At 33.4% G+C, this 72,089-nt stretch overlaps 6 protein-coding genes across 6 annotated transcripts in view; 5 read left to right on the top strand and 1 right to left on the bottom strand.

The window, feature by feature from the left end:
• LOC131958527 (angiopoietin-1) overlaps nt 1-3,881 on the top strand; it is a 10,396-nt gene extending 6,515 nt beyond the window's left edge. The window contains exon 3 of the mRNA XM_059323612.1: nt 3,510-3,881. Within this exon, the coding sequence (XP_059179595.1) occupies nt 3,510-3,881 (372 nt within the window). The remainder of the gene's footprint in view (nt 1-3,509) is intronic.
• Nucleotides 3,882-25,116: 21,235 nt separating this feature from the next.
• On the top strand, nt 25,117-28,724 carry LOC131958526 (fibroleukin-like). Its single transcript, XM_059323611.1, has 4 exons — nt 25,117-25,947; nt 26,287-26,400; nt 27,396-27,515; nt 28,353-28,724. The coding sequence occupies exons 1-4, from the start codon at nt 25,117-25,119 to the stop codon at nt 28,722-28,724; spliced, it is 1,437 nt and encodes a 478-aa protein (XP_059179594.1).
• Nucleotides 28,725-31,501: 2,777 nt separating this feature from the next.
• On the top strand, nt 31,502-36,921 carry LOC131958520 (angiopoietin-related protein 7-like). The gene is made up of 5 exons (XM_059323606.1): nt 31,502-31,689; nt 32,404-33,341; nt 33,564-33,677; nt 35,073-35,192; nt 35,758-36,921. The coding sequence occupies exons 1-5, from the start codon at nt 31,635-31,637 to the stop codon at nt 36,124-36,126; spliced, it is 1,596 nt and encodes a 531-aa protein (XP_059179589.1). The 5' UTR covers nt 31,502-31,634; the 3' UTR covers nt 36,127-36,921.
• Nucleotides 36,922-41,654: 4,733 nt separating this feature from the next.
• LOC131958523 (FMRFamide receptor-like) lies at nt 41,655-42,683 on the top strand. The gene has a single exon (XM_059323609.1). It carries the CDS (start codon nt 41,655-41,657, stop codon nt 42,681-42,683), a length of 1,029 nt encoding a protein of 342 aa, XP_059179592.1.
• Nucleotides 42,684-49,590: 6,907 nt separating this feature from the next.
• LOC131958522 (uncharacterized) lies at nt 49,591-60,346 on the top strand. The gene is made up of 8 exons (XM_059323608.1): nt 49,591-50,818; nt 51,172-51,302; nt 53,493-53,571; nt 54,895-54,999; nt 57,013-57,182; nt 58,440-58,539; nt 59,270-59,375; nt 60,163-60,346. Exons 1-8 carry the CDS (start codon nt 50,543-50,545, stop codon nt 60,312-60,314), a joined length of 1,119 nt encoding a protein of 372 aa, XP_059179591.1. The 5' UTR covers nt 49,591-50,542; the 3' UTR covers nt 60,315-60,346.
• A 938-nt stretch (nt 60,347-61,284) lies between these two features.
• On the bottom strand, nt 61,285-63,445 carry LOC131958521 (uncharacterized). Its single transcript, XM_059323607.1, has 2 exons — nt 63,342-63,445; nt 61,285-62,413 (listed from the first exon to the last, which is right to left on the bottom strand). The coding sequence occupies exons 1-2, from the start codon at nt 63,441-63,443 to the stop codon at nt 61,310-61,312; spliced, it is 1,206 nt and encodes a 401-aa protein (XP_059179590.1). The 5' UTR covers nt 63,444-63,445; the 3' UTR covers nt 61,285-61,309.
• Between the last annotated feature and the right edge of the window lie 8,644 nt (nt 63,446-72,089).

Here is a 72,089-nt window from a genome sequence, read left to right as displayed (position 1 = left end):
GAAAGCTCCCTGCACTTTTGTCGGTCTCCGGCAATTTTCTTGCCAGTCCCCCATGACAGTCCCCCATGTCTTCCTTTTTCCTTGAGGCATCCAGTCTAGCGCCATTCCTACGATGTCTTCTAAATTCATTTCATTCATTCTTAGCACGTGCCCCGTATATCGCCATTTTCATTTTTCAATTAATTTGGAAACTGCTTCCATGTCCATCTCCCCAAATAATGGATCTTATACTTAGATTTTTCTCAAATTGTGAGTGACCTCTGATAACCGGAAATGTATTTTACGCTATTTCTCGTTTCTAAAATACCGATAACGTGGAGCAAAATTTTATATATAGATATAAAATCTTATTATCTTGAATCTGTCACAAATGTTGGGGAGATCACTAACGCTTTATTTATGATTAGAAGTGTTATAAACGCCAAATCTCAAACCTGCCGGGGCGCCGGAGGATGCTTCTTGTTCAATTAAAACTTCTGCAAACTTTGCAGGTATTCTACAGCATAAGAAATATGGTGGGCCATAAAAACATTATTCCATTGACTTATATGTGCTTAACTACACTTTCTACAATATTAAATATCACTGGGTTGCAGAAATAGAAAAATATATATAAATAAATATATATATACATATATATATATATATATATATATATATATATATATATATATATATATATATATATATATGTATATATATATATATATATATATATATATATATATATATATATATATATATATATATATATATATATATATATGTTTATAAATTTTCAACTGACTTTTTCATTTAGTTTTTCAATAAGTTTTTCTAGCTCTACAATCTGTCAAAGAAAGTTATTTATAGATCTATATCTAGAATCTAGGTCAAATCAAAGATTAATTAGTTAAAAATACAATCCATTTTAAAATCATAATACATTTTTTGAGTTCCTTTATTAAACTACTTTAGTCCTTAAATACTTGATATTAATCTTTGTGATTTATCTATCTGGTTCTAGAATAGGTCTAATCTAGATCTAGCAAGAGTTACGCAAAAACTATACTTAAGCAAACGAGTCGTAGAATCTAGATAATTCCATCTAGATCTATATAATTATAAGTTTCTATACTAAACTATTTCAGACCTTCATTATTTTATATAAATCTTTGTTTGTTTAGCTATGGAATCGGCTATTTAAGATAAAATTTAATTTGAAAGTTACTAGACTTAGATATAGAATTTTCTAGATCTAGATAGGGCCTATGCGCGTAAATCAAGTTGCATATGGAGACTCAAAGTATTAAACTATACCATTAAAAAAAACATCAGTGACGTCACGAGACTAAATAGCTAAGTTGTTAGTGTAATAGGCTTTCGTGCGTGTGGCACGGGTTCTAGACACATTACGTCAATGTTTAAAAATATGTCAGTATGTGAAAGGATAGTGTCGTCAGACCAATGCTCAGCCGAAATCGCTGTTTTTAAAAGATAAATAACGTCTTTTTTAATGCGGGGTCTGGCTTTTTGTGACGATAAGTGACAGACTTGAAACCCACAGTTATCCAAGGGATGACGGGTAGTCTAGTATTATTCTTCTTTCTTAATCTTCGTTCTTAATTTTTAGTGTTGGGAGGGATCGAGCCTTATCTGCCTGAGGGTTTGAACTCGAGACTTTTTTTTTTCGAATTTGTCAACCATGAGCTTTGCCGACTCGATCATGCTTCCATCGCAATCAAGGATTACGTGTCAACTGGTTATGCGCCATTGAGGCCATTGACTCCGATTTCAACCTGCTTTTCTTTTTGGATTTGCTTCCATAGCCTTTGTCCAACCAAGAACAAACTACAAGGCAGCAGTTGTTTGATTTTCGGAGTTGTCTCTCCTAGAAAAGTTGCTGTCCCCAGCTAACGAGCCTCATCTGCCCGAGGGTTCGAACTCGAGACTTTTCGGTTTAGCAACTTTACCGACTCGACCACGCCGACCTGTCTAGTATTATAATGAAAATGTGTTTCTTGATTCTTATCTTTGGTTTTGCGTTATTTTAATTTCGGTAACTTACGAAATAAATCTAGACACCAAGGTTTTTCTTTTCTCAACAAAAAATGTTAAAGTTAGCTAAATCACCTCATGCTAATGTTTTTCCATCTGTTCTTCACAAAAAAAAACCTTTTGTTTTGCTTTAAGTATAAACTGTGTTGTCGTACAAATTATGTACTACTTTACAAAATATCTACTTCTTGTCCAACCACCTATCTACTATTTTACGAAATATCTACTGTCTTGACTAACAGAACATTTCTTGCCCTACGAACACACGTTTTCCTATGATATAAATTACAAAAAATCTTCTATAGCTATAAAGCCTGCTCAGAATAATTAATCAAATAATAATTTCAGCAATAAAAAATCAAAAGCGTGTGTGTCTAGGAACATTTATTTGTTTTACTAACATCGTATCTAATACACATGGATTACGTAACTTTTAGTATTTTAGTGGTCTATACATGCATCCTGCAATTAGTTATAACTTATAACTAATTGCATATAAGCTTCGTATGCTGCTCACCTTGATCATTCTGTTTTGATTATGCTTAAACCAGCCGTTATTGTACATAAAAACTAAATCCCAACACTACGAAAATGCCTCTAAAAAAGATTTCAAATCAGCTGTCACCCGAATTGCTCAACAGTAGGAAGCTAATAACTAAAAAAACAACGTCACTGAAATCAAATTAATGATTACTGACAGATAAGGACATGCTTTCTGAATAAAATAACATTTCCCATTTAACTATATTAAAAAAAGACACTTCTGCAGCGGCAAGCATGGAATTGTTGCCACGGGGCTGGATACAGCATGGCTATAGGGCTGGGCTTGGCGCCCAAGCAGCTGTCAGCTGTCCGTATACTCTCTGCTGCACCTATTCTCACTGTTTTCTGATGAGTGTTTTTATCTTGTTTAAAGTTGAGTTTCTTTACAGTAAAATACTTGCTGCGAATTTTGAAAATGAAATAATATAACTATTGATATTTGTGCATGGATCTAGAGAGCCGCATCTTGACAGCAAAAGAGCCGCATGCGGCTCGCGAGCCGCAGGTTGCCGACCCCTGGTGTAGAATGTTAGTTTGCCGCTGTATTCTAGGGTTTGTGTTTTCTTGTCTGTTGTGTCGTTAGACGTGTTTGAATAGACTGTGTTTTCTCGTTTAGTTTGTGTATAGTTTAGATAGAGGATTCAAGTTTTATAATAGATGTTTTAACGAGCCTTTGTGTTATTTGGTCTAGGGTCTGTTACATGTTTGTAGTTTTGTGTTTATTGTTGTGTGTCGCTCTTGTATTTATTTTTTTATAAAAAAAATTATAAATCAGTGTTTGAAAGGTTGGTTAGTGTTAAAGTATCTCTGAAAGAGTCAGGTAGTTATCAGACGCATTGTATTACAACGAATATGTCGATGGAGAAATAATTTTAGTCACGGAATGTCTCCAGTAATAAAAATAAATCTGTTATCATTTGTGTTCACAGGGCTACAATGAACTGAGGTTTGAAATGAAATATAAAGGTACATCCTACTACATGGTATACAGTAATGTGACGGTGGGAAATGAAGCAGATTTGTATAGGATAAAGTTTACATACAAGACAGGCAACACTACAGTCAGCTTTAGTTATCACAATGGAATGGCTTTTTCCACATTTGATAAAGACAATGATGGAAATGCTGGAGGCCATTGCGCCCAGGCATGGGAGAGCGGCTGGTGGTTTAACAAATGCCATCAGGTGAACATGAACGGCGTGTGGGCAAGTAAACGTTTTGCTGCAGGAATTATCTGGGAAGGTATAACACAATATACCGATTCTCTGGAACAGGTTGAGATGAAACTACGTCGACTATAATATTTCAAGAAACAAATTATAGTAAAATAAGGTTTAAAATGTTCGTTTTATATTAAAATAGTTGCATTTGAAAAAACAACAATTTTTACAACCGTTTCGTCTTATGAATACTGTGTAATTTTTAATACTTGTATTTTTGACACGGTGCCTTGTTTTTCCTTATGCAGTAGTCAATACAATACAATAATCTTTTTCGTTCTGCAGAGCATTCACATTAGCGACTAGCCTGAAGGGGTGGTCTCGGGATCAAAGTCAGTATAGAGGCAACGGTAGAATGTCACTTCTACAGTGTTAACTGATAAAAATAAGTAAAATAGTGCAATGAAGGGGTGGGAGATCTGGGCCACTTCACTACATGGAATAAAGTATGTCTACTAATAATATGTACTGCGATTGTCGCGTGAACTAATTCTTGATTAGATTTTATAATTGTAGAAAAATATATATGTATAACCACCCCCTTGTGAACTGAGTCACAGGCAGGATAAGGCTTAAGTTAATAATAACATTCAGTAGCAACAGTAATAAGTAAATTAATTGTAACTAGTTTTACGAAGTCTGATGATAACGTTACAACTCAATTCATGCAACTAACAGTCTTTAAAATGATAACCGTAATAACCAGGTCCTATGATCATTAGACTCTGGCAATGGTTCACAGCCGGCAAATAAAATGTAACCAGATCCTATGATCATTAGACTCTGGCAATGGTTCACAGCCGGCAAATAAAATGTAACCAGGTCCGATGATCATTTGACCCAGGCAGTGGTTCACAGCCGGCAAATAAAATGTAACCAGGTCCTATGATCATTAGACTCTGGCAGTGGTTCACAGCCGGCAAATAAAATGTAACCATGTCCGATGACTAAGTGACAATTCAATGCATAGAATTAACAGCCCGTAGTAAAATAAAATACACAATAAGACTGTTAACTGCAATAGTAAGCAATGAATTTATTATAATTAAAACTGATCATACATATTGTGAGTACTTAAATGATACGTTAAAATAAAAATGAACTAAGTTAAAATACAAAGCCCAAAGCGTACCTATAGTAGTCCGATGGACTCTTAAACACGTGAAGCGTCCCCCCCCCCCCCACACACACACAATAGGCGCAACCACAGGTAGACCCACTATAATAGATCTAGCGGAAAGTAAGAGTAAGAGAGAGATTATGTTAATTACCGGCCCTTATATGGCATCAGCAAAGGACCTGTCCCATAGCCTTTCAGTCACAGGGATTGGTCGCTATCGCAACTAGACCCCAACTGGACAGTCTAACGGCCGGGTCATAGGTCGCTGTCTGCACTGTGGGGTGAGGGAGCAATACACAGGTAGAGGGTGTGGGTTACACAAAATGGCGGTGAATGATTTTACTGTCACAGAGAGCACACGTCTCTGAGTCCATCCAGCTCTAATGGGTACCTGACTCACTTTGGGAAAAGTAAAGAACGCTGGGCGTAGTGCTGACAACACCATTCACTCATATTCCGAGATCAAGAAACATAAAAACTCTACTCATCTGCCCTAAGAATCTTTAGGTTTGAAAAGGCAGTTTTACTACGTGTATCATCGATCATACAATCTAATCGTAAAAATAAACAAACATTTAAATGCGTGAACTGTACAAAGGCAAATATTATGTCTACAATTATCATTATGTGCAAAACCGCAATAGTGTAAAAAGCAAATAAATCTTTACCTGGTACTGTATATTAAAAAATTACGAACGCTTCAACTCATCAACATGAAATTACAGCGTCTTTAATGGTCAGACCCTGACTTATGGATTTCAACTTAAAGTTCTATTATTTCATTTTCTCATTTCAAAAATTCATTTAAAATAGAAACTTAACTTGCTTTAGCACATTGCATGTTTAAGAATTTAATATACTAATTTTGTTTTTCTATTCTTACTTTAATGTTAACAAGAATGTTATTCTCTAACATATTTTCTTTGTTATCTGGTATCATTGACAGCTGGTGTGTATTTACTAGAGCTTAAGATATACAAATGAATTATGTATTAGTCATCGTCGTAGAAAACTCTTAAATGAGGAGTTGAAATGTTTAGAAAATAGTGTGCACTGAAATAAAAGCATGTGATTATGTTATAATGAAAATGTGTTTCTTGAATTCTTATCTTTGGTTTTGCGTTATTTTAATTTTGGTAACTTACAAAATAAATCTAAACACAAGGTTTTTCTTTTCTCAACAAAAAATGTTAACGTTAGCTAAATCAACTCATGCTAATGTTTTTCCATCTATTCTTCACAGTGTGTTGTCGCACAAATTATCTACTACTTTACAAAATATCTACTTCTTGTCCAACCGCTATCTACTATTTTACGAAATATCTACTGTCTTGACTTATAGAACATTTCTTGCCCCACGAACACATGTTTTCCTATGATATAAAATTCGAGAATCTTCTATAGCTATAACGCCTGATCAGAATAATTAGATGAAATAATAATTTCAGCAGTAAAAAAATATAAGTGTATGTTTAGGAACATTTATTTGTTTTACTAACATCGTATCTAATACACATGGATTACGTAACTTTTAGTGGTCTATACATGCAGCCTGCAATTTGTTACTAGCTTCGTATGCTGCTCACCTTGATCATTCTGTTTTGATTATACTTAAACCAGCCGTTATTGTACATAAAAACTAAATCCGAATACAACGAAAATGCCTCTAAAAGGGATTCCAAATCAGCTGTCACCCGAATTAATCAAAACATTGGCTGAGATGGGACACGGGGATGAAATATTTTTAGCTGACATTAATTTTCTTTCTGCTTCAATTTGTTCTCATGGTCATAAACAAATAAGAGCCGATGTACTTAGTGCTACTGTATTACTAGAAGCTATAATGCAGTTGTTTCCCTTGGACCAGTATTGGGTTAACCTGTTGCCAGAATAGCCTTAGTTGGCTTTGATAAAGAGAAAGGTCTGAAAACACTGGGATAAGTATCAAGTAATCTTAGATGCTGCAGAAAAGAAAAAGGTGCAAATACAGTATGTTGAGAGATTTGATTTTTCTGAGAGAGCTAAGAAAGCCTTTGCCATTGTACATACTGGAGAACATCAGCAATATGCAAATATCCTTCTAAATAAACCGGGAGTGATCTCCCCTAAACTTTCTCGAATATTCTTATATAAAATAACAGGGGATGGGAACTCGGGCTATAGACATGATTTTTAATCCATTTTAAATACTTTAAGTTTAAAAAATAGAATAAAATCTCGTAGACAAATTAATTGCACACCAAGTGAACGCCAAATAAAAAAGCGCATAATGGTGCGCAATATTATTAGTACTTTTAAAATTTACATTAGTTTTTTGAGAAATCGGAAGTAGCGTAAATTACTACTTCCAGTCAACGGAAATTACTCAAAATTTAACAGAAGGTAGAGAATTAGATCTTTTACTTACATGTGAAATTTCATTTATCTATCTGAAATAGTACTCAAGTTATAGGCTTTTGAAAAATTCAAAGTAGGAAAAGTACCACTTCCGGTTATCGGAAATCGCTCAAAAGTTGATACGGATCTACGATTTTGATAAAATACTTATATATGAAATTTCATCAACGTAGCTGTAACGGTACTCAAGTTATCGTTTTTACACACGGACAGACAGACAGACACACAGACAGACACACAGACAGACACACAGACATACGGACAAGATTGCAAAATTATGTTTTTCCGTATCAGTGAGGTGTAAAACGTCGAGATTTGTAAAAATCTCGATTTTTTTTTTTTGCACGATTACAAGACTTTCTCTATACTTCGTATATACGAGAAAGTAAAAAGGGATGTCTTGTTTGATTATCAAAAGCACCATTATCAAGGGTACCAGTGCCTCCATTTGCCATTACATTTTAAATCAAGTAGATTAATACATCTTATAAAACTTTTTTAGTGACAAAAATTAACAATGTAATAAACACTTTTAATTAAATTCTAATGCCGCATGTGCATACCATTTAGTTACTTGTATTTTTAGAGTGAGATTGTATGGTAAGCTTACAGCACAAACATCCCATGAAAAGTACCATACAAACAGATACATCATTGATATGCCTTTAGAGCTCTGTTAACAGAAAGTAAAAATTACGTGTTATTACAGACCAGCGTTTACGAGTTTCTTTATACTCTACTTATAGAGATATATTGTCAATTTAGGTCAGGTATTTTACTCAGCCGTGAAATGAGTTTATGAGATTTGGGATGGATATCCAAGATAGTTTTGTACATTTTAAAATATTTTTATTAAAAAATTAAAAAAGATTTATGTTTAGTAAGGTGTCATATTTGCAATTGGTAAGTATTTTGTTTGTTTAGATTGCAATATTACAAGATCTTACGATAATGCTACAATAACATTAAATGTGGTTTTAAAACTTGAATATATATTAATTAAGCAAACTGAAAACTCTTAAACCTACAGTAATTATATAGAAATGTGTATGTACATAATTTTATATCCTGATAAATAAAAATGTCACCCATGAAACATACTCTCTCAGTAATTTTATTACTATCATGTTCAGTCTAAAACAGTAACCACTTTTTTATGTTATTTACTGTTTAAAAATTACTTTATGATTAATGCATAATTAAGGGTACATAACTAGATATCTAAAAGGCTAAAAAAATTGTGCTGATTATTCTCCCTTTCTCTATCATAAAAATATTACCGATTTTGGCCTCGTTAATTGATCTTTGTTCGACCAGTATCGAAGCAAGATGAAAGCGTAACCACTTAGCACAAGGAATTAAGTAAATTACAATTTGTAATGAAAACAACTCTTAAAAATTTTGACATTGTTTGTCGACTATGAACTCACGAAAAGCGGGAAATTAGCATTCATTATTTTAAAAGTAATGTAAAATAAAAAGAAATATAAAAATAAATTTTTCAACATGTTAAACACCGCGTTTACACTTAGGACATGTATACTAGACTTGACCTACTTGAGTGTGTACTAAACTTGTTATGGGTATATAGAAAATCTGAGCTGCAGAACACAATACCAGTACTCTTTTTATGTTCTGGGTCAAGGAAATCTGAATTTGTTTTTAGATCAGTGCGCATGCGCATCCTAATTTCTAGCTCTCAGCTGATTGCAAAATTAACTTAAATATACTGATCTTGAGTTTTTGAGCACACAATTTCAAAAATGTATAACATCCTCAGGCCCAACTAAAAATTACATTTTTTAGAATTACTTATTATTTCTTTAATACGTTTAAAATTGTAATGTATAAGGCATTTCAATTTGGCATCCAGAATTAATATATCTACCACATTTAACAAAATACGTAAGGTTTTGTATTTATTATCTTATAGTATTTTACTTACTATTGTAATAAATCATAATGATTTTAACATTTATAAATATCCTACAAACATAACTCAACCCACATCAATAAATACCCACAATTTTACAATTCGAAATAAAGACTAACGTAGAAAACAGTCTGTTACGCTATGTCTTGTTAGTGTTTTATTACGTCCCTTGTATTGTATATATTATGGTTACGTCCCTTGAGTATTTACCGTGAAGCGTGTAGCTGATGTGTAATTGTGAGTTAGTTAACTGCCTAGAGACAAGTTGTGTCATCTATGTTGTCTAGTGTAATAAAGCATTAAGTTTAACTGAAGAAACTGTGTCTGTTGTAGTAAATGTAACACAGTCAATAAAGCCAAGTAGCAGTTTATTTTATTAACTGCGACGGTGTATAATTTAGTAATGTAGCTCAAAAAAAAGCTTTTTAATTATATTTTTCTACCCATTTTGGCACCCCTGAGTTCGGCGCCTTGGGCGTCGCCCCACCCGCTGTTTTCCCCGCTACGCCTCTGAATGAGACATCTCATGTTATCGTATTCCTAGGGCGAAAAGTACCATTTTCTTTACCAAATATCGTATAATATTTTATAAAAACCTGTGTATACAATGAAATACTTATACGTGAAGTTTCGTATACCTAACACAAACGGTTCCCAAGTTATTGACTTTCGAGAAACCGGAAATAGAGGAAGTATAACTTCCGGTTACCGGAAATCGCTCAAAAGTTGAAAAAGAGCTTCAAATTTGACATAATAATTCTATCTGAAATTTCTTTAACCTAACTGAAACGAAGTTATCGTGTTCACAGACAAACACACATACACAGACATATATACAATTACAAAACTACGTTATTCCGACTCAGGGTAGGTTGTCTCTTGACCTACTTTTGTGTCATTGCCTTGGTAATAATTTCTTCCAAACAAGCTAGGCCTCGTTTTCGTTATATTACTAAGTTTTGTTGTCATTTAAAAATATATGGTTAAATTAGTTTATTTTGTTATAGCTGCTCAATGCTTTTATAAATAAAACAATGAACTTTTTGTGCACTTGTTATAATAATTTGTTTATTCGACACGCTAGATAAACTGTAGCAGTAAAGATAAGAACTACACGTTCAGTATCACATGAAATCTTTGTTGCTTTCCACTAAAACATTGCTGCTTTTAAAGGTAATCTAATGATCCTCCATAGCTAGACTGCTAACCCGTTGGTCTCGAGTTCGAATCCGGGTTCAAGTCAGTGGACCGTCCCTGAGTCCACCCAACTCTGATGGGTACCTAACTCTCGGTAGGGTAAGTAAAGGTGGCTGGACATAGTGCTGTCCATACTATCTCTTCATATGCCGAGGTCACAGAAACAAGTGAACTCTACTTTACTTGCACCATAAACCGTCAGGTTTGAAAGGGAACTTTACTTACTACTTTAATGATCCTCCATACCAAAACAATACCCATTATTAACAAATCAATATAAGAACAATAAAATGAAAAAATAAAATTCGACAAGGCGGCGACCATTTGAGCCAAACTCAAAGTACCCGCCTTGTGTTTGAATGTTTCAAGCTCTAGGAGACGAAATTTTTTAAAGCAAATGTGAACTGGGTAACGACAACCCGTTATAAAGGGGGAGCACGCACAGCATTATTAAGGCATAGATGTGTGGCTAAGTAGCCATTTAAATAGAAACGCGTTTTTTTCTTTCCAAAAAAATCATTTTTATTGGCGACCGATTAATTATGTTAATTAAAATTGAGGTGAAATATAAAATCGAAATTTGTCAAAATATCGATTTCATATTTTCACGGTTACATTACTTTCTCTATGCTTAGAATAAGAGAAAGTAAAAAGACAAAGAATGATTGTTTATTTAATTTATTTTTTTCTGGTGTAGTTTTACCGTCTCGTTTGATTATACATAACTAACTAAAACACAAAATTGCTTTAATTATATTTTAGATGTGCAAAATGGCCTTGAAAATAGCTGCGTTATTTATAGCTGAGCCTCATATGTTTATACATGTCTACGTGACATATTACATACACGAAGGTGTTGGCGATTGTTTAACTTTGGTTAGATATACAAGAGTTGGAGTTGCTGACAGTAGCGTATACAAGTTTTTTTAAAAGGTTTTCTCAAATTTGATAATGAGCCAGGTAATTGTTTAATTCCAATCTGTAAAGGTAAGCAGACAATTATGTGAGGTAAGACTTATAATGTTCGTGCCATTTAATACAAAATTATTAATTGGTTTAAGATATGATAATTGTCAAATCATATAGGCTACATACCAGACATAAGAAGACCAACTGAAATTATAATATAGTATTAAATTATTTTCATTAGATTTTGACTATGTAGGCAAATCCAAAATATAAACAAATGCCTTTGGATTAATCATAGTCATCTATAATTAAAAACCTTAAAATATTTTAACAAAAAAACCAATAAATATGTATTCGGTTCCCGAAAAATTAATTTTATATTCCCAATATTTTAGATTTAAAACTATTATTCCCGCAGAATTTTACATCCACATTTCACATGTCAACATCCCGACTAAGTTTTTTTTCCATTGTAATATATGGGTTAAGCTACCCAGTTCCTGTGTTTATTTTAAAATAAAAATTAACAAACTTGCCAAGCCCATAATCTAAACTTAATTAAACTCATCAAGTGACGTCACAAAGATAATGATGTTAACACGTGAACGTACGGCTATTTAAACCCATCAGTGTACGTGTAATGATAGTTGGATTCGCTTGCATAAGAGATACTTTGTGTTCTAGCAATTTTAAAATTTGCAATCGATAGCCTCACACCCGCATCACTATGTTTTCTACTTTGTTACTTGTGAATATACTAGTAAATATTCTTTCATGCAGTGGTAAGTTTGTTAATATATTATTTATTATTATTTTTCACTTTTTTACTTTCTCGTATACGAAGTAGGCTATAGAGGAAGTATTGTAATCGTGCAAAAAATCGAAATTGAGAATTTCACAAATCCCGAAGCAGAATAAGTCCCACTTCCGGTTGCCGGAAATAGCTGAAAAGTTGATACAGAACTAAAAAATTGATATAATACTTATATATGAAATTTCATCAACCTAGCTGTAACGGTACTCAAGTTATCGTGTTCACACACACACACACACACACACAGACATACGGACATACGGACAAAATTGCAAACTATGTTTTTCCTACTCGGGGAGGTGAAAAACTTCGAGATCTGTTAAAATCTCGATATTTTTTTCATGAGTGCAATACTTCCTCTATACTTCGTATACGAGAAAGAAAAATAAAAGTTTTAAAAAATCTATAAAAACATTTCTATATCTGTATTGCATGTAAGTGCCATCACCTTTTACTGTTATATAAGAATATACGAGAAACGTTAGGGGAGATTACTCCCGCTTTATATTTTATAAAGTTAAATGATTAAAAAACAAGTTATGCTTTTTATGCACATTTAATGTAAATATAATTATACTTTATCTTTACTTCAACTTGCGAAATAATTATTAAATATTTTGAATTATATTTCAAAACATTGTTTCAACATGTTTGTTCGAGTATATATTAGGAAACAAAGTATTTTAATTATAATGTAATTAGTATTGTCATATTTTGTACAAATAAACAGTGTTTAATATAATTTATTTCTAGGTCTAAAAATAGATATACACAGAGAATATTTTTACCACGGCAAGGATTTATTTTGCGGACAACTCCATTGTACAGAAAACATAAGAGAAGACACTCAGATATCAGCTCTTGTCAATATGTCAGTCTATAGGATCAGTGAACCAGAGGGGAAGATTTTGGTGGCGTCTATTTCAGAATCAGGTTCGAAGATTCAAGATTACAATAAAAGTGGAATAAGAGGAAATATATCTAAAAGTTTTGCAGAAATTCTCCTATTTTTATCAAAACATTCAGACTGCAATGGAGATATTTTCCTATGTGAAATACATTATGTGAATAAAACCGGATCCATTGACAGAATTGGGAAAGAGACTGGCAGCCTACAAAGAAAATCATATGAATCTTTAATTATAATGAACTTGAAAGCGAAAACATCGGACTATGTTAAATCTGTTGACACAATAGCCGATTTTCTCAAATCGTTTGAAGACCCAGACAGACTGAAAGGTGCAGACATGACAATAACATTACAGATGTCACATTCTGGTGAGGAAAAGTCTACTACAGAGAAGAAATTTAGTCTTGAAGATACAGTTTTCAAGAACGATTTTTATCTGATTCCGACAAATAAATTTGAAAACATGATGGATAAAAAGATACAAAATTTATCTATTGATGTAAACAAAACGCTACAAATATTGGAAAACAAACTAAATACACAAACAAAGTTAAATATAAATAGTTTGGCTGTTTTAAACGAATCAATCCAAACAATGTTAGCCAACACACAGAACCAAACAGAACAACTCAATATCAAATTAAATGAGATGGAAACACACATGACGAAATCTATCACAAAAGAAAATTTTAATGCAACATTAAATTTGGTTGATGGTCTCAATAAAACTTTACTCAAATTTACTGATAAATACAAGGATAGTCTCCAGAATATAGTATACACAAAACAGGTAAATCCATGATACAGAACGTGGTAAGTATTTTTACGGTGTTTATTTTCAAAATTTTAAATAAGTAATTTTAGACTTTATTGATACATACTCAAAAGCTTCCATACTTTGGTATTTGTTTTTTAAGCAACCCTTAGGTCAAATCAGCCACGTGGTGCAAAAACATTGCATTTTAATAATGTAGTTAAATAACATGAAACTAGTGAGGGTGGCAAATTTCTAAACAGTTGACAATTGATTGCTCACAATTCATTCAGCTAATTTCCCTTACCTGAAAGCTTAGTGAATTTTTTAGATTTTTTAGAAGATATTTGTATTGTATTCGATATAGTGTGTAAGGAACGATAATTCATATCTACCGGAACGTCTACATGTCAAACTAAACGAAACAAAACAGGCCTTGTGTGATACTAAAACAGACGGTGGAGGTTGGATTGTAATACAGGTACTGTATTTTCTCAGCTCTGCAAAATAAGTTGATTTTCTATATATTTCGGATTTTTCATTTACAAAAGAATTACAAATCAACAAATTCTAATTCGAAGTGAAAATAGATTATTTTACTATCCAACTGAATGTGGATAACTAAATGTTCTATTATTTGTGTAATTATAACTTGGTCATATAAAGAAGCTTTTATGCAGAAAATCAGACGTTTTCATTTGAATTCAACTAAAATGGGTTTACACTTTTGTTTCACGTGCCCAGCAATTTTATGTTTCTACAGAAAAAAAACTATAACATTGCTCTGAACTGATTTCAAAAATATATTCTATAAAATTCAACTAACATTTTTAGTTAAGTATTGTTTTATATTTAAACATTATGTGCCAAAATCTAATTGATTAAAAAATATTTGACAAAATACGCTTTAAATTTTAAATACATAGTTTGGTATCGCTTCCCCAGAACCCAACTGTTCTAACTCCATTTTTGCGGGGGTTGTTTTGTATTTAATCAATGTTATATAAAGTATCATATCTAAACAACTCGTTCCCATATTTTTCACCACATTTACACAACAATTCCATTTCATCATGAGCTTAAAATAGAAATATTAAGATAAACAAAACTTTAAGTCTTGTTGTGAACAATAATTTTACAAAAAGTAATTTATATCAGCCTACATAATTTTCCAATGTTTTTTTAGAGACGTATGGCAGGTGATGCGAATTTCACCCGAGAGTGGAACGATTACAAAAATGGTTTTGGATCATTGGATGGAGATTACTGGCTTGGGAATGACTGGATCTCAAACCTAACTCAAACTGTACGTTATATTTTATGTAGCATATCTGCAATCTCACACACTTTGTATTTTACGCTATATTCTTACTTAAAAGCAAACAGCATAGTTTATTTGGATCCTAACCTAGGCATTTTTAATAAAAAGCGGTTTATTTATACACAACAGTATGTATTATGTAAATATTAATTTACAAAATAATTAGAATAAAGACACTCTAAAGAACATCAATTTTTTAAATGAAATGATATTTGGAAGTGTATATTGCATATGAGAGCATTAGTCAATAATAATATAATTGACGTGATATAAAGACGGTTGAAAACGTTAATCGATACATCAATCAGGTATTTACATATTAAAAGGTTCTCGTACGTTAGTTCTTTGTAGAATGTTAGTTTACCGCTGTATTCTAGGGTTTGTGTGTTTTCTTGTCTTTAACGTCGTGTTTGAATAGACTGCGATTCTCGTTTAGTTTGTGTATAGTTTAGATAGAGGATTCAAGTTTTATAAAAGTTATTAAAACGAGCATTTGTATTATTTTGGTGTAGGGTTTGTTACACGTTTGTAGTTTGTATTTATATGTTGTGCGACGCGTTTGGATGGCTTTACATGTGTGTCACTGTGTTCAGAACATTGTGCATTTTAGGTCACCACTAAAATAAATAAAGACGTTCCTGTCTATTTACTCCACTTACACCATATTTACGACTGTAATATTTCTCTTAAGTTTTATAAAAATAAAATCCTGGACACTTTATTGAGTAAAATTGAACCTGTTTTGAATAATGCTGGCTATACATTATCGAAAAAAAAATTGTATTTTTCAAAAAATCTTAAATATAATTGGGTACTGTTAAAGTAGCTCTAAAAGCGTAAGGTATTTCTAACTAGTAATCAAGGTCACTGTAATACCTTACAAACACATTGATGCAAAAATTCCAATAATATAAGGGCTCGTTAATTATTATATCAACAACAGTTTAGGACACAATCAGAGACAATGGCTTGAGCATAATCTTCGGTGCTGTATAAATATTTGGCCGTAATAAATACGATACTTTTTATTAAGGACGCAGTAGAGTGATTATCGTTTAAATATCTAGCGGTATTTGACCTTGTTTGCTTTGGTAGATTGTGTTGATCTAGTGCGAGAGTGACGTTGTATTGTATAAGAGATAATTAGAGACGTAATGATTGGTAAGAGACTAGTAGCGTTGCTTTTGCCGTGAAAAAAAAGTAGTTTGTGTTTGCTTATGAAATTACACTGATGAACATGTCACCAATTTAATATGTGCACAAAACGTTGAATCGATACCCCGACCTAAATCACAACGCTACCTTGCATCGGTATTTGTAGTTAGTAGAAAAAGTCACCGACTACAAAAAAACACGAACCGTTACAAACATCATACTATATTCATATTTTATACACGGATATATCTGTTATTATTTGTGTTCATAGGGCTACAGTGAACTGAGGTTTGAAATGAAATATAAAGGTACATCCTACTACATGGTATACAGTAATGTGACGGTGGGAAATGAAGCAGATTTGTATAGGATAAAGTTTACATACAAGACAGGCAACGCTACAGACAGCTTTAGTAATCATAATGGAATGGCTTTTTCTACATTTGATAAAGACAATGACGGATATTCTGTAGGCAGCTGCGCCCAGGCGTTTGGGAGCGGCTGGTGGTTTAACAGATGCCATTATGTGAACATGAACGGCGTGTGGGCAAGTGAAGTCTATGCTGTAGGAATTAACTGGGAAGGTATAACACAATATAACAATTCTCTGGAATACGTCGAGATGAAACTACGTCGACTTTAATCTTTCAAGAAACAAATTATACAAAAATAAGGTTTAAAATGTTAGTTTTAAATTAAAATTGTAACATTTAAAAACAAATAATTTTTTTTACAATTGTCTCGTTTTATTAATACTGTGTAACTTTTAATACATGTATTGCTGACATGTTGACTTGTTTTTCTTAAGTTTTTACTTAGGCAGTATTCGACAAAATACAATAAATTTATTCATTTTGCAGAGCTTACATGTTTGGCTATTAGCCTGAAAGGGTGGTCTCGGGATCATAGGCAGAATAGTGGCAACAGTAGAATGTCACTTCTACCGTTTTAACTGATAACAATAAGTAAAATAGTGCGATGGAGGGGGTGGGAGATCTGGGCCACTTCACTATATGGAATAAAGTATGTCCACTTATAATATGTAGTGCTATTGTCACGTCTACTAATTCATAAGAAGAGAAAATTTTACTACGTGTATCATCAATCATACAATCTAATCGCCAAGATAAACAAACATTTAAATGCGTAAATTGTACAAAGGCAAATATTATATACAATTGTGATTATGTGAAACCGCAACAGTGTAAAAAGCAATTAAATCTCAACCTGTTATTGTATTTTAAAACAATACGAACACTTCAACTCATCCACATGAAATTGCAGCGTCTTTAATGATCAGACCCTAACTTATGGATTTCAACTTAAAGTTCTATTATTTCATTTTCTCGTTTAAAAAATTCCTTTAAACTTATGCGTCGTATTTTTAACAACTTTTAAAATAGAAACTTAACTTGCTTTAGCACATTGCATGTTTAAGAATTTAATATACTAATTTTGTTTTTCTATTCTTACTTAAATGTTACCAAAAATGTTATTCTCTAAAGTATTTTCTTTCTTATCTGGTATCATTGAAACCAGGTGTGTATTTACTAGAGCTTAAGATACACAGTTTAATTTTGCATTAGTCATCGTCACACAAAACTCTTAAATGGGGAATTGAAATGTTTAGAAAATAATGTGCACTGAAATAAAATCATGTGATTATATTATAATGAAAATGTGTTTCTTGAATTCTTATCTTTGGTTTTGCGTTATTTTAATTTCGGTAACTTACAAAATAAATCTAAACACCAAGGTTTTTCTTTTCTCAACAAAAAATGTTAACGTTAGCAAAATCAACTCATGCTAATGTTTTTCCATCTATTCTTCACAGAAAAAAAACCTTTTGTTTTGCTTTAAGTATAAACTGTGTTGTCGTACAAATTATCTACTACTTTACAAAGTATCTACTTCTTGTCCAACCACCTATCCACTATTTTACGAAATATCTGTGGTCTTTACTAACAGAACATTTCTTGCCCCTCGAACACTTGTTTTCCTATGCTATAAATTACGAAAATTTGCAATAGTTATAACGCCTGATCAGAATAATTAGATCAAATAATAATTTCAGCAGTAAAAAATATAATTGAGTGTCTGGGAACATTTATTTGTTTTACTAACATCGTATCTAATGCACACGGATTACGTAACTTTTAGTGGTCTATATATGCAGCCTGCAATATGTTATTAGCTTCCTATGCTGCTCACCTTGATCATTCTAATTTGATTAAAATTAAACCAGCCGTTCTTGTACATAAAAACTAAATCCCTACACAACGAAAATGCCTCTAAAAGGGATTTCAAATCAGCTGTCACCCGAATTAATCAAAACATTGGCTGAGATGGGACACGGGGATGAAATAATTTTAGCTGACATTAATTTTCCTTCTGCTTCAAGTTGTTCTCATGGTCCTAAACAAATAAGAGGCGATTAACTCAGTGCTACAGTATTACTAGAAGCTATAATGTAGTTGTTTCCCTTGGACCAGTATGTTGATTATCCTGTTGCCAGAATAGACTTAGTTGGCTCTGATAAAGAGAAAGGTCTGAAAACACTTATCTGGGATAAGTATCAAGAAATCTTAGATGCTGCAGAAAAGAAAAAGGTGCAAATACAGTATGTTGAGAGATTTAATTTTTTTGAGAGAGCTAAGAAAGCCTTTGCCTTTGTACATACTGGAGAACATCAGCAATATGCAAATATCATTCTAAAAAAGGGATGTCTTGTTTGATTATCAAAAGCACCATTATCAAGGGTACCAGTGCCTCCATTTGCCATTACATTTTAAATCAAGTAGATTATAAAACTTTTTTTAGTGACAAAATTAACAATGTAATATACACTTTTAATTAAATTCTAATGCCGCATGTGCATACCATTTAGTTACTTGTATTTTTAGAGTGAGATTGTATGGTAAGCTTACAGCACAAACATCCCATGAAAAGTACCATACAAACAGATACATCATTGATATGACAAAAATTAACAATGTAATATACACTTTTAATTAAATTCTAATGCCGCATGTGCATACCATTTAGTTACTTGTATTTTTAGAGTGAGATTGTATGGTAAGCTTACAGCACAAACATCCCATGAAAAGTACCATACAAACAGATACATCATTGATATGCCTTTAGAGCTCTGTTAACAGAAAGTAAAAATTACGTCCTATTACAGACCCGCGTTTACGAGTTTCTTTATACTCTACTTATAGAGGTATATTGTCAATTTAGGTCAGGTACCTGAAGGTGGTAATTTTACTCAGCCGTGAAATGAGTTTATGAGATTTGGGATGGATATCCAAGATAGCTTTCTACATTTTAAAACATTTTATTAAAAAATTATCAAAGATTTATGTTTGGTAAGGTGTCATATATGCAATTGATAAGTATTTTGTTTGTTTAGATTGCTAAATTACAAGGTCTTACAATAATACTACAATAAAATTAAATGTGTTTTTAAAACTTGAATATGCATTAAGAAACTGAAAACTCTTAAACCTACAGTAATTATATAGAAATGTGTGAGTACATATTTTTATATCTTGATAAATAAAGATGTTACACCATAAAACGTACAAGCTCAGTATTTTTTTTTATCATGTTCATTTTTTAAACAGGAATCAGAGTGTAAAATTGTAACCACTTTTTCATGTTATGTACTGTTTAAAAATTCCTTTATAATAAATGCATAATTAAGGGTACATAACTAGATATCTAAAAGGCTAAACAAATTTGTGCTGATTAATCTCCCTTTCTCTATCATAAAAATGCGACTGATTTCGGCCTCGTTAATTGATCTTTGTTTGACCACCGTTAATTGATCTTTGTTTGACCAGTATTAATAAAGCAAGATGAAAGCGTAACCACTTAGCACAAGGAATCAAGTGTAATTAAAATTTGTAATGAAATCACCTCTTAAACATTGTCGACTATGACTCGTAAAAAGCGGGAAAATAGCATGCATTATGTTAAAAGTAATGTAAAATAAAATGAAATATAAAAACAGATTTTTCAACAAGTTAAACACCGCATTTACACTTAGGACATGTATACTAGACTTGACCTACTTTAATGTATACTAAACTTGTTATGGGTATATAGAACATCTGAGCTGCAGAATACAATACCAGTACTCTTTTTATGTTCTGGGTCAAGGAAATCTGAATTTATTTTTAGATCAGTGCGCATGCGCATCCTAATTTCTAGCTCTCAGCTGATTGCAAAATTAACTTAAACATACGGATCTAGAGTTTTTAAGAACACAATTTTAAAAAATGTATAACTTCTCTAGGCCCAACAAAAAATTACATTTTTTATAATTACTTATTATTTCTTTCATACGTTTAAAATTGTAATGTTTTGAGGCATTTCAATTTGGCATCCATAATTTATATATATATATATATATATATATATATATATATATATATATATATATATATATATATATATATACCGCATTTAACAGAATACGTATTGTTTTGTATTTATTATAGTATTTTTACTTACTATTGTAATAAATCATAATGCTTTTAACGTTTATAAATATCCTACAAAAATAACTCAACCCACATCAATAAATACCCACAATTGTACAATTAGAAATAAAGACTAACGTAGAAAACAGTCTGTTACGTTATGTCTTGTTAGTGTTTTATTACGTCCCTTGTATTGTATATATTATGGTTACGTCCCTTGAGTGTTTACCGTGTAGCGAATGTGTAGCTGATGTGTACCTGTGAGTTAGTTAACAACAGACAGACCCAGAGACAAGTCGTGTCATCTATGTTGTCTAGTCAAAACAAATTATGTTGCCTAATGTAATAAAGCATCAAGGTTAACTGAAGAAACTGTGTCTGTTGTAGTAAATGTAACACAGTCCATAAAGCCAAGTAGCAGTTTATTTTATTAACTTCGACGGTGTGTAATTTATTAATGTAGCTCAAAAAAAGCTTTTTAATTATATTTTTCTACCCCGTTTGGCTCCCCTGAGGTCAGCGCCCTGGGCGGTCGCCCCACCCGCTTTATTCCCCGCTACGCCTCTTAATGAGACATCTCAAGTTATCGTGTTCCTACGGCGATTAGTACCATTTCCTTTACCAAATATCGTATAATATTTGATAAAAACCTGTGTATACAATGAAATACTTATACGTGAAATTTCGTATACCTAACACAAACGGTTCTCAAATTATTGACTTTCGAGAAACCGGAAATAGATGAAATATAACTTCCGTTTACCGGAAATCGCTCAAAAGTTGAAAAAGAGCTTCAGATTTGACATAATACTTCTATCTGAAATTTCTTTAACCTTACTGAAACGATGCTGAAGTTATCGTGTTCACAAACAAACACACATACACCGACATACATACAATTATAAAACTACGTTATTCCGACTAAGGGTAGGTTGTCTCTTGACCTACTTTTGTGTCATTGCCTTGGTAATAATTTCTTCCAAACAAGCTAGGCCTCGTTTTCGTTATTTTACTAAGTTTTGTTGTCATTTAAAAATATATGGTTAAATTAGTTTATTTTGTTATAGCTGCTCAATGCTTTTATAAATAAAACAATGAACTTTTTTGTGCACTTGTTATAATAATTTGTTTGTTAGACACGCTAAATAAACTGTAGCAATAAAGTTAAGAACTACACGTTCAGTATCACATGAAATCGTTGATGCTTTCCACTAAAACATTGCTGCTTTTAAAGGTAATCCAATGATCCTCCATAGCTGGACTGCTAACCCGTTGGTCTCGAGTTCGAATCCGGGTTCAAGTCAGTAGACCGTCACTGAGTCCACCCAACTCTGATGGGTACCTAACTCTCGTTAGGGAAAATAAAGGCGCCTGGGCATAGTGCTGTCCACGCTATCTCTTCATATGCCGATGTCACAGAAACAAGTGATATGTACTTTACTTGCCCCATAAACCGTCAGGTTTGAAAGGGAACTTTACTTACTACTTTAATGATCCTCCATACCAAAACAATACCCATTATTAACAAATCAATATAAGAACAATAAAATGAAAAATAAAATTTGACAAGACGACGAACATCTGAGCCAAACTCATAGCACCCGCCTTGTGTTTGAATGGTTCCTGGCTCTAGGAGACGAAATTTTTCAAAGCAAATGTGAACTGGGTAACGACAACCCGTTATAAAGGGGGAGCACCCACAGCGTTACTAAGACATAGATGTGTGGGGCTAAGTAGCCATTTAAAGAGAAACGCGTTTTTTTCTTTCCAAAAAAATCATTTTTATTGGCGACCGATTAATTATGTTAATGGGCATATTGCTACGCAGAGTGGCCACCCCTGCCTATAAGAAAATATTACTTAGTTTTCTGTGGCGCCACCTACCGGCGCTTTCTTTAAGTCTCGTTCCGGTAGTTGCCAGCTAGCATTTTTTTTTTTCAAACCAAATGTGAATATTTTTTTTTAGTTATGAAATCTACTTTCGCTTTTGGAATCAAAACAAACTCCGACGATGAGTTGTTTTATGTAAATTAATTTTAAAATAACACACACACACAAATATATTATATTTTATATAGATAGATCTAGAATACACATGTTTTTTGACGTAGGATTAGACCCTGTATAATAATAATTTTTTTTTATAAAATATGAGATTTATACAAGATTTCAGTCGTACATCAAGCCTAAATTTAATTATGAAGTATAGCCTAGATCTAGAGCTAGAGTCTAGATTTCTAGATCTAGTTTCTTTTATTTTACAGTGTAGTTGATTGTAGACTTAAGAATTAGGAATTAATTACTAAATTAGGCCTATTAAATAGGCTACTTACTTTAAGACAAGTAGACTATCATATTTTCAATATCAATCAGTGCCGGCGCGGCAACCCCCAGAGGCGTAGCGACCCTTCCCGGGGACAAACTTTCAATTTTTCAATTTTCGATTTGCACTCCCCCCCCCCCCCCCTCAAACTTTCGATTTGCGCCTCTTAAAAGACTATTTAACACTCGAATAATAGCCGCCATGTTTTTTGTTATCAATGGAAATCCCGTTCACAACAGTTGATTTAGTTCGAAAACTTTTATCTCTCCCTGGCTAACCAGCGGTAGGTGGCGCCACAGACAACTAAGTAAGGCAGGGGTGGCCACTCTGCGTAGCAATATCGCCCATTAAAATTGAGGTGAAATATAAAATCGAAATTTGTCAAAATATCGATTTCATATTTTCACGGTTACATTACTTTCTCTATGCTTAGAATAAGAGAAAGTAAAAAGACAAAGAATGATTGTTTATTTAATTTATTTTTTTTCTGGTGTAGTTTTACCGTCTCGTTTGATTATACATAACTAACTAAAACACAAAATTGCTTTAATTATATTTTAGATGTGCAAAATGGCCTTGAAAATAGCTGCGTTATTTATAGCTGAGCCTCATATGTTTATACATGTCTACGTGACATATTACATACACGAAGGTGTTGGCGATTGTTTAACTTTGGTTAGATATACAAGAGTTGGAGTTGCTGACAGTAGCGTATACAAGTTTTTTTAAAGGTTTTCTCAACTTTGATAATGAGCCAGGTAATTGTTTAATTCCAATCTGTAAAGGTAAGCAGACAATTATGTGAGGTAAGACTTATAATGTTCGTGTCATTTAATAAAAAAATATTAATTGGTTTAAGATATAATAATTGTCAAATCATATAGGCTACATACCAGACATAAGAAGACCAACTGAAATTATAATATAGTATTAAATTATTTTCATTAGATTTTGACTATGTAGGCAAATCCAAAATATAAACAAATGCCTTTGGATTAATCATAGTCATCTATAATTAAAAACCTTAAAATATTTTAACAAAAAAACCAATAAATATGTATTCGGTTCCCGAAAAATTAATTTTATATTCCCAATATTTTAGATTTAAAACTATTATTCCCGCAGAATTTTACATCCACATTTCACATGTCAACATCCCGACTAAGTTTTTTTCCATTGTAATATATGGGTTAAGCTACCCACTTCCTGTGTTTATTTTAAAATAAAAAACTAACAAACTTGCCAAGCCCATAATCAAAACTTAATTAAACTCATCAAGTGACGTCACAAAGATAATGATGTTAACACGTGAACGTAAGGCTATTTAAACCCATCAGTGTACGTGTAATGATAGTTGGATTCGCTCGCATAAGATATACGTTGTGTTCTAGCAGTTTTAAAATTTACAATCGATAGCCTCACACCCGCATCACAATGTTTTCTAGTTTGTTACTTGTGAATATACTAGTAAATATTCTTTCATGCAGTGGTAAATTTGTTAATATATTATTTATTATTATTTTCACTTTTTTACTTTGACTTATACGAAGTACACAGGAAGTATTAAAATCGTGCAAGAAATCTGATAAAAAAATTTGATATAATACTTATATATGAAATTTTATCAACCTAGCTGTATTGGTACTTAAATCATCAAAATTGTAAAACTATGTTTTTCAGTATCAGGGAGGTGTAAAACGTCGAGATTTGTGAATTACACTTATTTTTACTTCAACATTATTACATTTTGTTAAATTTCAAAACATTGTTGCTACATGTGCTTCGAGTATACATTATGAAACAAAATAGTTTAACTATAACTTAATTAGTATTGTCATATTTTGTACATATATACAGTGTTAAACATAATTTATTTCTAGGTTTAAAAATAGATATACACAGAGAATATTTTTACCACGGCAAGGATTTATTTTGTGCACAACTCCAGTGTACAGAAAACATAAGAGAAAACACTCAGATATCAACTCTTGTCAACATGTCAGTCTATAGGATCAGTGAACCAGAGGGGAAGATTTTGGTGGCGTCTATTTCAGAAGCAGATTCAAACCTTCAAGATTACAATAAAAGGGGAATTAAAAGAAATATATCTAAAAGTTTTGCGGAAATTGTCCTATTTTTATCAAAACATTCAGACTGCAATGGGGGTATTTTCCTATGTGAAATACATTATGTGAACAAAACCGGATCCATTGACAGTATTGGGAAAGAGACCGACAGCTTACAGAAAAAATCACGTGAATCTTATATAATAATGAACTTGAAAGCTAAAACATCTGACTATGTTAAATCTGTTGACACATTGGCCGATTTTCTCAAATCGTTTGAAGACCCAGACAGACTAAAAGGTGCAGACATGACAATGTCATTACAGATGTTACATTCTGGTGGCGATAAGTCAACTACAGAGAAGAGATTTAGTCTTGAAGATACAGTTTTCAAGAACGATTTTTATCTGATTCCGACAAATAAATTTGAAAACATGATGGATAAAAAGATACAAAATTTATCTATTGATGTAAACAAAACGCTACAAATATTGGAAAACAAACTAAATACACAAACAAAGTTAAATATAAATAGTTTGGCTGTTTTAAACGAATCCATCCAAACAATGTTAGCCAACACACAGAACCAAACAGAGCAGCTCAGTGTCAGATTAAATGAGATGGAAACAAAGATGAAGAAATATATCACAACAGAAAACGTTAATACAACATTAAATTTGGTTGATGGTCTCAATAAAACTCTACAAGAATTTACAGATGAATACAAGGATAGTATCCAGAATATATTATACACGACACAGGTAAATCAATGATACAGAACTATATTTTAACTTTAAGTACCATTTTGGTGTTTTATTTTAAAGATTTTAAATTATTAATTCTAGACTTTATTGACAGATACTCAAGAGTTTCAAAATACTGTTATTTTTTTTTAAATCAAACCTAAGGTTAAATCTGCCACGTGTAATTGTATTTGAAATATTTTAATTAAATAACATGAAATAAACAACATGAAACTAGTTAGGGTGGCAAACATCTACACATTTCGTAATTTATAGCTCACGATTCACTAAATCTAATTTCTCTTACATAATAGCTTATTGATTTTTTAGAAGATATTTGCATTGTATTCGATATAGTGTGTAAGGAACGATAACTCAAGTCTACCGGAACGTCTACATGTCAAACTAAACGAAACAAAACAGGCCTTGTGTGATACCAAAACAGACGGTGGAGGTTGGATTGTAATACAGGTACTGTATATTCTCAGCCTCACTAAAAATAAGTTGTTTTTCAACATGCAGAAATCTTAGATTATAAATTTTAAAAAATTCTAACTCGAAGTGAAAATAGATTATTTTACTATCCAACAAAATGTGGTTAACTTATTGTTCTACTAGTTGTGTAATTGTATTTGGTCAAATATTGAAGCTTTTGTTTAGAAAATCAGACGTCTTAATTTAAATTCAACGAAAAAGGGTTTTCCCTTTTGTTTCACCTATCCGGCAATTTTATGTTTCTACAGTAAAAAAAAACAAAAAGCAACTATATTAATTTAACAATGTATCTTCATATTATGCTCTGAACAGATTTAAAAAATATATTTTATAAAATTCAACCAATATATTGAGTCAAGCATTGTTTTACATTTCAACATTATGTGCTAAATACTAATTTATAGTTAACAAAATACGTTTTAAATTTCAACTACATAATTTGTTATCGCTTCCCCAGAACCCAACTGTTCTTACTTTATTGTGTGTGTGGGGGGGGGGGCTGTTTTATAGGTATTCATTGTTATAAAGTATCATGTCTTAAACAATTTGTTCCCATATTTTTCACCACATGTACACAACAATTCCATTTCATCATGTGCTTAATGTAGAAATATTAAGGAAAATCAAACTTTAAGCTTTGTTGTGAACAATAATTAAAACTGGAGAAATACCAGTCTGATTCCAATTAATTTATATCAGTGGTCTAGCGGTAGATAGCTGGACTGCTAACCCGTAAGTCTCGAGTTCGAATCGGGGTTCAAGTCAGTAGATCGTCCCTGAGTCCACCCAACTCTGAAGGGTGCCTAACTCACGTTAGGGAAAGTAAAGGCGGCTGGGCATAGTGCTGACCACATTATCTCTTCATATGCCGAGGTCACAGAAACAAGTGAACTCTACTTCACTTGCCCCATAGACCGTCAGGTTTGAAAGGGAAACTTTACTTTTACATATTTTTCCAATGTTTTCTTTAGAGACGGGTGGCAGGTGATGTGAATTTCACCAGAAATTGGAACGACTACAAAAATGGTTTTGGATCATTGGCTGGAGATTACTGGCTGGGAAATGACTGGATCTCAAAACTTACAAAAACTGTACGTTATATTTTATGTAGCATTTCTGCAATCTCACACACTTTGTATTTTACGCTAGATGAAAGCAAACATCAGTTTATTTGGATCCTAACCTAGGCAGTATGTATTATATAAATATGAATTTACAAATAATTTTTAGAATGATAATATCAATGGCGTGAACAGACGTTGTGTTTTGAAATGTAATTGTTTATGAATAAGTGTGATTTTGATGTTTGAATAAGTGGAGAATTATTTCATTGTTTTAGTTAATTGTGTAAATTACACACCATCCTGCTGTGAGCTATCTGTCGTATCGTTGTTGTATATAATGACTGTCGAAAAAATTGGAATCGAAACATCATTCCGGTATATACGTTCTACCAGGTTCTTATACGATATTTCTGTGTAAAATGTTAGTTTGTCACTGTGTTCTAGGATTTGTGTTTTCTTGTCTATTGTGTCGTTAGACGTGTTTGAATAAACTGTGTTTTCTCGTTTAGTTTGTGTATAGTATAGATGGAGGCTTCAAGTTTTATAAAAGATATTAAAACGAGCCTTTTTATTATTTGGTCTAGGGTTTGTTACACGTTTGTAGTTTGTATTTATATGTTCTGCGACGCGTTTGGGTCAGATGACGCAATGATTGGTAAGAGACTAATAGCGTTGCTTTAGCCGAAAAAAAAGTAGTTTATGTTTGCTTATTTGTAGAAATCAATTAGAAATTACACTAATGAACATGTCGCCAATTTAATATGTGCACAGCAATTAGAAACGCTACCCCGACACAAATTACAACGCTACCTTGCTTCAGTATTTACAGTTAGTAAAAATATCTGTTATCATTTGTGTTAACAGGGCTACAGTGAACTAAGGTTTGACATGAAATATAAAGGTAAATCCTACTACGCCGTGTACAGTAATGTGACGGTGGGAAATGAAGCAGATTTGTATAGGATAAAGTTTACATTCAAGACAGGCAACGTTATAGATAGCTTTAGTAATCACTATGGAATGGCGTTTTCCACATTTGATAAAGACAATGACGGATATACTGAAGGCCATTGCGCCCAGCTATGGAGGAGCGGCTGGTGGTTTAACATGTGCCATAAGGTGAACACGAACGGCGCGTGGGCAAGTAAAGTCTCAGCTGAAGGAATTAACTGGGAAGGTCTAACACAACATACAGATTCTCTGGAACAGGTTGAGATGAAACTACGTCGACTTTAACCTTTCAAGAAACAAATTATAGTTAAATATTGTTTCAAATGTTATTTTTATATTAAAATTGTTACATCTGAAGAACAAATATTTTTTTACAATAGTTTCGCATCATTAATATTGTGTAGACTTTAATAAATGTGTATTTTTAAAAAGTTGACTTGTTTTACTTATGTCTTTAATTTAACAGTAGTCAATACAATACAATACATTTATTCATTTTGCTAAGCTTGCGTGTGTGGCTATCGTGAAAGGGCGGACTCGGGATCATAGGCAGTATAATGGCAATTGTAAAATGGCCCTTCTTTCTGAAATGACAATTTTACTATGTGTATCGTCGATCATAAAATCTAATCGCCAAAATAAAAAAAAAAGCGTATAAATGAGTGAACTGTACAAAGGCAAATATTAAAGCTACAATTGTCATTGTTCGAAACCGCAACAGTGTAAAAAGCAATTAAAACTTTACCTCGCATTGTATATTTAAACAATACAATCACCCCAACTCATTCACATGAAATAACAGCGTCAGTAATTGCCAGACTCTAACTTATGCATTTAAACTGAACGTTCTATCATTTCATTTTCTCATTTCAAAAATTCCTTTAACTTTTGCGTCGTACTTTTAACAACTTTTAGAAAAGAAACTCAACTTGTTTTAGCGCATTGCATGTTTAAAAATTTAGTACACTATTTTTTTTTCTATTCTCACTTTAATCTTTAAAAAAATGTTATCCTCTCAAATGTGTTCTTTCTTATCTGGTATCATTGACAGCTGGTATGTATTTAGTTGAGCTTAAGATATACATTTTATTATGCAGTATTAACCGTCTCAGAAACTCTCAAATGGGGAGTTGAAATGTTTAGAAAATAATTTGCAGTGCAATAAACGCATAATTATATTAAAACAAAAACGTGGTTCTTGAATACATTTCTTTGGTTTTGTGTATTTATTTATTTTATTTTTGGTAACTTACACCAAAAAAAATTAAAACACCCAAAAAGTTTTTCTTTTCTCATCGATAAATGTTAACGTTAGCTAAATCAAGTCTTGCTATTCTACACAGAAAAAAACACTTGTTTTGCTTTAAGTATAAATTGTCTTGTTGTACAAATTATCTAATACTTTACGAAATATCTACTTCTTGTCCAACCAACTTTCTACTATTTTACGAAATATCTACTATCTTGACTAAAGGAACATTTGTTTGCCCTACGAACACCCCATTTTCCTCTCTATAGCTATAACGCCTGAGCAGAATAATTAGATCAAATAATAATTTCTGCAGTAAAAAATTAAAATTGTGTGTCTAGGAACATTTATTTGTTTTACTAACATCGAATCTTATACACATGGATTACTTAACTTTTAGTGGTCTATACATGCAGCCTGCAATTCGTATGCTGCTCACCTTGATTATTCTGTTTTGATTATACTTAAACCAGACGTTGTTGGCAACACTTTGCTCCATCCAATTATAGCCTTGTCTAAATTTAAATGTTAACGCAGATATGTGTGTATTTTTTTATAGGGTTAAGACAGATTAAAGAGCGCTTCCATGACAAATGATCACAGGAAAAATTACTTCACACTTATTATCCTAGACAAAATATCTCACGGACAAATTTTATCAGGACAAATTATATCAAGGACAAAAATTATCTGACAAATTATCTCAGCTGGTTTATCTGAGATCATTTGTCTAAGATCATTTGTTCTGAGATTATTTGTCTTGTCATCAAAAATACAAAAAGTACATGCTATAAAATTGATACAAATCACTTTTCAATGACAGTTTTCATTTCTGGCTAAATGTGAAGTTGAGATGAGAATTTTGGTTTTGGTTTCGGTTTATATAAAAAAGAGAACAATATCAACCTAGCGCCCACTGTATTTCTCTATCAACGGGTCATTTATAAAAAAATCTTGAAGTGCAATTTCGAAAAATATGTATTTGATTAACTTTAAAATTCGGTTGTCTTGTCGAAAATAGAAACAAATAATTCGCTTTAGCGGGGTAGGGGAACCCACATCAAGCTATAACTAGCGATTAAACGAACGCGTACAAAAAAACCTTTACGCTTTAATTTTATCCAGTTATTTTCTTTTTTCTTTACAGTTTGGAACGAATTCAAGGTCTTTATCATTGTTGTATTTACCTTTTAAACAATAGCCCCCCCCCCCATGTTCATCACAAGTGTAATTGTTTATTCGTGTCACGGGGACTTTATAAACAACGTTGGGTGTCTCATGTTCATTTGTCTGCTTAGATAAACAAGTCTTGGGTTTGTTGATCATGGCGTATGAGTTTTGAGCTGTATTTACAATCAAATGATCCATTTCAATTTTTTGTCTCAAGGTAAGTTAGATATTTAAAAAAAAGTAAGAACAAATTGGTTTCCTTCCGCTTGGAAAAAAAGGAAAATGAAAATAAATGCAAAACTTGTAAACGTTGCAACTGTTAATATTTATTGTAATAACTTTTATTTTATCAGCTTTAAAAATATTGTGTCTTCGCTGAGTCCAGTGTTATACAATATTTTTTTAAAAATAAAAAATAATCCAATCAGATGATTTAATCACAACTGAAAAGAAGATTTTACGGTAGCTAGCAAGGCTGAAAAACAAAGTCTTGCAATGCTAACCGAACCTTAAGGTAAATCTGTATTTATTCGTGCTGTTATTTAAATAAAACAGAAACTGTTTATAAACCTTCCGTGAGCATGTTCTAAGCTAACTGAGCTCGCCAAAGTAAAGCTACGTCAGACATGTAATATTTTATTTTCTTCATTGTCTGAACGTCATACTATTTAAAGTTGTCTTTGCCCGAGAATCATTAGTTAAGTTGACTTCCCTTAGATATTGTGTGTCCAAAAGAACGAAGTTGTGATAAATCCTAACATTGCTACCGTATTACAATGATTGCCGTGTTGTTCCTCGTTACAACTGCTGTAATTATCAACACTTGCACAGGTAAGTTTTTATTTTGAATATTTTTAAATGTTTTTTTTTCTTTTTGTTGAAAACAATTGTATAACTATTTAATTATCGATTGTATTATATTTTGGAAATTATATATTTCCTTTTAATCAAATAACATTTGTATTCGTAATCGGTTACGATATTATGAAGTTTATGCTCTATTCAATGTCATTATCTAATCCGTAATAGTTTGGAGTCTAATTTTTGCCATGGTAATCAACAATGTGGACTCTATTTTGTTGTTGGAAATTATCCTGACTTTAATATACGGATCTTTCTTATAACATTTGGTTATATTTACATTTTATTCTTCACGAGGCGTTGCGGCTTTTTAAAATTTCAATCGTTTAAATTCTGGGGATACAATATATTAAAAATCAAAACTTGAGGCATAGCCAAATTTTATTTATACACCTGAGATTTAACTTGTCACACATTTTCAGAACATAGTAATTTGAATCATATTGAGCTAAACAAGAATCATCTTGATTCTAAACATACATTACATTCTTAACATGCTTAGATTAATTGGTAATAATTTATTTTCATCTATTATAAGGAATGTTTTACTACTTTGAAGTTGTTGATTATTAGAAACATAAAATTTCAGACGCCCAGATAACCAATTATCTCAAGAATCTTAACTCATTTATTTCTAGCCTTTCCTATATTTTGAAATATTATTTTCTATCTTTGCTATCACAGGCCTAAGTATTAACATGAAGAGAGAATATGTTCACCACGGCAAGGATTTATTTTGTGCACAACTCCAGTGTACAGAAAACATAAGAGAAGACACTCAGATATCAGCTCTTGTCAACATGTCAGTGTATAGGATCAGTGAACCAGAGGGGAAGATTTTGGTGACGTCTATTTCAGAATCAGATTCAAAGATTCAAGATTATACAAAAGTTGGAACTAGAGGAAATATAACTAGAACATTTGCTGAGATGGTTGTGTTGTTTTCAAAAAAGTCAGACTGCATTGAAGGCATTTTCACATGCGAAATTCATTATTTAAATACAAACGAATCGGTCGCTAAAATAGAGAAAAAGACTGATCGCTTTCAAAGAAAATCAAGTGAATCTTTAATAATGATGAACTTGAAAGCTAAAACATCTGACTATGTTAAATCTGTTGACACAATGGCCGATTTTCTCAAATCGTTTGAAGACCCAGACAGACTGAAAGGTGCAGACATGACATTGTCATTACAGATGTCACATTCTGGTGGCGATAAGTTCAGCACAGACAAAAGTGTGGATGCAGTTCTCACTGACGATTTTAATATTATTCCGTTTTCTACATTTGAGGACCTATTACATTATAAAATAAAGAATTTAACACTTGATGTAAACAAAACATTACAGATGATGGAAAACAAAGTTAATTTAGCAACAGAGTTAAACAAAAATAGTTTATCTGTTTTAAACGAATCAATCCAAACAAAGCTAGCCAACGCACAGAACCAAACAGAACAACTCAGTATCAGATTAAATGAGATGGAAACAAATATAAAGAAAACAATCACACAAGAGAATATCAATACAACATTAAATTTAGTAGCGGGTCTCAACAAAACTCTTCAAGGTTTTATAGACGAATACAACGGGAATCCCCTGCAATTATTATATGTAAAACAGGTAACTATATAACACCGTTAGTTTAAATATTTCCAGCATTCTCAACTATTTTAGGTTGTTGTTTTTTTTTTAAATTATTATTAAACTAAACTACTAAGTCACTAAGTCACTAGCTCATTTTTCATGTATTATTTCTAAAAAAAATTCTTTTTTTTCTTAAAAGAAACTATTCAACATTGATTTGCAATGATTTTTTTTAAAAATTGCAATGTTTTTACCTAGTGTGTCAGAAATGATATCGCAAGCCTGTTAGATAAAAAGATTATTAAACTAAACGACCAGAAACTGGCCTTGTGTGACACTAAAACAGACGGTGGAGGTTGGATTGTTATACAGGTACTACAGTTTTTGTCACCTCATATCCTATATAAAACATTAGCAGCGAATTAAGTTATTTTTCAATATCTATACGCATTTTAATTATAATTACAACATATTGTTTAAAGGTAGCTCGGTAAACATAATTTTACAAACAATATGTGTATCAATATGGTATAAATTGATATGAAATCAGTGTAATCGAACTTTTCATCGTTTAATCTGAACTGTCATTGATTGTAGTAAAGTTCTATTTTGAACTTTTTATAAGCATTGCATCTCAACATTTATATTATATATATATATATATATATATATATATATATATATATATATATATATATATATATATATATATATATATGAGGAATAAGTTAAATAAATATTCCAGGGGAGGGGTTTCTGTATCATTCTAGTGTTAAGAAGCTAGTAGATTATTTTATTACTGCTACGTTTATTATTTTTAAATACTTGTAATGAGTATTATGTGTTTTCTTTATGATAATATTTTGACTTTAATGTAACTATATAGTGTGCATTATATCCATATTTGCCTGTGTTTTGAGTGAGAGTTTTTGGCATTGTTTAATCATCTTAGTATTTCTATTTTTTGTCATTATCACAACGTGTATATCTTGTTAAGAATCATTGTGGCGGGTCGATAAAAATATAACACCGAGCTTGAGATTATATAAAGTGACAACTTTATTTAATTGTAATTTGAAGTATAATCATAAATATAGAGTTGACTAAGTGTATAACATACACATTGAAATAAAATAGTAGAACAAACTGGCGATAGATACTTGAAAAATGGCACTGGATCACACCGACTTTCGTTCACAGTTATCGGACATAGTCAAGTCTTAAATTTAGCCTGTCGATTGGCCGACTTTTTTTAACGGTTGTCATGATAATGATGGCTGCCAAAAACGACGATACCGTAATTCCGTTTTTTACCCAAGTTTCATTGTCAATTCAGAAATATATACTTATAAACGTTATTTTTTGCTTATTATTTAACGGTACCGATCTATTTTTAACAGTGGAGATTAGTGTTTGATGCAAAATTGCCATGTATACATTTTTTTGTCTAATCGCGCCCATTTTACCAGCAGAATTGTGTTATCTGCTAGATTTCTTCCTATTCAATAACACGGCTGGTAAGAATATTCTAGAAAGTTTAGGGTACATCACTCCCGGTTTATTTCACAATAAATTCTCTAGGCTATCGATTAAATTTGATAAATAAAATTGGTATCAAATTAGATGTAAATAAATGTAATTTTTAATTGTTTAGGTCATCTTGAAAAATAATGAAGTTTAAAATCTCAGGCGACACCCTTCCTTTAAATACCAATTATGTGAAATATTGTTTAAGTTTTCAAATTTATTTTGTTTTGTTTGTTTAAGCGACGTGTGGTGGGTGACGTAAATTTCACCAGAAACTGGAGCGAATACAAAAATGGTTTTGGATCTTTGGATGGAGATTTTTGGATGGGAAATGACTTGATCTCAAACCTCACACAGAACGTACGATAAATTTGTCTTAGATTTTATTTGCTAAAGTATAATTACAGTACTTCTTCGAATACATTGTAATTGTATCACCGTAAAGTCGAGATTTCCATTTTCTGCTATTTTGTTCTCGTTAAAAAAAAATTCTGAAAATTAAAATAAAAGCGCAGTTGATAAAAATTTTAAGTGCATAGTAATTGAATTCCTTATTCTTGTTAAATAAATTATTTTTTAATGACAAAATGTTCAAGTTTATACTCGTAAATACGTAGTAATAAAAATACGATGCCATCAATGGGAAAAAAAGGCGACATCTTGACAATGCTTTCAAATCGTTAAAATTAATTCTAAGATCACTATTATGGATGTATTATAAGTTGATGGAATAACAGCGTTTGAAAACCAATAATTAATTAATTAATACTTAAGGATAATTCGTAAATTATCAAAATGCAAATTTCAATGTTTTGACTACCATGCTTAAAATGTACGTAGACGAATATTTTTATAACCATAAATTCAAATATTTTAGCCTGTGATACACATTATTTAAAAGAAATTTTCCTTTTTGTTTTTACAGGGCTACAGTGAGCTGAGGTTTGACATGAAATTTAAAGGTAAATCCTACTACATGGTGTACAGTAATGTGACGGTGGGAAATGAAACAGATTTGTACAGGATAAAGTTTATATACAAGACAGGCAACACTATAGAGCAGTTTAGTTGGCACAATGGAATGGCTTTTTCCACATTTGATAAAGACAATGATGAATCTTCTAGAAATTGTGCAGAGAATTACAAAGGGGGCTGGTGGTTTAACAATTGTCGCCTAGTGCACGCTAATGGAGTATGGCAAAGTCAAGTTAGTAGTGAAGGCGTTGCCTGGTTTGGTTTAACACTAAATGACAATTATCTAGATAGTGTCGAGATAAAGATTCGTCGGCTCTGATTACCAAAATATAAAGTGTGTCTCCTTTAGGTATGACTTTTTTTTTAAACATACTCGCATCCCTTTTTGTTGCAGTGTGTTGGGTATGGTGTACTACTCACTAGAAGAGTGTAAGCCAATATATATATATATATGAAAAATTGATATTGTCTGGCAGCGGGTTCCTGAGACCGGCAATTAGTGTACATTAGGACGAGGGCAGCGGCAGCCCTGAATAGTCAGTTATCTTTACATATTTTAATTATTTTGCGCCATACAGTTCACAATACATGCTACAAAATTTGTAAATGCATGGTTTTATACCCTTGCTCAACTATACTTATTGGTGCTTGAAACATTTTCTTGGCTCATTAGCTTCTGTTTTGTATTTGCTTATCCCATCTTTCACAATTTTATAAAAATATCTGAAAGATTGAATTTAGTTCTAAAAATGTATTTTTCGATAAGATTTAAAAAAATTAAGATATCATATGATCATGAACAGCAGCATATGTGATGCAATTTAATTAGCATCGGGGGTTTTTCCACCCAAACTATAAATATTCAGTAAACGTTCCTGTTTTTTATCATCATCATTTCCCGTTAGTGCCCAAGACACATGTGTCAAATTAAGTAGAGTTCATAAAGCACTATGCCCAGCCGCCTTTGTTTTCCCGCTAGGCCACGCCGTCCCATTCTGTTTTTACATGCTTTTATTTAACTTGCTTCTTCTGTCTGTCTGTCGCCCGGTCATGGATCAAAACTGCCAAGCGAAAAGTGATCAATTCTAACTGACCGATTTGTTTCAAACTTGGCACCCGAGGACAATGCAATCTGACTTAATTGGATATATAATTAATTTTTAATGAATTATTTAAAATTTCATATATAAAGTACTATTTCACGCGCTATTTTACGCCCACTTTTCATTCTATTTTGTTTTTTATTTTATTTTATTTTGCAGCAAGCTATATATTTTAAATTTAGTAGTATAGTATTTTAAGTGTACATTTTAAACATAGCAGCTCTCTTCACTTTATTTGTGGTATATTTTTTTTAAATCTAAAGAAATATTACCGATATATGATGGTACCCCTACTGTTTTGAGATTATTAAAAGTTAACCAACGAGTCTAGTCTCAGATTTTTAAAAATTTTATGTCTAGCCAAATTAAAAAGAATTTTACAAATTAATAGACGTAAACAAAAAACTAGCCGTTAGTTTACACCTAGTTACCTTTGTTAAGTATTTAAAAAAATCTGTTTACTAATAAAAACAATCAATCAAATAGTTTCAAATATTTTAAGTTTACCCTTGGTAAAAGAATTTCTAAACGGAGGTAAATAAATAGTTACAAATATTTCAAGTTTGCCTACCTTTGGTAAATATAAATTTTAGTTTAGTGTATCGCGGATTTCGGCAACGAAAATATCTAGTTTCATCATATAACTTCTAAATGCAAATAATAAATGAAATCTATAAAACACTACATAATTAGTCTTAACAGCTAGAACTTTCCTGTTTTCAATTTTTTTTCAATATAAAGACATTTTTTTAATTTGAAAAGCGATTAGACATGACTGTTATTTCCCTTAAGAGAGTTGCACTTGATTTTATTACAATAATTACGATTTCAAGACACGGGTTTGACTTTTAACGACAACCTTTATGGCTAACGGCACATAATATTAAATGCGCGTCGTCTTGATTCCATTTTCAACATTTTTTACGACTTAAACCGCTCAAAAATTACATTATCATTTGGATAAATTCTAATTACATACTCAACTTTTAGCAATAATTTCTCGTTCAATGTTTACTACTCCACACAAATAAATGGTATCGATTCGTGGATCAATCAAAAACACAATTTTTGTTCGGGGTCATGATAATCACCTCGCTTAAAGCGCAATCAATATTTGCAAATTTACTTTTTTATTTGAAAAACGTAAGTTGAGGTATAACAGTTTACAAAAAGGTAAACTAGGTGCAATCATTTAAAGAGAAGCGACACAGATCTACTTACACAAACGCCTGAATTAACTTGCCGATTTTCCTATCGTTTCGTCAATAATCGGTGTTTATTTTCATTTTCCGCCCGAGAAGTAAATATATACTAATTTTGTCGAGAAACTAAAATTAACAAATCAATAATCAGATGGGTAGAAATAGATTTAATTTTCAATGCCGCGGGAGATTATTTACGTGAGGATTCTGGATTACTTTGTTAAGTTTTGAAACTGCGATCAAGTTCTAGTTAGAGTGAGTTTTGTACTTTAACAGGTTGTCAGGGAACTATTTGCTATTTAACATTAAAACTGACGGGTCGAATATAATTTATTGTAATCAGTCATTGAGGTAAAGCCCATAGTTGTATTACACCACATCGCCCTCACACATAGGTGTACATCAAGTGGCCGGATGTGTTTTTTGTGTACGTTCCGGGTGAATTCACAAGACAATAGATGCAATAAAATAGGGTACGGTAAATCCAAGAATATAGGGTCCGGTAGATGCAATAAAACAGGGTCCGGTTTACACAAGGTACATCACATAGACATTAATACATGATGATCAGCCCATGGTAATTAATATTTAAACATATTACATTGTTATTCATTTATAGGACACAATGAGTAAGAAAAACTAAAGCTTATTCCGGTCAGTATTTATCCTCTAACCGTACCGCTTTTGTTAGTCCTTATATCAGCCCGAGGCTGTAAAAAAAATAGTTATCCCCCCCCCCCCGACCTAACATCCCTGACCACCGGTCAGTGTAGCGATCACACTTGTCATGTCAGCAACTAAAGGTCACATTAATTTCCGCCCACCGTGTCTGAAAACATTGTTCTCAATTACATGGTTCCGGAAATTGTCCAACGTACAAGGTACATCGTACGACACTTGTATCAGGACACACCAAACATAAATAATTGAGGTTAGGGTACAACAAGATTTAAAGCATCTATCATCACAACCTCTCAGATCCAACCGTGACCTCCACCTTCAACATTCATCGCTACACACCTCCTTCCTCTACCCTCACAACACAGCGCTTTTACTCGACCAGTCGCTTCTCATGTTACCCTCGTTCACTCCGTACAGCAAAGTACACGTCAACAAACCCGCTGTCACTCGACCAGTCGCTTCCCTTGTTACCCTCGTTAACTCCGTACAACAACATACACGTCTACACACGCTGTCACTCGACCAGTCGCTTCCCTTGTTACCCTCGTTCACTTCGTACAACAACACACATGTAAACACACCCAGCTTCGCGCTACAATACTAATGTGTATCCGCAGTGATCCATCAAACGTACACATCTGTCATTCACATGACATCACCACACTTACTTCGTGCTACTTAGTCATTGACATTTAAGTTACAATACACAATCATAAGTATATAATGTACAGCACATTAATAAATATGCAAGGTAAAACATATAGCAATAAGTACATAATGTAGCATATTTACAAAAATACAAAGTACTATACTTTGCCATTTGATTATAATGTACTAGCCGCAGACCCGTGCTCCGCCAAGGTAAATCTTTTTTATGTGTACCATCTTAGGAACAGAGATTTAATGATTTGTTATACTATAGTGCTACACTTGCATATCCCCTTAAAGCAATTAAAGCAAAATGAATAAGCAGCTAACTACATCATTATCTTTCTATAAGGAGTGTGTAAAAAATTGTCGCAATTATAATCTTTATGTTTTTTTGGAAGGGTTCTAAGAGAGACATAGTTTATTTAATGAGAATTCAATACATTAAAATAACAGCGCCGACCACCATAAAATAGACCTTACCACACAATTACAGCAATCTGAAAAAAAATTCAACACTGTACCGACCCACACCTAACTTATTCTCCTAGCCCAGGGGTCGGCAACCTTTTGATACGCAAGAGCCAAAAGCTACAATTTACAAAATTTCCCAGTTTTTAAAAAGCCACAATTTATAGTTCAATATTTTGGTATTTGATTAGGATTAGGTAAATAAATTTGATTTGTTATTTAAAATAAATAGCATTAAATATGAAATAATATTTATCCATATAAAAACATAGACATGTTTTGGCAGAATAGTAAAATTAGTAAACAAATAATATTATTCTAGGACTATCTCAATCCGCTTTAGCAGATGTTAAATTTAATTATTTTTTTTACGGATATCACCGGCTCAGGAGGTGTCTCCCATTAGCCAGTCAGGCCTCAACACGGCAAACGCCGACTTTCTGGCTTGGATATCGGTTTGAATAACATGCATCGTACGTTTCTAACCTTTGGTTCTCATATAAGGCTTATCTTCCATCCCACTGAACGCAGGGTAAAGTCGTACCCCACCGTCCAGTAAAAATGAAATTATATAACTATTAACATTTGTGCAAGGAGCTGGAGAGCCGCATCTAGACGTCAAAAGAGCCGCATGCAGCTCGCGAGCCACAGGTTGCCGACCCCTGTCCTAGCTACACCAACCCGCAAGCACAACTCGTACATCACTGTATTATCCAAACGGCTGCATCAATATGTTTTTATGCTGATATAGCAACCAAAACCGTTACCCTACTGTTATTATGTTATTAAAATGTATCCACCTTTTCTGAGAGTCTAAACGAAAATAATATTTGACATTGATCCTTTTAATATGTTTTAGCAGTGAGCGTGTATTTAATATTTTCTTGACGTTATGCGAAAGAGTAAAAACAGTGGCGACTATAAAATACATTTAAGTCGCTATATAAACAAACCTTACTCTTTAACTTATAATAAGACAATTCGATGCACTGAAAAGCACTGCATGGTGCGATGTTTACTTTTATGGTTCCCAAATCTATGGCGATGACGGAAGGAAGAAAGGACTGATACACAACCAGCCCGCTTATATTATAGATATAATGCATTAATGTGCAGCACATTAATAAATATACAAAGTACTATACATAATCAGTAGTATATCAGGTCTAGCGCGTTGTCATTCCCATAGGGTAAAGTCATCTTTTTATTCCATTTTTCAAAAAAAGCAATTAGTTAATTACTTAAAGTAAACGCTCACTTTCACCTATTGTCATACGATTCATACATACACATATACACATTGTTTGAATTGTTAAAAAATAGAGATATTTTCATTATTTTAATTGTATTTTCCAGCAAAACTTTCCAATTCACAACTGGGTAAAAACTACGATTCCAAAGTGCCAAACAGAGTGTAAACTATTTATTCGCACCTAACTCCTAACTTTGACCGTCTTTTAATTTGTGTTACTTATTACATTAATAAAAAGATTTATAAGAGTATGTGATTTTTTTGGACTTCTGCATCAAAAGTGAACTGATATATTTTAGTTTTTTAACCTGAATATTTGGATTTCGAAAAACAAATGAAGTTACTTTGTCATTTCGGTAAACAGATATAACAATTCAGCCCAGCATGGCGGCATTTCTCAATGTAAAAGCAATGTGGCTAGCTGAATAAAAAGGTCGAAACACACGTTTTATTTCTTAAAAAAAAGTAATAAAGCTGAACTGCAATTAAAATGATGAATAATCTTGTCAATGTGTCACTACCCGATTTGACTGCTATACAAATGGACACACCTGTACTTTACCTCGACCCTCGCGTCCTCGATTACTTCCTGGTGTTCAACATGGTTGTCTGCGGCACCATCGGGATCCTCGGAATCTGCGGTAACGTGATCAACATCCTCATCTTCTACCGACAGGGCTACAACGACAGCGTCAACATCACCCTCACCTCCCTGGCTCTCAGCGACACGGGGGCGCTGCTCACCCTGCAGGTGTTCCACGTCATGATCAACCCTTGGTTCCCGCAGACCGACCTTGACATTAACGCGCGAGACCTGGTCATGATGGTGTCGTTCTACCCGCACAACTACTTCATACGGGTGTGCGGCTTCGTCACCGCATTCGCCTCCCTGGAAAGATGCATTTGTGTGGTCAGCCCATTGAGAGTCAAACGCATCATCAACACCAAAACAGCTATAGCTATTAATTTTTTTATCTTTATATTCACCGCTTTAAATTTAGTCCCCCCATATTACATTGGTTACTTAGATTGGGTGGTTTTCCCTAACACAAACCGATCCATTGTAACGGTAATTTATCGTCAGAATCCTTATGTTGTTTTTTATGTATCGTACATCATTACAGATCTTCTAGCGCCTTACGCTACGTTTCTTATTATACTTATAAGCACTTCTATCATCGCTGTGAAACTTAAAAACCAGGCGAAATGGAGACAGACTATGGTGAAATCAGCGACCAACATCTCTAGTAAAGAGAAAAAGACGGTGGTCATGCTGTCTACAATCTCAATCGTGTTTGTCGTCTGCTTAATTCCGCAGTCCACCATCCTGACAGCCATGAGCTTCGTGCCGGATTTGAGCTACGGCGGGCGGTATTTTGACGTCACGACCCTGGGGTACTGCGTCTCGTACCTGTCGGAGACTGTCCTCTCCAGTGTCAACATTCTGGTCTATCTTAGAATGAGCCAGAAGTATAAGGAACATTTTTTGCTTATTTTTAAATTAGATGGTCTATCTTAAAATAAGCCAGAAGTATAAGGAACATTTTTTGCTTATTTTTAAATTAGATGGTCTATCTTAAAATAAGCCAGAAGTATAAGGAACATTTTTTGCTTATTTTTAAATTAGATGGTCTATCTTAAAATAAGCCAGAAGTATAAGGAACATTTTTTGCTTATTTTTAAATTAGATGGTCTATATTAGAATGAGCCAGAAGTATAAGGAACATTTTTTGCTTATTTTTAAATTAGATGGTCTATCTTAAAATAAGCCAGAAGTATAAGGAACATTTTTTGCTTATTTTTAAATTAGATGGTCTATATTAGAATGAGCCAGAAGTATAAGGAATGTTTTTTGCTTATTTTTAAATTTAATTATCTATCTTAGAATGAGCCAGAAGTATAAGGAACATTTTTTGCTTATGTTTAAATTAGATGGTCTATCTTAAAATAAGCCAGAAGTATAAGGAACATTTTTTGCTTATTTTTTAAATTAGAAAGTCTATCTTAGAATGAGCCAGAAGTATAAGGAACATTTTTTGCTTATTTTTAAATTAGATGGTCTATCTTAGAATGAGCCAGAAGTATAAGGAACATTTTTTGCTTATTTTTAAATTAGATGGTCTACCTTAGAATGAGCCAGACGTATAAGGAACATTTTTTGCTTATTTTAAAATTAGATGGTCTATCTTAGAATGAGCCAGAAGAATAAGGAACATTTTTTGCTTATTTTTAAATTAGATGGTCTATCTTAGAATAAGCCAGAAGTATAAGGAACATTTTTTGCTTATTTTTAAATTAGATGGTCTATCTTAGGATGAGCCATAAGTATAAGGAACATTTTTTGCTTATTTTTAAATTAGATTGTCTATGTTAGAATGAGACAGAAGTATAAGGAACAGTTTTTGCTTATTTTTAAATTAGATGGTCTATCTTAGAATAAGCCAGAAGTATAAGGAACATTTTTTGCTTATTTTTAAATTAGATGGTCTATTTTAGAATGAGACAGAAGTATAAGGAACAGTTTTTGCTTATTTTTAAATTAGATGGTCTATCTTAGAATGAACCAGAAGTATAAGGAACAGTTTTTGCTTATTTTTAAATTAGATGGTCTATCTTAGAATGAGCCAGAAGTATAAGGAACAGTTTTTGCTTATTTTTAAATTAGATGGTCTATCTTAGAATGAGCCAGAAGTATAAGGAACATTTTTTGTTTATTTTTAAATTAGATGGTCTATCTTAAAATAAGCCAGAAGTATAAGGAACATTTTTTTTCTTTTTTTTAAATTAGATGGTCTATCTTAGATAGAATGAGCCAGAAGTATAAGGAACATTTTTTTCTTTTTTTTTAAATTAGATGGTCTATATTAGAATGAGCCAGAAGTATAAGGAACATTTTTTGCTTATTTTTAAATTAGATGGTCTATCTTAGAATGAGCCAGAAGTATAAGGAACATTTTTGGCTTATTTTTAAATTAGATGGTCTATCTTAGAATGAGCCAGAAGTATAAGGAATATTTTTTGCTTATTTTTAAATTTAATTATTTATCTTAGAATAACCAGAAGTATAAGGAACATTTTTTGCTTATTTTTAAATTAGATGGTCTATATTAGAATAAACCAGAATTATAAGGAACATTTTTTCCTTATTTTTAAATTAGATGGTCTATCTTAGAATGAGCCAGAAGTATAAGGAACATTTTTTGTTTATTTTTAAATTAGATGGTCTATCTTAGAATAAGCCAGAAGTATAAGGAACATTTTTTGCTTATTTTTAAATTAGATGGTCTATCTTAGAATGAGCCAGATGTATAAGTAACATTTTTTTGCTTATTTTTAAATTAGATGGTCTAATTTAGAATGACCCAGAGGTATAAGGAACATTTTTCCTTATTTTTAAATTAGGTGGTCTATCTTAGAATGAGCCAGAAGTATAAGGAACATTTTTTTTCTTTGTTTTAAATAAGATGGTCTATCTTAGAATGAACGAGTAGGCCTATAAGGAACATTTTTGCTTATTTTTAAATTAGATGGTCTATCTTAGAATGAGCCAGAAGTATAAGGAACATGTTTTGCTTATTTTTAAATTAGATGGTCTATCTTAGAATGAGCCAGAAGTATATGGAACATTTTTTTTTTAAATTAGATGGTCTATCTTAGAATGAACCAGAAGTATAAGGAACATTTTTTGCTTATTTTTAAATTAGATGGTCTATCTTAGAATGAGCCAGAAGTATAAGGGATTTTTTTTCTTATATTTAAATTAGATGGTCTATATTAGAATGAGCCAGAAGTATAAGGAACATTTTTTGCTTATTTTTAAATTAGATGGTCTATTCTTAGAATGAGCCAGAAGTATAAGGAACATTTTTTGCTTATTTTTAAATTAGATGGTCTATATTAGAATGAGCCAGAAGTATAAGGAACATTTTTTGCTTATTTTTAAATTAGATGATCTACCAAAAAGTGATTCAGAAATACAAAGAACATTTCAATCACATTTTTTAAATTAAAATAGTCCATCATAGATTGAACTTGAAATAAAAAATTGTTTGCTTAATTAAATGTGTATTTTGTAATTTTTAAATTAGAATGTGTCTCAGATTTTAATTTAAGTTTCCAAATTTAACTGTGTTTATAGATGTATACGCAGTTTTCTTTCTTCATACGTACACATTTTACAATTCGAAATATGTTGCAGACTTTCCTATATCTGAGTTTGGACAAATATATAATCAAACAAATAAATAAATATGCAAACTTGTTAACACGGTAGTGTTTTAGTAGCACATACTAAGGGGTCATCCATAAATGACGTCACGCTTTTTAAAAAGATTTTTACCTCCCCCCCCCTCCCCTCCGTCACACGTCGTCACAAAAAGCCAGACCCCCCCCCCTAAAATGACGTCACACCTCAACCTACAACCCCCCTCAAAATTGCAGTTGAATTTTTTTTAAACATTGATATTTTTCTAAAATCTTGTCTAAACTATTACAATTTATTAAAACAGTTATCTAAAACGCAAAATAACGTCTAAAATTCGTTTTCTAGCATTGCTTTTTTATAATGCAAAAGTGTGACATCGCAACATCTGAACCCCCCCCCCCTTCCCCTCATCACACATCGTCACAAAATTACGGACCCCCCCCCCCCTCCCCCCTACGAGTGTGACGTCATTTATGGATGACCCCTAAGTGTGAGCCAGAAATATAAACAACATTTTTAGCGCAATTTCCTTACAGGAATTGCGATTAGTAGCTCGTCATTTCTGGATGGATATGTGTCCGCAATGGATGTGTGTCCGCAGAGCTTTAAGTCGTATCTCCTCCTCAACGAAGCAATATCGAGGACTAGTTCCAAAAGCAATATGTTAAGCAAGTTCCGAGGATGATTGTGGGCCCAAAAAATTCCCGGAATTCCTTCCTGGATTTCCCGGAAAAGCCAAAAAACCTCGAAAAAATGCAGTTTTTGGCCCATATCTCGGCATCCAGACCACTTAGCGACTTGAAACATGTACCAATCGATTCCTGCCATAATTTAGAACAATATTGCCGAAGAAAGTTTTCAAAAATATCCTTTCGTTCGGTCACAAAAAATGAATTAAGGAAATTGCGCTTAAATTGTCACTAGACTTTTTATTAACTTGTTTTTATCTTCAAATTGGAAATTCCGTCTTGGAATGAGCTAGAAATATAAACAACAGTGTTTTTTTTATTAATGTTTTAATTACATTGATAATGTTACGAATGACCTCAAACAAAAGTAAATAGATTGGTATAACAAAAAACTAATTCGTAGGCCTGATTTTCGACAGCAAGTTAGAATATCATAGTAGTTTTTTTTTATTATCGTAATTAGATTCAAACAGATAAAGTCAGTGTTAGTGTAAAACTAAACTATCCTGCTACTCCCATATTTGGTCGTTCTTGTTTGTTCTTACTCTCTAACAGAGTTTCTTCCAGACATCTCTTCGTCTTCGGGGGGTGGGGAGGGGGGATGTTGGAAGCCACCCCACCCCCCCCCCCCCCCCCCCCCCCCCCCGGAGAAATAAGTCTGGAAGAAATATTGCTCTCTAATAACTATATCTACAAATCTAAAGCTGGTCTAAAATTTGTCACTCTATCTATTAGGTAAACCAGAAGCTAAACTAATCATAAATATATTCCATAACGATCATGTGACTCAAAGTTTTTTAATTGTAAACATATCGCGGCACGAGAGCATTGTGACTAACTAAACGTTGGGCAACTTCCATTTTTTGTGGGATCCATAGTGGTAAGGGGGCAACTGCCCACTAAACCCCTGCCTACGCCACTTGACCCACAAATTGTTTATCGCCCATTAATTTGTCAATTCCAGCTTACTATGAATAACCAACTCTCTTTACATGTCCTTCTAGAAATGTGTGTAGAGTCATTTTTATTCCAAGTGTCTAAATTTTAACTGTTTATGTCTTGACTAGTTTAACCATAAAAAAACTCGCATCCATTATGTAAGAAAATCTTAACACATACGAGCATGAAGCAAGGACCACGAACCTGTTCTAGTCCCCAAGGCAAATTTTACATCCTTGAACTTCCCTTGCTACTCAATAAAATATTAGCCATTTGCACTACGCAGACTACAGTAAAACTCCTACTTCAGAAAAGTCATGTGCCCTGAGTCAATAAAACTCCTCCGACGGTAAAACTCCTACTTCAGAACAGTCATGTTCCCTGAGATTGTGAAACTCCTGAGACGGTAAAACTCTTACTTTAAAATTGTTAAGCTCCTCGAGCCATTAATACTGCCACCTTGAATTTTAAGAGAAATAAAAATGTGTTTACTGCACATGAAGTAACGTTCTATTTTTTTTTTACTTTTGGTATGATGGTGAAGGTGCTGTATACATTAATTCAGTGTCCGAAATACATTTTGTACACTGAAATTCCATCTGTTGTGCAATTCAAATTGATAAAGACAAGGCCATATATATATATATATATATATATATATATATATATATATATATATATATATATATATTGTAATGCTAAATTGTACACCATGTTTTTTTGTGTTTATTGCCTAAGAGAAAGAATGTAAATCTGAATGGGAAAGTAGCCAAAGTATGACAATGTTATGTAAATTTAATTAACACCAGCTTATGTTCTTTAAAACATATAAAAACTTTTATATTCCTTATTATTTTGCGCCTTCATGCCCATAATTATGTCACGCATAGCACGTAATTCATGAGCAGCCAAATCGCTTTCCTTTCGTTTAAAAATATATACTGTAAAATATGTGTTTTCTCTATGTTTTCAAAAGCAATTATCTACATTCTAAACTAAATTAGAATTTTTTATAAAATGATTATGGTTTATAATTTAGAAATTTAAAAATAAACAATACTCCTATTTTATAGTTATTTTAATGAACAATTTTTAAACATTTAAAGTTCAGTTAAAAACTAATGACACGAATCTATGATTGGTTCAAGTTATGCGTAGAATGGAAATTGTGCATTTTAATCCCAGTTTTCGAATCTTTTTACTTTCTCGAATACGAAGTATTGAGAAAGTATTGTAATCGTGCAAAAATTCAAAATCGAGGTGGGTTTTGAGAAATCTCGATGTTTTACGCCTCTCTGAGTAGGAAAAAACTTAGTGTAATTTGTCTGTTTGTCTGTGTTTTTGTCTAAGCAGTTTGAGCTGTTATCAATTTACTAAAAGTCTCTTAGCTTAAGCTAGTTTCCAATTGCTAAACTTTAGTGTGTGACGCTTGAAAAAAACTGCACACGGAGCAACATCAACCAGGGTTTCTTTCTGACATTTTTCTCTGGTGTGGGGGCACTTATAATTTTGTGATGGGTGGGGCATCTCTCAATGTGGAGTTCAATGTTGTCCCCCCTCTTCAAGTTAGATGTCCCTGAAAAACAAAACACTGCCACCAACCCTCCCATTTTCTCCCCCCAGGCTAGAATATAGCGTACAGGTAAGCTTGACACAGACCTAGAAAGCTAAGCATATAGGACACGTAATACTTGACATTACGAATCAATCAAATCCTCGTTAAACAAATTATTTTAATAAATACTTTTTTTAAATTAATTCTAAAACAAAAATAACATAATAGATTATACCAAGCACACGGAAAACTGCGCAACGGAAAACTGCTTGCAAAAAAGTGCACAAGGAATTGTTTTGTTTTGTTTTAAATCGAGCATTTATAGACATTAACAAAGAATAACAACTAGTACCTTGTAACATAACAAAACATTCCTCCACAAAATATGAAAAAATTAAAATGGATTCGTATAATTGTATTTGCTTACTTTTCCGTTTGCGAATTTTTGGTGGGCTCCTAGTACTCTTGTCCCAATAAATGAAAATATTATTTACAACAAATCAACTACAAACTAGAGTAAACTTTATTATGAATTATTATCTACCAAATAACATTGAAGCGAGTAAAAGTTCAATCCTTTATCTCTATTGTATAAGCCCGTACAACTTTAATAAATTAGACTCTAACGAAAACGTGACGGACATCTGAAATTAAAAATACCAACGGGCAAAGATAGGATGTTTACCAGATCAACAAGTAGACTTCACAACATTAACCCATTCATGCCCCTTCTTTAATCAACTACACAACTTATACTCACACGCTAGTTGAGGAAACTGAATATAAATTTAAAATAGCTATATAATTATATATTTTTAATTTGTTAATTATTTTAAAATAACTAATTTACGAATGTATTTAATAAATTCATGTCAATTTTTTAAAGCAAAGGCACTGGAATTTTCAAACGTGATAAATAACCAAATTTTTAGAGACTTTACAGTACATCACGGAAGTTTTTATGTTACTAGCCTGCCATGAGACGCGAGCACTATAAGAAGGTGACATTAATTTTTACCTGTCGGACTCGGCGAGAATGCAGCCATCCAAAAACGTCACCTACATCTTTATCGCGTGGAACTTAACAGCAACGGTGTTTTTTGTTCTAACATTCTTCTCCGGATACAACCACTACAGTGACCCTACAGCCCAAGACGACTGCGTCTTACAATTAAAAGAATATAATCGTGGTTTATCGAGCTTAAACTATTCTGTGACTAAACAGTTCAACAGAAGCGAGCGAGCATTGTTAAAATTTATACAATGCGAACAAAATATGTCGACGTTAAGTTTTCACCATGAAAAAATTCGTGCAAAATTGACGAAATGCGAGGAAGACAATTTAAAATTAAATTATGAACTCGAAGAAAACAAAGCTAAGTTAAGCAATTGCAATGATAGTGTATCTAAGTTACGTAAGTGCGAGGAAAATCTAAAGAAACTTGAAAGTAATTTAAATTCGTCGAAAACAAAAACACAAAATGAAAAATTTATTCCAAAGATTCCACATGCAAGACTTAAAGCAACCGACGAACCGAAAATGTTTCGAGATATTCTAAGTTCTGGGACTACAAGAACTGAATTACCAGGCGCATTGCCTACGACTGTTCATTTCGTGTGGTGTGAGAATAAAGTTTTAAAATTTGAAGTATTCTTGGGACTTCTGAGCATAGTTCGTATATTAAGTCCGTTAAGATTAGTCTTTTATTATAATTATCTTCCAAACGAAGGTGGGTATTTTTATTATTCCTGGTTTTACGAGCTGAGACAATCGCTGCCTAACTTAGACTTAAGAAAAATAGACAGAGTTATAAAATGCAACACAATGGATGCTGTGGATTTCGCTTTAGAACAAATCGCATCAATAGGAGGGGGGAGGTTTTTATTTTGGTGAAAGAGCTGTTTTGACGTACATCCCAGAGGATTGGAAAACTAAAAACTATTTTGTTTACACAAAACCCAATGCTTCGAGTAGCGAAGATACGATCGTGATGATAAAACAAGACCAAGCTTTAAAACAGGAAGATATGCAACAGTTTAAAATAAATGTTCTCAGGGATCCGAACCAATGCCACACACCCCAAGAGTTCGATAATTGGGCTACTGTTTCCAGTGTGTTGGTCAATACGACGTATATATCACCGTGTATTGTTCTGTCCAGCCCAATGTATCCGGAAAATATCCTCACCAACACATCCAGATTTAACGCCGTACTCAGGTGGCTCTACTATGGGAGAACTGACGGTCTGTATGCTAAACAATCAGAGGTTAGATTATAGAGAAAATTATAGATAGCGAATTTCTGCTCCATTGGTTCTTGATTTTTCTAAGAATTTGGCATTTTGTTATCTCATAAGTTGTGTATTTTTGTATTGATTAAAACTGTCATATATATATATATATATATATATATATATATATATATATATATATATATATATATATATGTATATATATATATATATATATATATATATATATATATATATATATATATATATATATATATATATATATATATATATATATATATATATATATACATATGTATATATATATATATATATATATATATATATATATATATATATATATATATATATATATAATGTAACACCAGGATCCATCTGATTTGGTGCCGCTTATTAACCACATGATCTTCCTTAACCCTAAACCTGGAAGTCCAGTCATATGGTCATTTGAAGGCTATATCTCTGTTTTGTCGGCCTTGTACGTTGGAGGCTTTGAAAGGTTCGTAAACACAATCAATGTGTATTACTTTGTATCAGAATTCTGTGTTGAAAGTTTTTAGACACAAGCAATGTGACTTGTATCAGCCTTGTGTATGTTACAAGTTAACAGACAGAACATATGTATGTTAGAAGCGTATATACACTATTAATGTGACTTTCTGCTCTTATTACCGAACACTTGTAGATTTACTTGATCCCTCACCATCCTAGTATCGTTGTAGACAACTTTGATTTTATCCGAAGTTCTCTTCAAATATAATTAAAGAAACAACTGCAGCTCTAATAATGAATAATTTATTTCAAAGCGAAAATAAAATAATAAAGTAAAGTAGTTTTTCATTTAATTCTAAATCTCTGTAATGTTAGCTAAACTTTCGACCATTTCAGTAAACTGGTGTTTTATCTTAATATTTACGTTCTACAAAATCTCGACCATTTCAGTAAACTAATGTTTTATCTTAATATTTACATTCTGCAAAATTTCGACCATTTCGGTAAAATAATGTTTTATCTTAATATTTACGTTCTACAAAATTTCGACCATTTCACTAAACTGATGTTTTACCTTTATATTTACGTCCAAAAAACTGCAACAATTTTTTTAATGTTTTACTGTAATTTTACCATGAAAAACAAAAACTTCCACACACCTCAGACCTACAGGTAATTTTGACCAAAATGTTTTGACATCTCATCAATCGGACATGTGTCTACGTGCTATCTGACTAATCTAGTATCGTTGAAGAAAAAAAATGGAATTGTGAAAATTAAAGAAATTATAATTTTTATAAAGGCGGAATAAATAATAAAATAAAATATTTTTTTATTCAAAATCTCTGTGGTGTTAGATAAAGTTTCGAAAATTTCCGTAAACTGATGTTTTATCTTCAACAAAATTGGCAAAATTTCGACTATTTCAGTAAACTTATATTTTCTGTAATATTTACGTTCAACAAAGTTCGACTATTTCCTTATACTGTATGTTTTACTGTAATTTTACCGTGGAAAACAAAAAAATCCACACAGGTAACTTAGACCAAAATGTTTTGACGTCTCATCAATCTACAGTCACAAATGCAAGTCCGAGAGATTAACTTTTGACATGGTAAATTATAAATTACCTTTGTATAAATTACGGTGGTATTTCTCACTTGACTTAGTCTTATAAATTATGCAACACACGATTCATATTTTGTCATGTCTAGTCTGTCTTTATTCCTTAGTTTATATTGTTTAACATGTTTAACATGTTCATTTTTTGAATTAGTTTAATTATTTATAGTGAATGGACACGAACATATATGTAATACGATATTTTTATACTTATATACGCAAAGCTTGTTAATATAACTTATGTGTAAAGCATGATTTTTTTAATTAGACCGTTTTCTCACCGTGTTTATTTATTTGCTAAATATAAAGGTATGAATGGTTTAAAACTTACAATGAAATAGAATTAAATAATACATTCTTGTTCGTCTATTTTGCAGCATTTATCCCATGATGTGCCCATGATATCATCGACAATTGCGTTTTATTTTAGTTTTAACTTAGAATATATAGACAGATCTTTGTTCCGACGGTATTTAGAATACAAGATTCATATTTTTTATATAACACTTTAATTTGTTTGAACAATGTTGCTTGAATGATTTTTCTCTTCTTGATAAAGTTTATGTATACGGAAACATCTCTGATACGAGATTCATACATTGCTATATCCAACATGTCAATATAACGTTTGTATAGCATTCCCAATTGTTTTTAAATAATAGAACGTTGTTTGAATCTATTATTATCCTTTACCTACTATTTTTGCTGTTATTATTATTTATTATTATTATTATTATTATTATTATTAAATTATTATTACTTTTTTATTGTTTCTTTTGTTGTTGTTCTTCTTATTAATATTAATATTAATATTATTATTATTATTATTATTATTATTATTATTATTATTATTATTATTATTATTATTATTATTATTATTATTATTATTATTATTATTATTATTATTATTATTATTATTATTATTATTATTATTATTATTATTATTATTATTATTATTATTATTTTCTTTAATGATTGTATCACGATAATCATACTTTATAGATCTAACTTGTCGATATTACTTGTTTCTCTAAGGTTATGACTTTACTTGAAAATGTTTATATATATTTGCTAGAGTGTTTGTACACGGCGATACTAAACCATCAGGGTACTGGTGGGATAAGCTGTTGCACGAAAACGTCACATTCGTCTATGTAAGTGGTAACTAGTTGGGCGTGTTGTGTTGCCATGGGTAGTAGATGTGTAGCCTTAAGTGTTGTGTTGCTATGGGTGGTAGATGTGTAGCCTTAAGTGTTGTGTTGCCATGGGTGGTAGATGTGTAGCCTTAAGTGTTGTGTTGCTATGGGTGGTAGATGTGTAGCCTTAACTGTTGTGTTGCTATGGGTGGTAGATGTGTAGCCTTAACTGTTGTGTTGCTATGGGTGGTAGATGTGTAGCCTTAAGTGTTGCCATGGGTGGTAGATGTGTAGTATATGTGTATACGTAAGTGTTGTGTTGCAGAAGCATTCAATTATAAACATTGCAATATTTTTACTTTTTATAATGTGCATTATAATGGTGTTTATAGTGTTTTTTGTTCAGTTTGCAGTGCTGTTTTTATTGCCTTCATACTTTTGTACGCGTAAAAGTGTAGAGTATAATAATGTCTAATGTAAAATGGTGTGTATGTTGTTATTGCACATACATTGTAATGAAGTTTATATGTTCTTTGTGTGTATATTTTAATGGTGTATGTTGTAGTCGAAAGGTAGAGCATACGAATGCTAACCCGAAGGTTTCAAGTCCAGGTTCAAGTCTGTAAACGTCCATGAGTCCACTCAGCTCTGAGGGAAAGTAAAGGCGTCTAGGTATAGAGCTGACCACACTATCTCTTTATAAGCCGAGGTTGCAAAAACAGGTGAACTATTTCACTTGCCTTATATACCGTCATGTTTGAAAGGAAACTATTTAATGTAAAAATATACAAACTTACATAGCTTGTACATGTTATTGAGGTACATAATGGTGTGTACATGTTTATAATGTGTACATTGTTATGGTTTGTACATGATAGTAGTCTGTAGTACAAGCCAATGATACGTGCGTTTTTATGATGTACCTTTTTATTGTCAGTATTATTGTAATGTTATGTACACAGTTATGTTACGTACACTGTTATTTTGTGTACACTGTTATGTTGTGTATAATGTGATGTTATGTACACTGTTATGGTATGTACACTGTTATGTTGTGTACAATGTTATGTTGTGTAGACAGTTACGTTGTGTACACTGTTATGTTGTGTACACTGTCATGTTGTGTACAATGTTATGTTGTATACAATGTTATGTTGTATACAATGTTATATTGTGTACAATGTTATGTTGTATACAATGTTATGTTGTGTAGGCAGTTACGTTGTGTAGGCAGTTACGTTGTGTACACTGTTATGTTGTGTACACTGTCATGTTGTGTACAATGTTATGTTGTGTACAATGTTATGCTTGTCACCTACGTACTATCTCTTGTTGACCCAGGTCGACCAGCCCCGCTCTGTGTTCCAGCAGGAAGTCAATGTCATGGCCCACCGAGCCGATATCCTCCGAGTTCTTCTACTCTACAAATATGGCGGCACTTACAACGTTGGTTCTAAATTTAGTCACTCAATTTTTTGTTAATAAAGTCTCCGTCATTTATGACGTCACACTTATGTGGGATAAGGGTCCGATCTTTTAAAATTGAATAATATTTTTAAATTTCGAGTCGGTAAAGCTCGTGTTGCTTAACCGAAAAGTCTCGAGTTCGATTTCTCTGGCAGATGAGGCTCGTTAGCTGGGGACAGCCACTCTTCTAGGAGAGACAACTACAAAATCAAACAACTGCTGCCTTGTAGTTTGTTCTTGGTTGGACAAAGGCTATGAAAGCAAATCCAAAATGAAAAGCAGGTTGAAATCGGATTCAACGGCGCATAACCAGTTGACACGTAATACTTAATTGTGTTGAAGTAAATCCCTTCAACCACTAGAATTAATAGCAAAGAAGAAAAAAAACGAATTGTTAAAGTACATTTTATTTTTTAAGGACATTTTTTTTAACTATATAAAAACGTGTTAGATTAACCTACCTATGTCAAAGCAGCCATTACATATTCGAGAAAGAAAAACGTCTCCCATAAAATGATGGCACTCGGCTTATGCGACAAGATGAATGACATCTTATTAGGCGGTTACCTCATTTTTTATGATGATGGAAAGGGGGCATTAAAAAAATCGTCAAAATTATCATGACATCATTGTAGGACGACGCCTTACCTGATATTTTAACCAGGTTTATTTTTAGAAGTTGAGGTCACGTGCATAATGAGGTCAACGATCTAAATGTATCTTACCTGTTGAGGGGTCATGGTTTTGTGTTGTTGTTTTTTTTTAACTTATCATCTTTTATTTTTTGTGCCCAAGACAAATGGGGCCTCCACAGAAAGATCCCTCCACTTTTGTCGGTCACCGGTAATTTTCCTGTCAGTCCCCCATGACAATCCTGAATCTTGTTTTAATTTATGGGGTTTGTTTATGTCGTAGCACCGGAAAGGTTTTGTTTGTATCGGTGTACCGTGTTGTGATTTGAATTACGAGAGAACTGTCACGTGTTAGTTTATGGAGGAGGACGTATATTTAACATTGGTTGATTAGCTGATATTGTTGGCCTAATGAAAGATGTAAGAGTTAGGGAAGGGTTTACTTGATATTGTTGGCCAAAGGGTTTATTTGATATTGTTGGCCAAAGGGTTTACTTCATATTGTTAGCCTAATAGAGATGTATAAGTTATGGAAGGGTTTACTTGATATTCCTGGCCAAAGAGTTTACTTAATATTGTTGGCCTAATAGAGATGCTAGAGTTAAGGAAGGGTTTACTTATTATTGTTGGCCAAAGGGTTTACTTGATATTGTTGGCCAAAGGGTTTACTTATTATTGTTGGCCAAAGGGTTTACTTGATATTGTTGGCCAAAGGGTTTACTTGATATTGTTGGCCAAAGGGTTTACTTATTATTGTTGGCCAAAGGGTTTACTTGATATTGTTGGCCAAAGGGTTTACTTAATATTATTGGCCAAAGGGTTTACTTATTATTGTTAGCCAAAGGGTTTACTTGATATTGTTGGCCAAAGGGTTTACTTGATATTGTTGGCCAAAGGGTTTACTTGATATTGTTGGCCAAAGGGTTTACTTGCTATTGTTGGCCAAAGGATATACTTGATATTGTTGGCCAAATGGTTTATTTGATAGTGTTGGCCAAAGGGTTTACTTGATATTGTTGGCCAAAGGGTTTACTTGATATTGTTGGCTAAAGGGTTTACTGAATAGTGTTGGCCAAAGGGTTTACTTAATATTGTTGGCCAAAGGGTTTACTTAATATTGTTGGCCAAAGGGTATACTTGATATTATTGGCCTAATGTCTGAGTTAAGGAAGGGTTCATGGGATAGTTTGTATCTGATTGGGCAAATATGTTTATGTGTGATTAGGCAAATATATGACATAAGCAGTGGTTAAAGTCAAATTGGTTTGTTTTTAATAGATTTGAGTCATACACTTGTTTTTCCTTATGTGATTTAACTCTTATAGTTAACATTTAAATTGCTACACCCATTACTGTTTAGGACAATGACGTCATTTGGGTCAAGCCTCTCTCCGAGAGCCAGAGGAGGTACCCGACGATCATGTGCTACGACTGGGGCCGCGTCGACCCCTGGCCAAGAACAATCAGCAATGGCTTGCTGGTGTCCAAGGCCGGAGCCCCCTTCTTGTTGAAAGTCTTGGAGTCTTTCTGGTAATTAGAGTAACCATGACTGTTTTGTAGCTAATCTTACAGTCGTTCTGGTAATTGGACTGACCATGACAGTTGGTGGCTAATAAATCTTAGAGTGCTTCTGTTAATTGGACTGACCATGACAGTGGGTGGCTAATAAATCTTAGAGTCCTTCTGATAATTGATTTGACCATGACTGTTTTCTGACAAATTCACCATTACAGTTGGCGGCTAATAATTCTTAGAGTTGTATAGCAAATTACTCTGGTAATTGGATTGACCATGACAGCTTTCTGATAAATCTTAGTCCTTCTTGTAATTGGATTTAGCATAACAGTTGTATACCAAATCTTAGAGTCATTCTCAGTGACGTAGCGAGGTCGGGTGTTACCCGGTGCGGCACTTAATGGTGTCACCCCCAGAGGCGTAGCGACCCTTCCCGGGGACAAACTTTCATGTTTTCGATTTGCAACCTCCCCCCCCCCCCCCCCTCAAACTTTCGATTTGCACCCCCTTCTCAAGTTTTTCTCTATATATTTTGCTATTTTTTGCCTTGGTGTCAACCTCCTCTAAATGGTGTCACCTGGTGCGGTCCGCACCCCCCGCCCCCCCCCCTCGCTACGCCCCTGGTCATTCTGGTAATTGGATTGACCATGACAGTTTTGTAGGAAATCTTAGAGTCATTCTGGTAATTGGATTGACCATGAAAGTTTTGTAGCAATTCTTAGAGTCATTCTGGTAATTGGATTGACCATGACAGTTTTGTAGGAAATCTTAGAGTCATTCGGGTAACATGTTTAACATCGAAAGAATTATAGAAAAAAATTAGGGCATGAAAATAACAAACAGACCATTTATTTACACCAATAATTTTATCTATCTTGTACACTAGATTTATCATAACGAAGTACTTAAGACGGTATTAGTTGTTTTTATTTCTCAAGAAACCTAACACAACTTGATGACAGCTTTCTAAAAGTGTATTAACTGACACATTTAATAAGTGTATCTTTCAGACATTTTTCTACAAGGGTGGGGCTCTTGAAACTTCCTATTTATTATTTTATATTTTCTAAATAAATTATATTTTTGTTTCAATTTCATCCTTGGGGGGGGGGGGGGGGGAGCGGGGATGGTAGACGTGCTGCTGGGGGAGGGGGGGACGACAGTGCCAGATGCCTGACTGTTGACAATTCCTATACATGTGTTACTTTTCTTGTGGTTACCGTCATTCGTCGAAATACACCCCCCCCCCCCCACATGATCCAACGGGTGCAGGTACTACAGGGACGACATGTGGGCCTTCAACTCGGTGCTGATGTTCTACAAGCTCTATGAGAGGCACCCGGATCTGGTGCACATTGACCCCAAGCTGCAGGTCAGTATCCAATCCACCTGTCTATGGATGTGGGTTTATTTTACTCCACGTGTGATAAATATGAAAGTGGATTTATCTCACACCTCAATGATAAGAATGTGGATTTATTTACCACTTCAGGTAATAAAATAGAGGGGTGGGGTGATAAAATATGAATATGGATTTATTTCACAGTTCAGGTAATATAAAATGAATGTGGATTTATTTACCACTTCAGGTAATATAATATGAATATGGCAGTAGCGTAGCGAGGGGGGGGGGGGGGGCGGGGGGGGACATATGTCCCCGGGCGCCGACCTTAGGGGGCGCCAAAATGAGTTGGAAAAAATAAATTGAAAGGTTGAGGGGGTGCAAAACGAAAGTTTGAGGGGGGGGGGGGGTGCAAATCGAAATCTTGAGGGGGGGTGCAAATCGAAATCTTGAGGGGGGGGGGTGCCTCTGGAATATGGTTTCATTTCACATCTGAAGTAATAAAATATGAATGTAGATTTATTTACCACTTCAGGTAATAAAATATGAATGTGGATTTATTTCCCACCTCAGGTAATATAATATGAATGTGGATTCATTTCACATCTGAAGTAATAAAATATGAATGTGGATTTATTTCCCACCTCAGGTGATAAAAATATAAATGTGGATTTATTTCCCACTTCAAATAATATGAATGTGGATTCATTTACCACCTCAAGTGATAAAAATATAAATGTGGATTTATTCCCCACCTCAGGTGATCTGTTACCACAACATCTGCCACCCTATCTGGCACAACAACTACCTCAGGGGCTATGAAGAACGGACTCCCACAACCAGATTTAACATTGAAGAGACAAACGGTTGGTCGCTTGAGTTTAACATATCACCTGCACTGTCTGTGTTATGCTGTGTCAAAGAGAACTCACTAACTAAAATATTGACCGCAGTTGAACGAACATAGCAAGAATACTGTATGTATTGCTTTACGTCACAGAGAATTCATACACTGTACATCATCGCTATGGATACACGAACATAGCATCTACAATGTTATTTTATGATAAAGATTATTTGTTTACTGAATATTACCAAATGTAAACGAAAATAGCCTAGTCACTGTATTGGACGACGTTGTCGGGTTGTAGAGCGTACGGCTGCTAACTCGAAAGTCTCGGGTTCGGATCTCGGACTCTAGTTCGTATGACGTCCCTGAGTCCACCCAGCTCTAAGGGGTACCTGACTCTTATTAGGGAAAGTATAGGTGGTTGGGGCTGATCACATTATTCCTATTATGCCGAGGTCACAGAAACAATTGAACACCACGTCACCCTTGACCTCCACGTTCAAAAGAATATTTTACTTTTACTTCAGCAGCTTCACTGTATTATTCCGTTAAAGAACATTATTTTACTCAGCTTATCACTATTGTTTATAGTCCTACAAAATATGCATCCACACTGTATGTATTATTCCATGTCTAGAGCATTTGCTTTCCCACATATTCCTACACCGTTATATAAAAACGCCAACTACACTACAAATATTGTAAATAACGTGAAGAGCATTATGTTATTACTACACTGGTTTCCAAACAAACAGTGTTGATTAAACAGTGTAATTAATGTTGTTAATTTCTCTGTGTTGCAGCTTTCCATTTTATCCACCTTTACGCCCCGCCCATTTTCACGTCGTTTTCCGCCATCCGGAACCAAACCAGCGTCGTGGCTTTGTTAGCCAGGAGAGTCATGGACGCCGTACAGAATGCTGGGAAATCGTATCTGTTAGAGGAGGAAAACTAGAACATTCCAAATTTTACAACTTTTGAATAAAATCCTGCCATTTTTAATTATCCCATGGTTTCCTAGTGTTGTATTGAATGTGAATGTTTAAAGTTGGATTCTGTAAAGTCACTTTGGTCTGTAGGCTACTGAAAGTAGAGTTCGTCTGTTTCTTAGACCTTGGCATAAAAATAGACTGTGTGCTCAACACTACACCATGCCGTCTTCACTTTCCACAACTTGAGACAGGTACTCATCAAAGCTGAGTTAACTCTGCTAATGAGACAGAATACAGCTTGTAATTCGAGACAGGTGTTTTAAAGTCATTATCAAACGCTCTACCACTTGACCACCCCGATTTATTCTGTATAAGCAAACTACCACCAAGTACGAGTCACGCGTATAGAAATGACACATCACTCCCTTGAGATAAAAGTGTCATGAATTTTAAAAGTAAAAAAGTAAAGATTTATTTTTAGACCTAGCGATCCATTTGGCAGATGAACTATATAAGTTTCTTGACCTCGGCATATGAACGGATAGTGTGGTTAGCACTATGCCCAGCCACCTTTACTTTCCCTAACGTGAGTTAGGTACCCATCAGAGTTGAGTGAACTCAGGACGGTCTACTGACTTGAACCCAGATTGAACTCGAGACTTACGGGTTAGCAGCCTAGCATGGCCTAGAGGTAGAGCACCACAAATTAGGTGTCCTACCTACCACTTATGTATGAGATTATTGTCGCTATTAGCACTGCCTTCTTTCAACCCTTATTCTATTCGGTACCGTAATTGCATTTATACAATGAAATACCAAACTGAATGGTCACATTAAGTTTAGTTTGTGTGTTTGTTTGCATGTGTGCGGACATGCGTTTGAGTTCATATACAATATTTCCATAACTTTTAATGATTATGATTGATTATGCATGTTATTTCTTTATGTATTTACAAAAAAAATTCACTGTTCTAAATATATCATTTTATTTAAAAAAAACATGACGCAACCAAATATTTTATTGCAGACACTCTTTCGCATCGACATCCACATCTTCCATAGCCAAATTCACATCTCGTAACCACAACTGAATCCACTCCTTCCTCTCCTCATCCATAAGTTCATTGTCCCGGATGTAGGTATCCACGTTGGTGTAGGCGTAGCTCTCGTTGACACCCCGCCATGTTTTCCACGTGGACGTCGTCTCCGGGCGCAACCGGATATGCGTCACAAGTCCTCTTTGTGTTATGTCAACAAATTTAGAGTTATTGTTCTTATCTGTTTTATTTTCAATTGTTTCCTCTTTCCTGTTCTGGGTTATACTTTGTTCAAGCACTTTAGTAAAGTCGACACCGGGGAATGTTTTCGTTGAAGTTTTATTCACACTGTTACTATTATTAGCATCCAATCGCATGAGGTTTAGTTTATCGGTGTAATGTTCCTCATGCCATTTCCGGAATTGTTCAATTTTTCTGCGAATCGAAAACGGTTCTTCCGATGCGGTGAGTTTGGGGGGAGATTTGAGGTTGGATTTTTTGAAGACGAGTTTCTTCTCCCTGCTGGGGCGTCGCTGGGCGGGCGCCGCCTGGGTTGAGAGGACCTTGTTACGCCTCAGTGTTGGCGACAGATGCAAGGAATTGTCTTCGGCTAAAAATTTGATGACACGTCTTTCTTTATCGAAAGTGTAAAAGTTGGAATTTTTACTCGCTTCGTTAACTAAATTCAGATGTGAATATCCAACCAATTTGTTTGTGTTTTGTACGTTTTCGTATTTCCCAAGACTAGGAGTAGCCAACGTATGACCTTCAACTTGATGTATCCCAGGGTGCGAAACAGGAAATTGTCTGTGATCAAGGTCAAAGCTATGGCTAACATGGGACTTAACCGTCGCGTCAGGAGTCGTGTTCCCGTTGACGCCGAGTCTAGAAACGCTCATCTGGCTGTAGAGGTGGTTCTGGGGTAACGCCGCGAGTCTGGGGGAACTTGGTTCGGTTCTTGTTCCCGAACCGTTCCCAGAGTTCCTTGAGATGGGCGGAAGCATCTGCGTGTCGTTTTCTTCCGTCTGGGCGGCGTCCCTCGTCGGTCGCTTCCGGTCCAAAGACATGGACATCAAGTTCCGCCACTGGAAATAGACAAGGTTAAAATATAGAACTATAAATACCATGACTCTTATAACTAACATAAACCATCAAAGGTAATAATTTATTTGGAATGTTTATATTCGTAATTCGAAATGTGCATCCGATTTGATTTTTAACTTTTTGTTTGTTATACAGTAATAACTCAACGAAAGTGTCCTTGCCATTTTTTTTTAAATTGTGCAACCATTAAGTAGTTTTTAAATGTGTACATTGATGCAATTTTTAGGGATATATATGTTATAACTACAAGTAAAGTCATAAGGGCAAGGTCTTATAGGAAGTTTTCTTACATGCATCTCTCTCCTACTCCACCTCATGTAAATATTACCTATCACCTCTCTCCGGACCCGTTAAATGTCAACACAACCTTTCACCTTTCTCATAACCCGTCTAATGCCAACATGACATTTCATCTCTATATTGACCCGTCCGATGTCGCAATAACCTTTCACCTTTCTCATAACCTTTAAAATTCAACATAATCTTTCACCTCTCTCCTGACCAGTCTAATGCCAACTTAACCTTTCACCTTTCTATGACCCGTCTAATGCCAACTTAACCTTTCACCTTTCTATGACCCGTCTAATGTCAACATAACCTTTCATCTCTCTACTGACCGTCTAATGTCAACATAACCTTTAACCTTTCTATGACCCGTCTAATGCCAACATAACCTTTCACCTTTCTATGACCCGTCTAATGTCAACATAACCTTTCATCTCTCTACTGACCGTCTAATGTCAACATAACCTTTAACCTTTCTATGACCCGTCTAATGCCAACATAACCTTTCACCTTTCTATGACCCGTCTAATGTCAATATAACCTTTCATCTATCTACTGACAGTCTAACGTAAACATAACCTTTCACCTTTCTATGACCCATCTAATGTCAATATAACCTCTCACCTCTCTCCTACTCCGGGGTTTCTTGGGTGTCTGTCTTCTAGTCTCAAGAAAACCATTACTGTAGCCGCTCGCTTGCTTCATCGCCGGGTTCCATTCATCCATTTCTCTAACTGACTTTCTAAACACAAGCTCTAATCTCCACACAAGTTACGTGATTGTGGCAACGGAGGAGATTTGTTCCAGGTTGAAACTTTTTGAAGATTAGCTATCGATTATATGTCACATTTTCAGGGTTTTGTCACATACTTGAGACACCAACCTCACAACTGGGGTATAGTTGTCACAAATTTTAAACTAAGTGTCACATTGATATGAAATAAATTATCCAGCCGTACAACTTATTTGTCACAAGATTTGATACTGGTCACAAAGTTACACAGTGTGTCACTTTAACTTGAAACACGTCCCCACACATATATGAACACTTCAACTTGAACCGCGATTCACATTTAAATAAAGGAGTAATTACAGCCTTTATAAATTAACTCTCACAAATTTGAGTAAATATATAGCTATGAGCATACAATGAACTCCTCAAATAACACTTTAAGTCATTTTTTTTAACCGCTTATCTCCAAGACACTAGAATTTTTTGGAGTTTAAGACAAAATCGGTTTCTGTTTGCTATCCTCTTGATACAAAAACAAAGATGTCCTGTTGTACGTGAAATAAACACCGATGTAAGTATCACTGGAAACGGTGCTTGTTCTTAAAACACCTGCGATAGAAAGAAATGTTATTTTTTAGTAAAATGAAATAATGATCTAAATCTTAATCTTTTCCGTACCTTAATTATGCCAGAGCAATAAAAGATGAGAATGCAGTACAACCATGTAGGGGAAAACGAAGCTAAAAAAAAAGTCATAAGATAAGTTTAGTAAAAAAAATAATTAGATAACGTATACGTATATGGCAATATATTAATGTTTATCAAAACATTTCGTGATGTTATATCTGGTGGGTAGTCGATATCAATTTTAAAAAGTAATATACAAACATTATTTTTTATATCAGACACAAAAGCTATAGAGAAAGTAATGACTTAAGTATTAGTAAAAAAAAAAAAAAGGCAAAAGAAAACGTGATATAAAATATTATTAGAACATAATTCCTTTCTTCAACCATTCAATTAAGCAATAGTTAGTTTTAAATTCCCCCCTCAACCCCCCCTCCCATCCCCCACATACACACACTGTTTGTCTTAGCTTTCAGGTAACGCTCTAAGCAAGGTCTTTTATTTACAAGACAGCGAGCCAGGTCTAAGTCCTAAATAATCTTCACGCGTCATACAAGTGGGAAGTGTCTAATCTGAAAATTACTATTTCGACCTTCTCTTGACTCACGCTAATGTGAATGGTTTCTTCTCGGATACTCATAGTGGATAAACAAATAACAATAGTCTAAGACAGAGATTACTACGACAAGAGCCACAGGGATTTCAGCATAAGGGTCATGTGGGCACAACGTAAACAGTCAAAAATATATAGGATACAGGCAGGTACATAAGTATTATTTACTTATAATGTATTGTTTCTAGATGTATTTGAGTAACCTTTAAAATGAGCTATGTTGTGTTATTAAAAAATTCCAGGTAGATCAATATATATATATATATATATATATATATATATATATATATATATATATATATATATATATGCGGACACAACATAAACAGTCCGAAATATATAGGATACAGGCAGGTACATAAGTATTATTTACTTATAATGTATTGTTTCTAGGTGTATTTGAGTAACATTTAAAATTAGCTATGTTGTGTTATTAAAAAAATTCCAGGTAGGTCAATATATATATATATATATATATATATATACATATATATATATATATATATATATATATATATATATATATATATATATATATATATATATATATATGCGTCAGAATGAATTTGTATTTTTAAGTTTATTGTGCATTACGCAGTGCATGTATGAACCTTATGTTTTATTAGACACATTTCATATTTGTACTTCTCAGACATAAAGAACTTGTTTCGTTAACCAGTTGTAGTTTTAACAAACTCGAGCCCACGCCGACTGTTATCAGTACATGCCAGGTGCTCTCTGTTTGTCCGGTGGCAACTTTACAACATGCCGCTTTGGCCTAATGGAACAAATTACAGTTTCAGATTGGCAGTAAAAAAAAATGTTTGCTTCTTTTTTTTTCGAGATGAAAAGATTAAAGCTAAGCGGTCGTTCTATAACTGATATTCTGTTCGATGGTGTTATTAGAAGGAAACATGGGCATTTCCATGTGCTGTATACACATGTGTAAACAAATCAATTAGGGGTATCACATTGGGTACAGTTTCTTCCAGGCATTTCTTCTCCGCCCCCCGCCGAAGAACGTCTACCGTTCCCACCCCCCTCCCGCCCCCGAACGAAAAGGAATTTATATAGTAAATATAACATAATTGTACCAGTGTCAGCCCCCTCCAGGAAATTTTAGCGCCCCTCCCTCGGAAATGTTAGCCCCCCCCCCCCTCTCCCGGAAATTTTAGTCCATCCCCCCCCCCCCCCGAAAAAGTCTGGAAGAAACAATGATTGGGTAATAACAGTGTGAGTAGAGCTAGAATCTTAAGCGACTCATTCAACCCCCACCCACCCCACCCTACTCAAACATCATCGCTATTATCCTTAAATAATAGTCCCCCCAAAAAATACAAGTATAGAATTTAAATTGGTTCTAAGAATTACTGGCGAACATCGCTAATTTATGACGTACACACAATTATAACATTTTTAGACACACCCACCCCCACACCTTCCTTACACCTCTACTTTAGAGGGACCCCAAAAGGTGTGCTTTTTTTATTTCTCACATCCCCCCCCCCCACACACACACACATGGATTACCCCCACAGAAGGATGGTTAAGTTGGTAAATGTATTTTCCTTTAGAGATCAAGCTCATACTATATAACATAAGCATATGTCATTTCGACCAACCGCCTATTACATATGACGGTATTTAACGTTGTCGTGTAAAAACTCAAGTAACAATTCCCATCCCTTCACGATTTTATTGTAATTCTAACATTATATATGGGTAATCACACAATCTTAGAGGATTTTATATTTTACGTTTTGATTAGATACACGTTTAGAAGATTTTTTTTTAATATTAATTTTGCAAAGCATTCTTTGAAGCAAAAATTAAGCAATAATAAGAAAATAAAATTAAAGAAAGTGTTTTAGTTATAGCAACGATATGTACCACTCCTACCTTATATAACTATGAAATAAAGTAATATACACCAGGTAGATTTTTTTAATGCTACTTTACACCAATATCTTTTTTTAAGAAACATACAATAAAAAGTAAACATTACCAATCTCACTCAACGTTACGTAAAACAAATACTAAACCATGAAGCACACGTATAAGAAACATACATAATTAAAACACCAGCTCAACGTCTTCTACAGAAAAACACAATAGATCAATTGATCCCTATATCGAACCTCGGTTCTCCGATCACACGATCGAGACGCGTTCGATTTATTATCGATAATCCGCTTAACTCGGCTAATTTCCCTTTCAAGTGGGGGCTAAGTCTGAGAACTGTGGGGGACTTTCAGAAAACTGCGGCGCCCATTTCCTGGTTTACTGGCGGCATTAGACATGGTACGTCGCGGGCCTTCACTGGCGGATCTTAGCTAAGTTCTTGTATGTAACATTAGAGGCTATAGAGTTGGTCTTGTGGTGGGAGTCTTCGTTAAGTTCTTGTTTTTTGTGCTGCCTGTTAAAGAGTTGGTCTAACGATGGGGATCTTAGCTAAGTTCTTGTAGTAAAGTTAGAGGCTTGTTATGTGCCGTCTGTTATAGAGTTGGTCTTAAAATGGGAGTCTTCGTTAAGCTCTTGTATATAACATTAGAGGCTATAGAGTTGGTCTTGTGGTGGGAGTCTTCGTTAAGTTCTTGTTTTTTGTGCTGCCTGCTATAGAGTTGGTCTAATGATGGGGATCTTAGCTAAGCTCTTGTATGTAACATTAGAGGTTTGTTATGTGCGGCCTGCTAAAGAGTTGGTCTAAATATGGGAGTCTTCGTTAAGTTCTTGTATGCAACATTAGAGGTTTGTTTTGATGGGAGTCTTCGTTAAGTGTTTGTATGTAAAGTTAGAGGCTTGTTGTGTGCCGTCTGTTATAAAGTTGGTCTTATAATGGAAGTATTCGTGAAGTTCTTGTATGTAACATTAGAGGCTTGATTGTACAGACTGCTATATAGTTGGTATTTTGATGGGAGTCTTCGTTAGGCTCTTGTATGTAACATTAGAGGCTTGTTTTGTGCGGCGTGCTATAAAGATTGTCTTATGATGGAAGTTTATATATATATATATATATATATATATATATATATATATATATATAATATATATATATATATATATATATATATATATGAAAATGGAAGTCTTTATATATATATATATATATATATATACATATATATATGCATACATATATATATATATATATAATATATATATATATATATATATATATATATATATATAAACTTCCATCATAAGACAATGGAAGTGGAAGTCTTTATATATATATATATATATATATATATATTTATATATATATATATATATATATATATATATATATATATATATACATATATATATATATATATATAAAGTATCATTACACTGTCTTATACTGTACTTATACTCTGCCCCCCCCCCCCCCCCGAAGAGAGTCTACCGCCCTGCGGCCCCCCCCCCACCAACGAAATGGAATTTATATAGATAACATGCTTATAAACATTGTTCGCCTCCCTCCCCCCGAAAATTTCAAGTGCCCCCAAGGATAAAAAAAAAGTCTGGAAGAAACATTGCTTATACTGTCTAAAGATTAGGAAAATACGAGACGTCCTTTACTGGAGAACACATTTTTGTTCGATTCGCTGAAAACTAAATCTCCAATCTAGCTCTGAGCTTCGATGTCCTTGCCTACACAATAACACCCCCCCACACACACACACACCACCACCCACCACCCCCACCTTAACTAACTGTATCACCCTCGATTACCTTTCTGCACCTCTGTGCGAACAGGCAATCATTTTGTCCATGAAGACGTGTGCGAGGTGCAAACACATTCATCACGCGAGTACAAACCAATCAATCACTGAGCCAATCGATGTAATACGATACATTCAGCAAGAATTTATGTATCAATAAAAACCTTCAACGTGCATATTAAAGAGAAAAAACGTTTCTCTAACTAAAACAGACTTACTTTTTTTGTAGGTAACTACTACGCTAATAACTTAAGATAAGGTTTTTGTCATATTACAACAATTCTGTCAAAACTTTTCAATATTTAGCACTTTAAGTTCATGATAAATAAATTTCTCTAACTAAAACAAACGTTTGTGTAGGGTACTGCCACTGTCATAACTTTGTCACTTCTATGTAAGTTCATATTGAAAAAAATGTTTCTAACTAAAACAGACTTTTCGTGTAGGGTACTGTCACTGTCATAACTTAAGCACTTTGATGTAAGTTCATGATGAAAATTATTTTTTTTCTAACTAAAACAGACTTTTTTGTGTAGGGTACTGCCACTTTCATAAATTTAGCATTTAGATATAAGATCTTGCTACCTTAACCCTTCTAAGTGTGACTTACTCCTCAAACAATAAGCTAATTCGTCATACTATGACAGCTGTATGTATATAGTCAATCACACATAAAACATGACCTTTATACCTGTTAATTTATAAATTAAAAAATATGACATTTTCTGAGCGTAAGTTGCTCCTCAAAATGTAAGATACATTAAACAAAATCAGCTTTTATTGTAAATCCGTCCTTTTATAACTGTTATGTCTAAATTCATCAAACTAAAACAGGTTTTATTTTTAAATTTATCGAACTATAACAGATATATATATATATATATATATATATATATATAATATATATATATATATATATATATATATATATATATATATAAGTTCCTCAAACTATAACTATTCTATATGAAAATGTATCAAACTGTAGAAGTGTATTCGTGTAAAAGTATCACTTAATCTACTTAAACCATCGATTTTTAAATACACACCACTTTCTTTCAAACTCGCAGACTACTAATTAATTAACCCACTCACGGCGAATAATTACAGACCCCCCCTCCCACGACCCCCACCCCCACACCCACCTCCACCCCCATACCACCAAAGCAGTGCTGAAACAACCGGTGCATTAAGTTGCAGTAAAACTAACCCACACCTAACTATAAGGCTTTAAGCTTCGCATAATACCCGCGCCATACCCAACCCCCTTATTACAAGATTTTAAATTTTTTTTCCCCTATTTTTTTTAAAAACATAAGTGCATATGACGTCATTGCAGATAATATACACAATGCAGTAAAAATCAATCATATATAACTATAGAATCGATCCAATTTTACCGCCTTGAGTAGCCTATTTTTTATATTCATATATTTAGTGACTTGAAAATCGATTCTTGTTTATATTTTGTATTTAACAGACTGTTATAAAAACCGACGTGTTTGTTAAAGAAATTCCCAATGGTACAAAGTGCAAACAGCTTTGTATCGAAACGACGGTGGTTTAAATGCGGGGCTAGAGATTTAAATAGTTTGTTTTTCTTTACACTTGACGGCAAGTTGTGCGTTCCAATATCCATTGAACCGCGCATAAAGTTTTATGATTACATATAAGTAATGTATAGATAGACATAGATAGAAAGTTGCAGTGGGTGTAGGCGCGGACGTAAGCATGACTTAGACACAGACAGAAATAAATTATGTCTCGAACTAAAAAATAGACAAGATATAGATGAAGTTATAAATACAGTTCCTAAAGGTTGGTGATGGACAAAAGATTCAGACGTAGATATAGACATAGACGTATACGTAGACAAAGGCATAAACATAGGCATAGACAAGCATAGGCACAAAAATAGACATAGACGTAGACGTAGATGTAGACCCAAACAAGTTACTAAAATACAAAAAGTAATTAATAAGATAACTTAATATTTCTAATCTTTTTCATTACCGTAAATCTTGGAGTTAGTAATCCTTTCATGGTACAGTCCATTTTAAGAATTGACGTTTAAATCCTGGACTGACAAACACCGTTTTAAACCGGCACGCTAAACGTGAACTACGTTTGGCCAGAAACTTAACAACACAATGAGAAGTCAAGTACGCTACACAGCATGTTCTTACAGCGTGAAGCTTAACGCTATAAGCCCGCATAATTCCCAGCAGAATACGTCATTTAGCAGCGGTTCTGTCGTTGTTGATGTCAAGTACCCTGTCAGCATGTTATGTTATAGAGTGGAGCGTAAAGCTTTAATCCCCAGCAGTCTGCGTCATTTGGCAGTGGTTCTCAATATGTTGATGCCTAGTACCCCTGACAAATATCACGCTAAGAAGGCGAACTTAAGATATAACCCAGTAAAAATCTCAGCATTCGTACGTTATATGGAAGCAAGTCTCATCCTATTTATATTAAGTCGTGTACATTTTGCTCACAGCCCTTAATGAGCAAAGGCTACAGACCACATCTACGCCATAAAGATGTATGTTTTCATTATGTTTATATAGCGTATGTTTATTCTGAAATATTTAACCATACCAAATATGTTGATGACATTCAAGTTATTTGTTCAAAGCTCTTGATACTACCGACGTATAGTTACTAAACTCAACTTTTCTTTACTACTTTTGGTTAAGACTAGGATCACGGTTAAATGTTGTGATAGTGGCAATGGTTAAATGTGATGCTAATATTAAACCTAAACATAAAGCCAAGACTAAATGGTAAGACCATGTTTCACGCAAAGCCTTAGACTATCTATGAAGCTTATATTTAAGTTATGGTTAGTTCTATTGTTAGGTTTGTAGTCTCTAGCAACATGAATAGTGGCACGTTTTTTTTTTTTGTAATTATACTTGGTAATCCACCCATCAATTACTTACAAAAGTAAGTAAAGAATCCTCTTTAGACCTAGCGATCTATTGGGCAGATGAAGTATAGTTATTGTTAAAAAAATAAACAGCACACTTAGCGATCCAGAGGGCAGATGAAGTAGAGTTCAAATGTTAAAAATTTAGCAGCACCAAAAGCCACGCTATCGATCCCCCCCTATCCCACACAACTGAGAGCCCTCGACAGAACAGCCCGCACACAAAAATACCCCCATATGGCAATATCCCCGCTGCTTGCCTTGGCGGTGCCGTTCCTCCGCCGGGCAGTACGCCTACGTCCTGCCTACGTCAACTCATTCACGCTTGTATCCATATTCTACGTGCCACGTCGAGTATGAAAATGGCATTATGGGATTAAAAGTTTGGCCAATATCTTACACCTCTTGAGCCCTTGTAAGCAAATCTTGTCACAAACGAGCTTTATCGAGTTTAACCTTTTTTTTTAAAAAAGTTACAGCGGAAAATTTTATTGTATTGATTTTTACCTACTAATTTACATAATTACCGTTATTATTAGAAGCTAATGTAGCGTCGGTTCATAAAGAAGAGTCATGAATTAAAGAGTGTAATAAGGAGTTTATAAAGGAGTCACAAAATACATACTTACAACTAGAACCTGGTTTTCTTTTAAACTTAATATAAAATAAGATAAATATAATTGTTTAGTTGATTTTATTTAGTAAATATTAATATTTTAAATTCCAAATTAGAATTTAAGTTTTTTAAAAAACCGAATCGCAC

This window comes from Physella acuta, unplaced genomic scaffold (assembly GCF_028476545.2).
Source record: "Physella acuta isolate Inbredline_101_S28 unplaced genomic scaffold, ASM2847654v3 ptg001332l, whole genome shotgun sequence".
NCBI lineage: Eukaryota > Metazoa > Mollusca > Gastropoda > Physidae > Physella > Physella acuta.
This window is presented reverse-complemented; position numbering and strand designations above follow the sequence as displayed.

Excerpts from the sequence above, each read along its gene's own strand:
- LOC131958520 (XM_059323606.1), top strand. The coding sequence starts at position 31,635 with ATGATTGCCGTGTTGTTCCTCGTTACAACTGCTGTAATTATCAACACT. Across the intron at positions 33,342-33,563 it reads AATTATTATATGTAAAACAG|TGTGTCAGAAATGATATCGC; the intron begins GTAACTATATAA and ends GTTTTTACCTAG. Across the intron at positions 33,678-35,072 it reads GAGGTTGGATTGTTATACAG|CGACGTGTGGTGGGTGACGT; the intron begins GTACTACAGTTT and ends TGTTTGTTTAAG.
- LOC131958521 (XM_059323607.1), bottom strand. The coding sequence starts at position 63,443 with ATGGATGAATGGAACCCGGCGATGAAGCAAGCGAGCGGCTACAGTAAT. Across the intron at positions 62,414-63,341 it reads AACCCCGGAGTAGGAGAGAG|TGGCGGAACTTGATGTCCAT; the intron begins GTGAGAGGTTAT and ends GTCTATTTCCAG.
- LOC131958522 (XM_059323608.1), top strand. The coding sequence starts at position 50,543 with ATGATAAAACAAGACCAAGCTTTAAAACAGGAAGATATGCAACAGTTT. Across the intron at positions 50,819-51,171 it reads TGTATGCTAAACAATCAGAG|GATCCATCTGATTTGGTGCC; the intron begins GTTAGATTATAG and ends ATGTAACACCAG. Across the intron at positions 53,572-54,894 it reads AAAACGTCACATTCGTCTAT|GTCGACCAGCCCCGCTCTGT; the intron begins GTAAGTGGTAAC and ends TTGTTGACCCAG.
- LOC131958523 (XM_059323609.1), top strand. The coding sequence starts at position 41,655 with ATGATGAATAATCTTGTCAATGTGTCACTACCCGATTTGACTGCTATA.
- LOC131958526 (XM_059323611.1), top strand. The coding sequence starts at position 25,117 with ATGTCAGTCTATAGGATCAGTGAACCAGAGGGGAAGATTTTGGTGGCG. Across the intron at positions 25,948-26,286 it reads ATATATTATACACGACACAG|TGTGTAAGGAACGATAACTC; the intron begins GTAAATCAATGA and ends TATTCGATATAG. Across the intron at positions 26,401-27,395 it reads GAGGTTGGATTGTAATACAG|AGACGGGTGGCAGGTGATGT; the intron begins GTACTGTATATT and ends TGTTTTCTTTAG.